The sequence below is a fragment of the Euphorbia lathyris genome, chromosome 1 (genome assembly GCF_963576675.1).
Source record: "Euphorbia lathyris chromosome 1, ddEupLath1.1, whole genome shotgun sequence".
NCBI classification, from domain to species: domain Eukaryota; kingdom Viridiplantae; phylum Streptophyta; class Magnoliopsida; order Malpighiales; family Euphorbiaceae; genus Euphorbia; species Euphorbia lathyris.
This window is the reverse complement of record NC_088910.1, coordinates 10,529,007-10,601,095: the sequence shown is the minus strand read 5'-3', so window position 1 is coordinate 10,601,095 and position 72,089 is coordinate 10,529,007.

Genomic DNA, 72,089 nt, shown 5'->3' with positions numbered 1-72,089 from the left:
ATTTTCTGGTCCATGTAATTCATGGACATTGACTTTGAAGTATTTTTTCTACTTTTATTACTTAATTATGTTCTTTTACTAGTATTATATAGGCTTAATGTACAGGGAAAATTACACAGAAATTCATCTTTTAATAATTATTTACAACTATGTCAAGTTATAATTTTGGATTATATCAAATTAGTAAAATTAGTACTTTTAATATATTTTAAAGATTTGAATTTATAAATTAGAAGTTTAGAATATATTTTCTAAGGTTTGTGATTTATGAATTGGAGTCTAGAATTTTTAAACTATGGTATAAAATCATAATATATAGAGAATAGTGACATATTAAGAATTAAGTTTGGTGATATGATTTAGTTGTAATTTTGTACTTATCTATGATATTCATGTATTTGACTCTAATGTATATTTACACTTTTTAAATTTGACAAGTTTTGCCTAATGACACTTTAAACTTTGAAAATAACCTATCACACATTTATCGTTGGTTCTAAAAATCTATCACTCATCTATAGTTGGTTCATTCGGACATCCTGCACACAAAATCATTGATATATCATCTTTGACAGATGATGTTACATACAGAACGAACTCACGCGTTTTTCTTTTTTCTATAGCACGCATGTCACCTCATCCGTCAAAGATGACAGATCAACGATTTTGTGTATAGGAGGTCCGAATGAGCCAACTATATATGTGTGATAAGTTCTTAAAGCTAACTATATGTGTGTGATAGGTTTTCTAAGCCAACTATAGGTGTGTGATAGATTATTTTAAAAGTTAAGGGTCCCAATAGGAAAACTTACCAAGTTTAAAGGTGTAAATATGCATTAAAATTATTTTATAGGCCTAATGCATCCTTAGGCCTCTCAAGTTGTCCTAAAACTGCAACCGACTCTAAATTGGAAAACGTTACAACGAACCCCCTCAAGTTGTTTATTTGGAACAAATAACTCATCAAGTTGCTTATTTGGAACAAATAACCTCTAAACTAAAAAAACATTCAATATAATATTACATTAGAAATAAAAGATGTCCAAAATATCGGTTGTTATATCTAACTAATCTACTGATACATTAACAAAAAGGAAAAAAAACTCAACAAATCACAAATATTAATCTATTTGAGAGGCTATTTGTTCCAAATAAGCAAGTTGAAGAGATTAGTTGTAACATTTTAAAGTTTAGGAGGTCAGTTGCAGTTTTTGAACAACTTAAGGAGGCTGAAGATATATTAAACCTATTACATATTAATGTTAGCGATATTTTTGAAATATCCTAACTTCAACCTTGATATGTGTGGATATGATACAAGTGTATTAGAGAAGTAAATTCCAAAATGATTTTTGGTACTTTTAAGAAAGTAATTATGCCTAAAACTTGACTTCTAAAAAGCCAAACAATTAGAGAAAGATTTAATGACTGAAAAATCTCTCTTGGGTTCCTAACTCACACTTAAAAAAAAAAGGTTAACTAGCTCATAAATGGCTACAAAAAAAAAAGCAAAAATAAAAATCAACAAAAAGATTTTTAACTTTTGTTTTTCTCTTTTTTTATTGATTTTTATAATATTTTGATTACATTTTGAGAAGAAAAGCAGGAAATTACAACGTGAATCTCACGGAGAAATGTAAATTACATTTTATAGAACTTTTGCACTCTTTCTTGTCAAAGAGCAATATCCAACGTGAACATTCCTTCTGTTTTCTCAAGTTCAGTTTCTCCTTACCCCTTTAATCCTTTCATTTCCTTCCTTTCTTCGTGTTGCCGTTTTCTTCTTCTTGTTGTAACCATGTCTAGTGAGGGATATTGGATAAATACGATGATGATGACACTTCTTGTTAAAACCATACTTTAAGAGATACTCCCGTAGAAAGCCTCCACATGTATGTGGATGTAACCTATGAGAACCCTTCGAAGGACAATCTTGATGCAGACACTGAAGCCGCCGAAGCCAGTGTTGTGGGATATATTATTTAGGAGTGGGTGAAGGAGAAGTAATAATCCTTGTGGAACCTTTCCATTCTTTGCGTGATATATTGTGAGAAAAAACAAATTCGTCCAGTCGAGTGAATATAAGCTTAAGAAGAGGCATCAAGGCCCATTAGAATATGCAGTGAGTGTTGCCAATAGTGTGATCTTTATGCCGCACTTGCCTTTGATAAGTTCAGATTATATAATAAGGTCACTCTATGGCTTGCTAACTCTTTCTTTGAGTTTTCACACTAGTTAAACTGTCGAGGCCAACGAGTTGATTATATACGAGGATCAATTTGAGGCAAGCATGCGCTTTCCATTGTTGCCCTTCTTTGTAAAGGTGATGTCTGAATTTAGGTTATCGCTAGAGAAATTAACCCCTAACTCATGGAGGTTGATGGTTGGGGTGGATAAAGTTTTTCACGTCGTTGGGTTTAGGATGACTAGAGCAGTCTTCCATAAATTTATCAAGCCTTTAGAGATACATAATTTAAAGCATGTTCATTTTTAGGATAATTGTATCCAGAATATTTCCATCAAGCCAGAATATTTCCATCAATTTTGTTTGTTTGTATTGTATCCTAAAGTCAATCGTTTTAGGATAATTGTACGACTAATGAAATGTTCATCCGCCGTTATTTGGTTTATTATATATAGTTGTGATTTACTATTAAAAGGATTTAATCTTTTATCATGTAATTAACAAGGTAGAAGAAATCCTTAATCTATGTTCTAAACACAAAGTGTTCATGCAAGATGAAGTGAATCTAAACTTTATAACTAAATCATTTTAGGGGTAAAATTGGTCCAATTTATAAACACTATGAGTATAATTGCACTTCTTTGAAAAAAAAGTATAATTGCCTCATTTATGACATTAAGGACAAAATTGTTTACAATCGAAAAAGGAAGAATTGCCTGACTTGACTCTTAAACAGTGTGGGGGTATGGGTCGATTGTGGTTTGGGTCTCACGGATTTACTGTCTGACTACTATAATGAGTTTGTTTACTTCTGAAGAATGTGAAGCTGCCCTAATTATTGATGCAGTCTGCCCGAGTATATCTCCTGGAAAAAACGACACTCTTTTAGCTTCGTTTCGTGTTGAGAAAATTAAAGCTGCCTTATTCTCAAAGCATCCGGATAAGAGCCCAGGCTCAGATGGCTTTAAACTGGGCTTCTATCAATGGAATTGGACGACTGTGGGGAATGATGTGATAAAGGCATGCTTAGATTGGCTCAACTCGGGTACAATCCCAAATAATATCAATGACACGACACTGATCTTTATCCCGAAAAAAGTTATCCCTGAACGGGCCGGATCTTCGACGGATTGCACTCTGCATTGTCCTTTACAAAATTATGTCAAAATCCCTAGCTAACAGATTGCGATTAGTTATGAATCATATTATCTCCCCAAATTAGAGTGCTTTTTTTAATCTCGGGTAGACTGATCTCTGACAATGTTATGTTGGATTTTGAAGTTAACCATTATCTGAACAGGAAGTCACATGGGAGAGTTGGCTACACTTCTTTGAAGCTGGATATGGCTAAGGCTTTATGACCAGGTGGAATGAGAGTTTCTTTGGCAAATGATGTTGCGGATGGGCTTCACGCAAAATTGGGTGCCGTTGATTATCCAATGTGTCACTAAGCCGGTATATCGTATTGCAAATGGGGAGCATCTCATTGGCATTATTATACCTAGTCGGGGCCTTCGTTAGGGAGACCCTATCTCTCTATTCTTGTTCCTTATCTGTGCTGAGGGTTTGTCTGCCTCTCTATCTAGGCTGGAAGGGGAAGGTCAGATTCATGGTTGCAGGGTAGCTAGGGGTGCGCCACCTATCACACATCTTTTCTTTGCAGATGATAACTACTTGTTATTTAAAGCTACCCCAGAGGAATGTGAGGAAGTAAAAGCCTGTTTGTTCTGTTATGAGAAAGCGTCTAGCCAAAAGGTAAATTATTCTAAGTCTTCAATTTTCTTTAGCAGAATCTGTTCGACCCTTGCCAAAAATACGGCCAGCATGGCTCTTGGGGTTTCGCATATTGCTGCTCTTGGAAAATATTTAGGGCTACCCAGTGTCATTGGCCGAAGCAGGATGCATGTATTTAAATATGTTGATGATATGGTTAAGGCCAGGATGCAAAACTGGCAGGATAAATGGCTGTCTAGAGCTGGAAGGCTAAATGTCTGTCTAGAGCTGGCAAGGAGGTTCTCATCAATCAGTACTCCAATCTCTACCCTCTTATGTTATGAGCTTATTTCTACTACCCCAACTCATTTGCTCGGATTTGGAAAAAATGATGTTTTCTTTCTAGCGGAGCTCTAATGGTCAAGGGGGTAATAGGTTGCATTGGCAACAGTGGGAAAGTTTGTGCAAGCCAAAGAAGTATGGTGGGATGGGTTTTCGACAGCTCAGGCACTTTAACCTCACTCTGCTTGCCAAACAAGGATGGCGTCTCCTACATTTTGGGGATTCGCTCCACGTGTACAAAGCCAGGTATTTGCCTACTTCTTCTTTTTCGGACGCAAATCTAACTACGAACCCGAGCTTTATTTGGAGAAGTATAATGGCATCTAAGGAGTTTGTGGTTCCAGGGGCCTCGTCGAATTATTGGGAGTGGTGAGTCAGTCGATATTGGTAGGACCCTTGGTTAAGGGATCGGGAGAACCCGTTCGTGGAGAGCGACTATCTGCCTAGTGTGCCTATACAGACCGTACATGATTTGATGATGGAAGATGGTAGAAGGCGAGATGAGGACTTGGTGAATGGTTTATTCACGGCACGGGACTATCAGCAGATCCTATTGATTCCTCTGAGTAGACGGGCGGTTGTGGATTAGCTGGGGATGGTGATTGGATCTGAAGGGCTCATACATCGTCAAGCTAGGCTACCGCCATCTCAGTTGCGTCTTCGATCCTGTTTTACATCCATGCTCGGTTAATTGGCAGGGTCTTTGGAGGTTGCTGGCAATTCCAAAAGCAAGACATCTGGTTTGGAGAGCCTTGGCGGATGTCTTCCATCAATGTTCGCCCTCCGGCATAGACATATCCAGATCCTTCCTCTATGTCCGGTTTGCAAGAAGGGTTCTGAAGATAATTTTCATGAACTTGTTAGTTGTGATTTGGCGAAGCAAGTTTGGGCTAAGACGCCAATTGGGGACATGAGTAACGAGTTTGACAGCCTCGCAAAATTCTAGGTATACCTATTTGCAGCAAAATCAGTAGACACTTAGGGGCAGCAGGAAATGGTTAGTCTAGGTATGTGACCGATGCATTCTTGGCCGAGGCGCTCGCATGTCGGGAGGCTCTACTATGGGTACATGATACCGATTGGCGAAACATCATCATGGAATCTGAGTCTCAGCTCTTACCCAGTGCTTTACATTGCATCCCTTCAAATAACTCGCCTCTTGAGTTAACAATAAGAGATTGCTATTATTTATTACAGTCTATAGTTAATTATTCTATCTCATTTGTTAAACGATCTGCGAACCACACTGCTCATGTTTTTGTAAAGGCGGTTGCGTCTGAATCAGACCGTGGAGTTTGGATACACACCACTCCTATTTTTTTTTTGCTCGTAACACCTTGGAGGATGATTCTTAATAAACACTCTTCGTTTTAAATAATAATGTTGTTCTTGCATGCACTTGTCACTTTATATACTAACATTATAAAAATACTCAAACCAAAGTTAATAATTGTACCCACCAATTATGAAATATATTAAAGTTTAGCTACATAAATTCATGATTTTATATATTTTTTTTATTAAGATTCATAATTTTATATTTTTTATATTAAGATTCATAATTTAATATTAGTATAATGTGTTCAAAATAAGTTGCAGGTGATGTCTGTCTCTAGAATGAATGGAATATAAATAGATAAATAATGGTTTTATTTTTCAAACAAGTTAATAATTCATTATAAGTTATCAAGAAATAAAATAAAATAATAACTAACATTCAAAGAAAAAAAAAAAAAGTAGGACCACAACACAATTAATTTCCTTTGAAATTTAAAAAAAAAATCACACTCACAATATTAGTCAATTATATATATATATAATAGAAAGTCAATAAGTATGATTAAAGTGTCCAAAACAGAGAAAGGGTTGATCTGAAAAATTATTAGTCAACTAAAACCATCTTTAAGACAAATTCTATAAGAAGAAATCTCTGGTTAAAATATGAACTTTTTGTTTTTTTTCCAATGAAAATCTTAGAACAAAAACATTATTATTATTAGTGGTATAACTATACTAACTTTTACAGTTGCATTCACATGGACCCTGATGACCACGTAAATTTCGTCATTCACCGTTAGATCTAGACGGATTAAATATAAGCCTTAAGATATTTTGAATCTCCACCTTAGGATTTTAATCCGTCGAGATCTAACGGTGAATGACCAAATTTACGTGGTCATCAAGGTCCATATGAACGCAACTGACTAACTTTTAAACGTGAGTAGACCTGTCCACGGTCGGGCCTAGTGGGCTCATCCCAAGCCTACTCTATCCCGTTATTAATATAGGCGGGCTTGGACCGGATTGAACTCAAGCTTAAAAATCAAATTCCAATCCCCGTTCATATAAACCCACCTAAAAATATATATTTAATTTTTAATTATATAAAAATAAAATTTATACTTAAATATAAATATATAAATTTATCAATTAATTTTAATAAAGCGGTCCGAACCAGGCCGGGCCGGTTTTTATCAATCCCAACCGCTCAAAAAATAGGTGGGCTCCTAGGCCAGCCTGAACCTAAAATTAATTTTCATTGTCCAAACACGTTCTAAAAGGCATGGGCCTGGGCGGCCTGAGCGGGTATCCAGGTCCATGGACATGTCTAAACATGATATGTTTATATATGAATTTGTTAATTGTTTATAAGCTACTTGAAAAAACTCATCAAACCAGCTTTTTTAAAATTAGCTTTTTGAATCCAATAAGCTATTTCAAACCTCTTTTTACTAAACAACATTAAAGGTTTGACTAGTCAAAACTTCTAAAGTGGTTCAAACACTCTAATTTTACCCAAAAAGCTCATTACGAAACAGGGTCAACGTATCATTGTTAACATGATTTTTGAATCCACATTGAACCTTTAATCTTTAATCAGTGCTGACTCTAAGGATGTGACGACACATAACCTCCAAATAATATGGTATTATAAATATTATTGTGATATTGATAGTCAATATTTATTTTAAGAATTAAAAAATTTAACGAACTATTTTATTAAAAGAGATAAAAAAAATTGAGATATCGAGTTAGTTGAAACAATATTATTGGTTTTCAAATGTATTCATTGTTTATAGATATTATTAACTATTGCATCCGCAGACATGAGTTTTTCAAATGGAAAGTTATTCAAATTATATTCATGACCAATCATGTCTAAAAACGATTAAATGAATTAGATTTATTATCTATTGAATCTGATTTATTTGAACATACTGATTACACGAGTCGAATTTGTTTCAAAAAATGCAAAAACAGTTAATTTTACTTGATTTTCTGTAATTAAATTTTCTTATTTTATTAATCGGATTTTTCTTAAATTATGGGGCATTCGAAATTTCAGGACCGACTTACCCTTGAATCTCTGTCTTTTCTATTTTTTTTTTACCGAATTGATTTTTTTTTATAACCATGATTTTATCCACTTTGTTCCCTTCTTTTTTGTTCCAAAAAAAAAATCTAACATAGGAGGTAAGGGTGGCAACATGCCGGAGATTCCCAAAAAACGCAAAGATCCGAATCGATGGGACGCAGAATCACCGAATTATTTAGGCGCGAGAGAAATTTTACCTCTAAAAGCTAAATTTAGATGAGTGTGAAGGTTACTGTCCCGAACCGTGGAAATTCCCCAAAACCGTCTCAAAAAATATTAGGGACAGAATCAGAAATGCATTTTTTTACAACTAATCTCATCAACTTGTTTATTTGGAACAAATGGTCCCTCAAATGCCACATGGCAGCATGTGATTGGCAGTGGAGGGTTAGTTGTAACATTTTGAAATTCCAATCACGCGATGTCATGTATTACATGAGGGGTCATTTTTTCCAAATAAACAAATTCAAGGAGTTAGTTGTAATGTTTTGAAGTTCAGTAGTTAATTGCAGTTTTATATTATGCCAAAAATATTTATGTATAGAAAAGGAGATTAAATGACTTGTCCATCTCAAGGACTTGTGGCTGAGACCTCCTAGCTTTTAGTCAAACCATCACCGAAGAAATTGGAAGCGACAAAGTCAAAACATCTCAAAATTAAAATTGTTTTTCAAATTTTTAATACGTTTTTACTTATACACTTAAAATTAGGACACACTAATTTTTTGTCATAATATAATTTATAAAGAAAACTTGCTTAATATGACCTGTTTAGTATTATTTTTATTATATATATATTTATTAGGTCATAAAATAATATTTATATTTGGTTACGGATTCGTTTTATTAAAAACCCAAACCAAATTTTGTCTTTATTTTCTTTTCCCTATCAAAAAAACTCAAACCAAAAGGATCCGAGATTTTTAAGAGGATCCATCTCTTAATGAATTCAAAAGCTCCTCACTTCCTATACAGATTTATAGCTACTCCTCACCTAAGGACATTAAGATAATCTCCTCGCTGCTCCGAGACTCCTATAAAAATGATATTTTTCTTTCTTTTTAGAACAAATTTCACATTCCATTATAGCATTTTTTTTTTCTACAATCTTACTTTAGGATTGAAATGTACTCAATGGACCCACTCAACGTATTCAAAGTTTGAAGATCGAATCAACAATCGACCTTTTGAATCAAATCCTGTCAAGGATATACTAATATACTTTTGAAATATTACTGTTTTGTATTGATTTATATTTATCTCTTTAGTGGGTAGTTATCATTTTCTATTTTTACTCTGATTTGTATTTATCTCTTTAGTGGTAGTGATCCTTTCCTATTTACTAAAGTGTGCATATATACACACGTCAGTGTTCTAAAAATCGGCCAAGGCGGTAATTTTTAGAACACTGTCCCGATTTCCACTAATCGGACGGTATAAATCGGTTGACCGATTTTTGGCCTTCAAGGCGGTCTCAGGTGGTCCTAGGCGGTTCCAGGCGGCTCTTAGGCGGTCCCAGGCGGTCTTTTTGAAAAAATTGGTCATTAAATTTTATGTCAATTTTTTTAATTTTTAAAAAAATATTAAATAACAAAAAAATAAAAAATAACTTTAAACTATTAAATTTATTTTTAAGAATATTAATTTAATTTTATTTTGACACATTTTGTTATAAATGTTATTATATTGATCTAATTCTTATTTTTCAAGGACATTAATGTAAATAATATTAAAATATGTATGTTTTTCTATTCTAAATATTAATTGTATTTATATAATATTTTATTTAATAAAATTTAAATAAATACAAAAAAAAATACAAATCCGATTAATCTCCGATTAATTCCCGATTAATCTCCGATTAATCCCCGATTAATCAGTAAGTGCTCTGTCCGCCCGACTAGCTGTTAGGCATGAAATTGACTAAGTTTAACGTAATATTCATACGAGAATTGGGGTGTTTTTATGTTATATTGCAAGAATAAAGGGCTGATTAATTTTTTTTTTTTTGCAGATAAGCAAAGATTAAAGCCAAACTTGCTGGAAACAGCTTGTTTCGCAACTGCCAAAGAGGAGTAGAGCCTTTCTATGATCCAACGGTCAAACACCGGATAATCTGATGACGGACATCGACAGAACAGAGGTGGGCGTGGCAGAGGCAGCAGGTGAAAAGGTGTTTCAGTGGCATTACCTAAAGTAGCATGATGACAAGAAGTTTCGACCCTTGAGTGTTCAAGGGTCAAAGGGATCCATAATCATTTCTATTTTGTTTAGTTGTAGTTAGTGTTGACTTATTTCTGTATTACTTTTGAAAGGGTACTTTCGGGTACCAATTTTGGCCCCGATCTTTCTCCTTTAAATAGATGTAGCAAAGGAAAGACGGGGATAATCAGATATTTGTTTTAGAATAGAAAAGTAACTGATAAGGGCGATAGAAGAGAGCTCCAATGGAGTTTCTGAATGCAAAAAGAACTTCTGATTACTCACTTCTTGATATGAGTGAGTAATCCATTTTGAATAGTGTGTGTAAAGGTTTTCTTAACAGAAATGCAGCTTTGATCTTAATGCAAGAAAGAAAGTTCCTTTAGGACGCTATTGGTTCTAGTAAATCTTAGGAACTTAAGAACACACGAAAGTTGACTTAAGTGGGCATTAAAGCTGATACTTTGACTTCATTGGTATTGTCACTAATTCGTTGGAGTGTTGTATGACCTTGCACAACCTGTTCGGCAGTGCCTAGCCTGTTCTATCCTTTAAACTGTCATCTATTTGTCATATCTTTTATAGCTTTAGCACTCTTTTGTCTTAACTGACCAAACTCAAACAATCAATCCTACTAAGAGGATACCTTTACACACACACACACTATTCAGCAACGATTTTCTCATATAATTTTGGATCTCAATCCCTATGGAGACGATACTTGACTTATCACTTTATTACTTGTATCTAGTACACTTGCTAGAGTCACATCTGAGGACAACAAGTTTTTGGCGCCGTTGCCGGGGATTGAAAGCAACAAAATTTATCTGAAATTTTTGTGAAACAGTGTGTCTTTAATATGTTTGCTAAGGCATGCAGGAAAAAAGAAGTTCTTTACCAGTTTATGCGCAGAGCTGGACCTCCTGTTTTTCCTATCGATCTCGAAGTAGAGAGAACGTGTAGACGAAACAGAGTGGGAGCTCGACGTGCACGACAAAGAGAACGACAAAGAGAGAGAAGAATGGCTGGAAGGGTACCACCCGAACAACCAGTTCCACCAAACCAAGAAGAAGAAGGAGAGAATAACAACCCTCCTATTATGCGAATCAGAGATTATTCAAGACCAACCACAGAGGGACATTCATCATGTATCGTGTTGCCTAACGAGGGGAACAACATGTTCGAGGTGAAAGGGTCCATGATACAGATGATCCAGGCCTCAGTACAATTCAATGGGTTTCAATCTGAAGATCCAAATGGGCATATTCAAGAATTCATCACGCTATGCAACACGTTCAGATCAAATAGAGGCGTTTCTGACGACGTAATCAGACTAAAGCTGTTTCCTTTTTCCCTAAGGGATAAAGCAAAAAACTGGCTAAGAAATTTACAGCCAGGGACAATCACAAGTTGGGAAGAAATGGCACGAGCTTTTCTGATGAAATATTTCCCACCTCGACAAGCCATAAAACTGAGAAATGAAGTGTCTCGGTTTGTGCAAGAAGAGGATGAGTCGCTAGCAGAAGCCTGGGAAAGATACAAAGAGCTGTTGAGAAGGGTACCAAATCATGGTATCCCTATGTGGATGCAAGTGCAGAATTTCTATAATGGTGTAACAAACATCTACAAAATCCAGATTGAATCCATTGCAAACGGTAACCCAGAAGATCTTGAGCCACAGGCTTTGTATTACCTTATTGAGAAGGTAGTAAGCACAAGTTACAACTGGCACTCCGCCAGAAGTGAAGGAAAAAAGATGGGAAATGAAGATGTTATGTCAAAATTGACAAGTCAGGTAGAACAGCTTGCTAGACAGCTGGGCAAGATAAATGTATCTTCGATTCACAACGAACCACCATTCAATGACATTTGTGATTTTTGTGGAGGTCTTCATTTTAGCATCAACTGTCCCGGAGTTAAGCAGGGAAAGGGCGCACAGGCAGAATGTGATTACGTAGGATATAATCAGAGGAATCCACCTAACCCGTACTCCAACACGTATAATCCTGCCACAAGAAACCATCCAAATTTTGGATGGACAGGCCAGCCGAACCAGCAGGAACAACCGAGATATCAACAATAGCAAGGAGGACACTATCAAAGGCAACCTCAGTAGCATTATAAACAACCTGTGCCACCAAAGGAAGATGTAGAGCCAGATATGAAGACAATAATGATGCAATTCATGAAACAGACACAAGCATCAATTAAAAATCTGGAAACACAAGTTCACCAGTTAGCTGCATCTACGTCAAAAGGAAAGGGAATAATGCCGAGCAACACAGAGCCAAATCCAAAGGGCGATGTCATGGCAATTGCCCTGAGGTCAGGTAAGCAAACTCAACCCATTAATTGGACTGATGAAAATGCTGAATGCACAGGAACGTCCAAAGAAGCTGAAGGGGAGCAGGAACAGGCTGTTCCCAGTGAAGAAGAAACCAGGAAGACAACCTGTACTAGTAAGCAGGATCAAAGGGAAAGTGAAAAGATGTACAAGCCACCATCGCCGTATGTTCCACCTGTGCCATACCCAACGCGATTGATCAACAAAAAGCTGGAAGAACAGAATTCTAAAGTATTGGACACCTTAAGGAAGTTGCACATCAACATTCCTTTCGTAGAAGCGTTGGCACAAATGCCTACATACGCCAAATTCCTCAAAGACATCCTGTCTAACAAGAAGAAGCTGGAAAACATTTCCATGATCCAACTCAACAGAGATTGTTCGTCAATACTCCAAAACAAGCAGCAGCTACCCAAGAAGCTAAAAGATTCAGGGAGTTTTTCTATTCCTTGTTCAATTGGAAAGCTAAATATTGAAAATGCACTATGTGACCTAGGAGCTAGCATAAACCTGATGCCTTATTTTGTATATGCTAAACTTGGATTAGAAGAACCCCAACCTACTCGTATGTCCATTCAGTTGGTTGATCATTCAGTATGTTATCCTAGGGGAGTAGTGGAAGACGTGCTAGTCAAAGTAGGAAAATTCATATTGCCTATTGATTTCATTATAATGGACATTGATGAAGACTTGCATGTTCCTATTATCCTAGGTAGACCATTTTTAGCCACGGGTAGAGCATTGATAGATGTAGGAGAGGGACAACTATTCTTGAGGATTAATGGGGAAGAAGTCATTTTCAAAATGAACGAGGCAATGAGACGTGCAAATAATAATGATGACACATGCTGTTTCTTGGATGATTTTCAAAGTCTGTCTACTTTGCAGGAACAGGACACTCTGGAGACTTTATTGGGAGAAGAGGTGAACATATGCGAAGGAACATGCTGTTCCATTGAATCCAACCTACCAACACCTCCTTTCGATCCTACTGTCCCTACTCATCAAGAACCACCGGAGATACCAACTGTGTCGGTGTCTAAACCAGAATTGAAACCGTTGCCTGCACACCTCGAGTATGCTTTCCTTGAACCACCCAGCGGAAGTCCAGTCATTATATCCTCGAAGTTAACTCCGGATCAGAAGGCGCAACTCATGACAGTTTTGCGAAGGAACAAGGATGCAATCGTATGGAAAATAGATGACATAAAAGGTATCAGTCCAACAGTCTGTGTCCACAGAATCTTGATGGAAAAAGAGCACAAGCCATCTGTCCAGCCGCAACACAGACTGAATCCCCACATAAAGGAGGTTGTGCAAAAAGAGGTGATCAAGCTTCTTGATGCCGGTATTATCTACCCGATCTCTGACAGTGTGTGAACCAGCCCTGTTCACGTTGTACCAAAGAAGGGAGGAACAACCGTAGTCCTCAATGAGAAAGACGAGTTGGTGCCCATAAGAACAATAACTGGATGGCGAGTTTGTGTTGATTACAGAAAGCTTAACGAAGCCACGAGGAAGGATCATTTCCCTTTGCCCTTCATTGATCAGATGTTAGAGCGGTTAGCGGGATATGCCTTCTATTGTTTTCTCGACGGTTATTCAGGATACAACCAGATTGCAATTCATAGTGAGGATCAAGAGAAGACAACGTTCACATGTCCGTATGGGACTTATGCTTACAGACGAATGTCGTTCGGACTGTGCAACGCTCCAGCCACGTTCCAAAGATGTACGATGTCCATTTTTCATGACATGGTGGAGCGGACCGTAGAAATATTCATGGACGACTTCTCTGTGTATGGAAACTCTTTTGATAGCTGTCTTAACAACCTCGAAGCCGTGCTTGTGCGATGCAAAGAGACCCACTTGGCTTTGAATTGGGAGAAATGCCACTTCATGGTTACGGGCGGAATTGTTCTCGGGCATAAAATTTTAGAAAAAGGGATGGAAGTGGACAAAGCGAAGGTGGAAGTGATAGAAAAGCTGGCTGTTTCGGCCAATGTAAAAGATGTGCGAAGTTTTCTGGGGCACGCAGGGTTTTACCGCAGGTTTATCAAAGATTTTTCAAAGATTGCGCTACCCTTGTCAGCCTTACTTCATAAGGAATCGGAATTTTCGTTTGACGCAAGCTGTTTAAAGGCGTTTGAACTCTTAAAGAGCAAGCTGATCAACTTGCCTATACTGACACGACCCGACTGGGAGAAACCTTTTGAGATGATGTGCGACGCAAGCGATACTTGTGTGGGAGCCGTTCTTGGACAAAGGATAGAAAAGAAGTTTAGGCCAATTTGCTATGCAAGCAAGACGTTAAACGAGGCCCAGCAGAACTACACCACTACAGAGAAGGAACTTCTTACAGTTGTGTATGCCTTTGACAAATTTCGGCCTTACTTAGTGTTATCCAAAGTAGTTGTGCACACAGACCATGCTGCTTTGCGCTACTTGTTCGCGAAAAAGGTGTTGGGGTTTTGTGTCCTATAGTCAATTGTTGCAGGATACAAACTTATTGTAAATGAATTGTTCTTTATATCATTTGTTTTAATGAGATATATGTTTTATAACTATATAAAGGCAATCCCTTTTAAGCACTAAATAAAGTCTAATAAAAGGAAATCCGTAAGTTTGTTTAAAGTGATTATAAAGTGTTCATACAAGCATGAAGTGAGACAAAACTTTATAATAAACTAATAAACTTAAAACCACCCCAAGTCAAGTGATATATTTAGGATTGATATATCACAGTTGAGACTTGTATGTAACAATGTCTTCTGTCCGACAGAAAGCTGATCTCACAAGCTTCACATATATAGATATCTGGACAGTTACATAGATCCGGTGAAACGTTGTTCATTAGGATTGGGGATCCGACTTGAGATAACAGGATGGGTAGATTCATCCTTATCAACTGTTCATCTCATTGGTATTAATAGGTATAACTAATCCTCAGACTCAAAGGAATGTTAATTGGTCATCCTGAATTACTGAATGTGAGACTTTGATCCTGTGGTCCCACGATCCTTAACAGAGATGACTCTAGGGTGTGAACTGCAAAGGTTGGGTGTCACAGGAAGTAATTTCAGGGTAGTTATACATTGGATTGAGCATTTATCACTCCCGATTAATGGGAGATACATCCAAGGATCGCTTGTGGAAGACTCGACTCTAAACCCTTGCAAGGTGATAGCTTAAGAGTAGAAATTCGGATTTCACTTAACCTATCTTTTGAGTTGACTCGGCCAATAACAAGTAAAACGAACGTCTCTCTATATGTGACTTGACATTACCCATAGTCATAAGATTCAGTTCAAGGATGTAGTTGATAAAGGATCGTATTATACCGTAACTAATACGGAAGGGTTAACGACAGAATCAATCTGTCTTCTTAACGGACTCTGGAGGAATGATTACAGACTTGCCAATAACATACTCTGTACATCATTCCGTTATGCAAGGGATTAAATATAATTCTTGAAGAAAATAATTTAATAGGTTGCATACGGCCAGAAGTAGTAAGGACCTAATGGATCACACATAAGACTTGGAACCAAAAGAGAGATGGATATGATTAATAGATGGAGGCCTAATTGAGCCCAGTAAGGCCTAAATACTAGGAGGGGGCCGAAATTTATATATGTTAGTAAGGAATTAATTTTATTCCATTAATCCTAATTAGATTAGGATTATGAATTAAATTAATTAAGAGATAATATAATTAGGAGTTTTAATTAGATTAATATTCTCCTATTATTATCCAATTAGGTTATTTATTATTATCCTAAATATATTAGATATATAGTGAGATAATAATTACGAATCCTTTTCCGAATTGGATTCCTATTAAGTAACCTATTCCTATCTAACTAGGGTTTAGATACAAGCTAATATATATACCCCTCCCCTAAGGAATTTCGACTAAGCCTATCCCTCCCCCTACTTGTGATTTTCGAAATTGCTATATTAGTGAGAGAAAAAGAATTCTATTCCCCAAGTTTGTGGACAAGAATTAATTCGGCATTCCATCGATTGATTAATCTTATTCATCCCTCTTTCTCTTTGATCTTGTGTTGGTTTATTAGAGGCAATCTATTTTGGTTGCATCTCATAAGGGTTGAATTCATCTTAGCCTCACCGTGTTAAACTTTGTGGTTGGAATCTCGGAGAAGAATTGTGGGCGCTTCTTTAACAACGGTAGATTGTTCATCGAAAGGTATTCCTTCTTATCCCTCTTTATATGAAATAACGATTAACGGATCCTATGGTTAAAAGGAAAGAGGCTAAAATTTTTATATTTCCGCTGCTATACCTTAGCCTTAATTTCCTACAGTGGTATCAGAGCCATCGTTAAATCCGTTATTTCATATATGAAAATATAGAAGTTTTCAATAGGATTGAATAAATATTTATGGTTAGGATTAATTGACAAATAGTATTGATTGATTAATTCTAAAGATAAATAAAGTTTTGATTAATTGTTAATTAAAACTGATTATGCTTATGTTCCTAATTATTTCGGTTGATAATCATTATAACAAAATCTATTAGTTTTATAGTTAGGTTGATAAAATTAGTTTTATTAATTCTAAATGATAAAACGGAAATCTATTGTAGATTATTCTATTTCTGAAAACCGTTTTAAAATTATTTTAGAACTGATGTATATATAAATATATATATATTTATTTATTTTAAAAAAAATATATATGACAGCAGCCCGAGTCGCGCCCAACGGCGCGACTGGCTGCTGTCACGCGGCTGCTGCCTCGCGGCAGCAGCCGCGTGCGGCGTAGGGGTGCCGCTGCCGCAAGGCGGCAGCGCCCCGCGTGCCCTAAGGGCTGCTGCCAATCGGCAGCAGCCCGCCCTCGGGCCCGGCCCGATACCGACTTGATTTTAAAATAAGTTTAAAATCGTTTTATGTAAATATATGTTTTAGAAATTAATAGTTTTCTGTTTTGATTATCGAATGAATAATTCGTTTAAATGTTTGTTTTTACAAATATGTAAATCAAAGTGTTAAATGAATTAAAATCAAAATAAATGGGACGAGCATAATCAACGTTTTATATGGTTATATTAATCTAAGGATTAATATAAAGATACAAAACGATTAGAAGTAAAATTGGATGAAAGTTAATTTGACAAGTTAATGTGATTAACCTAAATATTACATAAGCCGGTTATGTAATCAACCAATTAAATTTATTTAATTGAGTCTATGCATGTTTGGAGTTATGGACATATTTGGACCCTCTTTTAGTCTTTTGGTATTTTTGAAATGGGGCCTGCGCGTCTTGTCTTTCTACTATCTATTGTAATTTCTCCTCTCATCTGATTCCCTTCAATTCAATTGAAGTTTTCTTATAGTAGTATAGAAATTAATATGTAATTTCAAGGCGTCATGGAGAAGACGGAGGACCTAAAGAGAAATATGTAATAGTTAGTATTTCCTTAGGTTTGGCCTTTTATTCCGTCTCTGGCTCGACGGAATAATTTAGATAATGTGTCCATAACGCCAATGTATGTGAATGTATGTATGTCTGATGTATGCTAAAGCAAATCAAGTCTAAGTTAGATTATGAGACTTAAATAAAATCCCTCATTAAAAAGTTAAGTAAATAAGTAAGTTATTAAAATCGGTTGCCCCTCCCTAATATTATAATTCAGCCGGCAGTACTGGGGGCCTTTGGGTTGTTGAGTAAACTCAAGCTCGGGGTCTTATGGTAACACCTGAATTATCGAAAATCATTTTTCATGAATATGGGGTAATACTTAAATTAGATTATGATAATTGGATGAGTAAACTCATGTTGTCATAAACTAATGGGCAAAACGGTTGGGATTAATATGAATAGCATATTAGTTACTAATGTGGTTAGTAACCCAATAACCTAGGAATCACATTAGAGATGTGATTGATTATATGAATCTACCTAATGAATGAGACTAGCTTGTTGAGTAAACTCAAGGCGAAATCTCAGGAGTTAGGATCCTAGCTCACTAAAGGATTTGTGAAATTCTTCGAATTAATATGGAGGGTTATTAATTTGGCAAAATAGTGGGAGCAATCTGAAATAAATTAAAAGGCCTATAATTTTAGATTGTTAAACTTTAAAGCAAATGAATGACATACGTTTACTCTTTCTCACTCTCAGGTTTTGTTTAAACACACACTCTTAAAATCATGACTAAAACCAATCTGCAAAACATCCTTACCGATAACAAATTGAATGGTTCAAACTTCACAGATTGGTTTCGTAACCTCAAAATTGTTTTGAAGTTCGAGAAAATTGGGTATGTACTTGATACATCAATACCCCCTGTCCCTGAAGATGATGCTCCCATCGAGGAAATTGATGCTTATCAGAAGCACAAGGCTGATGATGATCATGCCGCTTGCATCATACTTGCATCGATGACATCGGAATTACAAAGGCAACATGAGGAGATGAATGCCTATTCCATCATCATGCACCTAAAAGGAATTGTTTGGGAAACAAACCAGGTGCGGACGCTATGAGATATCAAGACTGTTATATCATTGCAGGATGCAAGAGGGCACATCTGTCATGACACATTGTGTCAAGATGATAGGCTATATTACCAAACTTTCTAGTATTGGATTTGTGATGGACAACGAATTAAGTACCGACTTGGTTCTTCAGTCCCTCCCAGAGAGTTATTCACAGTTCATCATGAACTACCAAATGAATGACTTGCAAACCTCTCTTGAAGAGCTTGCAAACATGCTCAAATTAGTTGAGCCCAATATGAAGAAAGACAAGGCCATACCGGCTCTTGTAATCGAGGGATCGAGGAAAAGAAAAGGGAAATTTCCCAATTCTAAACATCCCAAGAAAGGTAAGAAAGATGTGTCCAAGGGAAAGGAAGTTAAGAAGCCCAAAGGAGAGTGCCACTTCTATGGTGAAGAAAGGCATTTGAAAAGAAACTGTTTGGTGTACCTAGCTACCCTCAAGAAGGGAAAAAGCCGGTACTCCAACATCTGGTATGTTCTATATTTCGATAAAGAACAAACATTGCGATTTTTATAGAGATGGGATTTTCTATTTTTCAGGAATATCACAAAATGGGATTTATGTGTTACATTTCTGTTTTCGCAATTGATACCAAAAGACATAAGCTAGATAATTCAACTTGCTTGTGGGATTGTCATATAAACAAGAGACGCATACTAAAAGCTACATTCAGATGGGCTTATAGATCCAATCGATTCTGAATCATTGGAAACATGCGAATCATGTTTAAAAGGTAAAATGACAAAGACACCCTTTAGCAATAAAGGTGAGCGTGTATCAGACACTCTAGGACTCATTCATTCAGATGTATGTGGTCCTATGTCAGTCCAAGCAAGAGGAGGATTCAGATACTTCATTAGCTTCATAGATGATCATACTCGCTATGGTTATATCTACTTGATGAGGCATAAATCAGAAGCCTTTGACAAGTTCAAATGCTTCAAGAATGAAGTGGAAAATCAATTAGGAAAGAAAATAAAAACACTTCGATCTGATCGAGGTGGCGAATATCTTTCTGATGATTTTCTGAATTATCTAACTGAATGTGGGATATGCTCACAATGGACACCTCCCTATACGCCACAACACAATGGTGTATCTGAGAGGAGAAACCGTACCCTATTAGATATGGTACGATCCATGATGAGCATGGCCTTACTTCTAAAGACGTTCTGGGCTATGCCTTAGAAACTGCCCTCTTCACCCTAAATCGAGTACCAACTAAATCCGCTAGTTCCACGCCATATGAATTATTCGTTGGTAGGAAACCCGTGTTCTCTTTCATGAGAGTATGGGGTTGTTCAGCATATGTCAAACGCGTTGCGTCCGACAAATTAGATTCTAAATCTGATAAATGTTTCTTCATTGGATACCCTAAGGAAACTATGGGATATTACTTCTATCATCCAGATGATCAGAAAGTAATCGTATCCAAACACGCAACCTTCTTAGAGAAAGAGTTTCTCGAAGAAACACAAAAGGGAAGCGTGATTGAACTCGATGAAGTTCAAGAGGAAGAAACACCGAGTGAAACAACGGAGGCGGTCGAGGTACCCGAAGAAGTCCCATTAGATGAGACTCCAGTGGCACCTATTCGTAGATCACGAAGAGTTCGTGAACTCCCAGTTAGATATGGTTTTCTAGTGGGAGATGATGACGAGGTTCCCGTGTTAGACGACGAACCCAAAAACTACGAAGAGGCTCTTACTAGTCCAGATTCTAAAGCATGGCTTGAGGCCATGGATTCTGAAATGGATTCCATGTATACTAACCAAGTTTGGACTTTGGTTGATCCACCCGAAGGGATAAAACCCATTGGGTGCAGATGGATCTTCAAAAAGAAGACTGACATGGATGGAAAGGTTAGCACCTACAAGGCTAGGTTGGTAGCGAAAGGATATCGTCAAAAACAAGGTGTTGATTATGACGAAACCTTCTCTCCCGTTGCTATGTCCAAATCAATCAGAATCATGCTTGCAATTGCCGCTCATTTTGATTATGAGATTTGGCAAATGGATGTGAAAACAGCTTTCCTAAACGGAAACCTGCTTGAGGATGTATACATGATGCAACCTGAAGGTTTCATATCAAAGGATGCAAATAAAGTTTGCAAACTTCAGAGATCCATCTATGGACTCAAGCAAGCATCTAGAAGCTGGAACAAGCATTTTGACGAAACCATAAAACAATTTGGTTTCGAACAAAATTGCGAAGAAGCTTGCATTTACAAGAAAGCAAGTGGGAGCTCTATAGCATTTCTCATACTATATGTGGACGATATACTGTTAATGGGAAATGACATTGCTCTATTACAGTCAGTGAAAATATGGTTATCCGGTAACTTCTCAATGAAAGACCTTGGTGAAGCAGCCTATATACTTGGTATAAAGATCTACAGAGATAGATCGCGTAGACTGCTTGGTCTTTCACAGGCTACATACATTGAAAATGTGCTAAATCGGTTTAGCATGCTTGAATCGAAACGAGGTAACTTACCCATGGTACATGGAGTAAAGTTAAACAATCATCAATGTCCTAAAACTAATGATGACAAACGACGCATGGCTGTAGTCCCGTACGCCAGCGCGATCGGTTCGATTATGTATGCTATACTATGCACTAGACCCGACGTAGCGTTCGCGTTATCTGTAACGAGTCATTACCAAGGGAATCCGGGAGACGAGCATTGGATTGCCGTCAAAAACATTCTTAAGTACTTGAGAAGAACTAAAGATATGTTTCTAGTGTACGGAGAAGGAGATCTGAAAATACAAGGATTTTCAGACGCTAGTCATCTCACAGATGAGAATGATTTTAAATCCCAATCAGGATACCTGTTTATCCTAAATGGGGGCGCGGTCAGTTGGAAAAGTTCCAAGCAGGGAAGCGTAGCTTTCTCTACGACCGAGTTAGAGTACATCGCTGCTGCGGAAGCAGCAAAGGAAGCAGTTTGGATTAGAAAGTTCATTACAGAACTAGGTGTGGTGCCTGACATTGTCAATCCCATTACTCTGTACTGTGATAACAATGGAGCCATTGCGCAAGCAAAGGAACCACGGTCTCATAAAGAGCAAGCTGATCAGCTTGCCTATACTGACACGACCCGACTGGGAGAAACCTTTTGAGATGATGTGCGACGCAAGCGATACTTGTGTGGGAGCCGTTCTTGGACAAAGGATAGAAAAGAAGTTTAGGCCAATTTACTATGCAAGCAAGACGTTAAACGAGGCCCAGCAGAACTACACCACTACAGAGAAGGAACTTCTTACAGTTGTGTATGCCTTTGACAAATTTCGGCCTTACTTAGTGTTATCCAAAGTAGTTGTGCACACAGACCATGCTGCTTTGCGCTACTTGTTCGCGAAAAAGGTGTTGGGGTTTTGTGTCCTATAGTCAATTGTTGCAGGATACAAACTTATTGTAAATGAATTGTTCTTTATATCATTTGTTTTAATGAGATATATGTTTTATAACTATATAAAGGCAATCCCTTTTAAGCACTAAATAAAGTCTAATAAAAGGAAATCCGTAAGTTTGTTTAAAGTGATTATAAAGTGTTCATACAAGCATGAAGTGAGACAAAACTTTATAATAAACTAATAAACTTAAAACCACCCCAAGTCAAGTGATATATTTAGGATTGATATATCACAGTTGAGACTTGTATGTAACAATGTCTTCTGTCCGACAGAAAGCTGATCTCACAAGCTTCACATATATAGATATCTGGACAGTTACATAGATCCGGTGAAACGTTGTTCATTAGGATTGGGGATCCGACTTGAGATAACAGGATGGGTAGATTCATCCTTGTCAGCTGTTCATCTCATTGGTATTAATAGGTATAACTAATCCTCAGACTCAAAGGAATGTTAATTGGTCATCCTGAATTACTGAATGTGAGACTTTGATCCTGTGGTCCCACGATCCTTAACAGAGATGACTCTGGGGTGTGAACTGCAAAGGTTGGGTGTCACAGGAAGTAATTTCAGGGTAGTTATACATTGGATTGAGCATTTATCACTCCCGATTAATGGGAGATACATCCAAGGATCGCTTGTGGAAGACTCGACTCTAAACCCTTGCAAGGTGATAGCTTAAGAGTAGAAATTCGGATTTCACTTAACCTATCTTTTGAGTTGACTCGGCCAATAACAAGTAAAACGAACGTCTCTCTATATATGACTTGACATTACCCATAGTCATAAGATTCAGTTCAAGGATGTAGTTGATAAAGGATCGTATTATACCGTAACTAATACGGAAGGGTTAATGACAGAATCAATCTGTCTTCTTAACGGACTCTGGGGGAATGATTACAGACTTGCCAATAACATACTCTGTACATCATTCCGTTATGCAAGGGATTAAATATAATTCTTGAAAAAATTAATTTAATAGGTTGCATACGGCCAGAAGTAGTAAGGACCTAATGGATCACACATAAGACTTGGAACCAAAAGAGAGATGGATATGATTAATAGATGGAGGCCCAATTGAGCCCAGTAAGGCCCAAATACTAGGAGGGGGCCGAAATTTATATATGTTAGTAAGGAATTAATTTTATTCCATTAATCCTAATTAGATTAGGATTATGAATTAAATTAATTAAGAGATAATATAATTAGGAGTTTTAATTAGATTAATATTCTCCTATTATTATCCAATTAGGTTATTTATTATTATCCTAAATATATTAGATATATAGTGAGATAATAATTACGAATCCTTTTCCGAATTGGATTCCTATTAAGTAACCTATTCCTATCTAACTAGGGTTTAGATACAAGCTAATATATATACCCCTCCCCTAAGGAATTTCGACTAAGCCTATCCCTCCCCCTACTTGTGATTTTCGAAATTGCTATATTAGTGAGAGAAAAAGAATTCTATTCCCCAAGTTCGTGGACAAGAATTAATTCGGCATTCCATCGATTGATTAATCTTATTCATCCCTCTTTCTCTTTGATCTTGTGTTGGTTTATTAGAGGCAATCTATTTTGGTTGTATCTCATAAGGGTTGAATTCATTTTAGCCTCACCGTGTTAAACTTTGTGGTTGGAATCTCGGAGAAGAATTATGGGCGCTTCTTTAACAACGGTAGATTGTTCATCGAAAGGTATTCCTTCTTATCCCTCTTTATATGAAATAACGATTAACGGATCCTATGGTTAAAAGGAAATAGGCTAAAATTTTTATATTTCCGCTGCTATACCTTAGCCTTATTTTCCTACAAAAGGATGCTAAGCCGAGGTTAATCCGCTGGCTATTATTGCTTCAAGAGTTTGATCTCGAAATTAAGGATAAAAAGGGAACGGAAAATGTCGTAGCTGATCATTTATCAAGGATTTCTCACCAAGGCAGTCAGGAACAACCAGAGATTCTGGAAAAATTTCCAAACGAGCATCTATATGCCGCACAGCCTGCGCCATGGTTTGCCGATATTGCTAATTACCTAGCTAGTTCGCTTAAGCCGCACAACCTGTCCACTAATCAGAGGAGGAAGTTTTTTTCTGAAATTAAATATTATTTTTGGGAAGACCCCTATCTTTTCAAGTTATGCGCTGATCAAATTATTCGAAGATGTATATCTCAGGAGGAGCAACAGGATGTTCTAAGCCATTGTCATGACCGAGAAGCTAGAGGGCACCATAGCGCTAGCAGAACTGCAGCCAAGGTTCTTCAATCAGGTTTTTTCTGGCCAACACTTTTTAAAGATGCCCATCTATTCATTAGCACTTGTAATGAGTGCCAACGAACAGGCAATATCTCGGCTAGAAATGCCATGCCCCTCAACAACATAGTTATTTGTGAAATTTTTGATATCTGGGGAATAGATTTTATGGGTCCATTCCCTACGTCTTTTGGGAATAAATATATCTTAGTGGCTGTAGATTATGTGAGCAAGTGGGTTGAAGAAATGACTAGTCCCACCAATGACGCCCGTGTGGTTGTAAAATTCCTGAAAAGGCTGTTTGCCAGATTCGGTGTCCCACGAGCGATCATTAGTGATCAAGGAACCCACTTTTGCGATGTCAAATTTAAAAAGCTGATGGGCAAGCTTGGAGTCTCTCACAGAATTGCCACACCTTACCATCCACAAACAAGTGGACAGGTGGAGATTTCCAATCGTGAAATCAAAAGAATTTTAGAAAAAACTGTTGGCAGTTCTAGGAGAGACTGGGCAAACAAGCTTGACGATGCTCGTTGGGCATATAGGACGGCCTATAAAACACCAATTGGAATGTCTCCGTTTAGATTGTTATACGGAAAATCTTGTCACCTACCGGTTGAAATAGAACACAGGGCCTTTTGGGCATTAACATTCTTAAATTTTGAGACATAGGCTGTTGGCGAACAGAGACGGTTGCAACTGTGCGACATGGAAGAATTCAGGCTGTTCTTCTATGAGAATGCAGTCAACTACAAAGAAAAGACCAAGCAGTGGCACGATAAAAAGATCCAGGAAAAAGTCTTTCACGAAGGTCAAAATGTCCTTCTGTACAATTCAAGGCTGCGACTGTTTCCAGGAAAGCTAAAGTCACGATGGTCAGGACCATTCACAGTACACAGGGTGTTTGAGCATGGAGCGGTGGAAATTTTTAAAAATGGTGATGCTCCTTTCAAAGGGAACGGGCAGCGTCTCAAACCGTATCTTGAGAATGACCACAAGAGGAAGATTGACACTGTTCACTTCCAGGACCCTCCGCACCAATGACCAGAGACACAGGGTGTTCGCTGCAGACACCAATTGCAGCAGGAAAGTACCCCTCCAAACAAGTTTTTATTTATTTATTTTAATATCCCTCATCATGTGTTAAGTCATTATCCTGATAACAATTACATTGTCTCATTTTTGCTTTAACCATGCATTCAAGTCAAATCAATATATTCACAATGAAAGATGTAAAACTTCTACCCTTGTCAATAAGAGTGAAGTTTTAAGTTTTGCTTGTGTAACCTTTGGAGGGATGAGGAGCTAGGTCGTAATAGTTTTGGGGGGGGGGGGAATAAATTCAAAAATAAAAATAAAAATAATAAACACACAAATCAGGAAGATAAGGGACGCGTCAAATCCACTGTCATTAGGCGGTAATTTCAGCCTAATCGTCCCCTCGGTAAAATACAAAGTAGATAGTGTGCCGTAAATGCAAGATTTATGGTACCCTCGCGTCTTTTCTCCTGGAGTAATCATCTATCAATAGACATGCTCAAAACCATCTGTATTGAGGAGCATGGCAAGGAGAGTCCATCCGGTTTTTCCGTCAAGAGTACGGTAAGACAAACACCTGAAACACCTGCTAATGCTGATGCTTCCTCAAAAGGGGAGGGCATTCCTGCCACTGCGGATAGAGAGGTTAACTCCTCTCTTTCCCAGCCCGCCTGATCTGTCACCTTTGTAGCTGTCCTAGCATTTGGTAACATCTAACACCCTTACTCTATCAAGTTGTGCTCTCTGCCTATATTGTTATGCTTTTATTATCTATAAATTGCTGCCATCTTGATAACATTGAGGACAATGTTCCGTTTTAATTTGGGGGTGGGGAGTTACACATCACAATACATGCAGGAATAACATGATAAATGTTTATTCAGGTTGTTAATATAATTGATTTGGTGTATAGCAAATATCCCCTTGAGAATCTTTGATGTAAATATCCTTTGTAATCTTTTCGTTGCTGTCTAGTCTCCTTGTTTATTAAATCTTTTCTTCGCTTTCTCATCTCCTTGTTTATTCATTCTCTATTCGATTGTTTTGTGTTCACGAGAATCACTGAACAGACTGTGCGTTTTATGATGGATTTGTCTAGTTTTAGTTGTTTGAATTGTCTCCCCGAGTCTGGAAGTTCCGAAAATTTTGAAATTTTTAAATCTTCTTTCACAATTAGTAACCCTTGCCTAATTGCATTTCCCCAAAAATAGTGAGAACTCGAGCCTGCAAATGCATCTAAATTATGCATTGAATTTTTTCTGAGTGGGCCAGCACTCACTATCTTTAGGGAGAATTTGCCTTGGTTTGCCCTGTTGAAATGGAGATTCTTTTTGACAATCATAAGAAGAAAAAGGCAATTAGATTCCCTTTCCACTACACAAAAAGCTACCTGTGCTTTGCACTCACATTTTAGGATAACCAACTTGAGCCATAACCTGTTCTTTCTGAAAACTACGCAAAGAAACCCCTTCCTTTCACTGATATTCCTAAATAACCTGAATTCTGTCTTGTGCTTCAAAACCAACTGCTTAATTTGAAATCATGTGTTTTTAAAGACACACAAATCAGGAAAACAAAGGCAATTGAGCAGATAATGCTAAAGATAAGATAGAAAGGAACCTGGGAATTATGTGTTTGGTTGGAAAGATCTTTAATGATTGATATGAATAGAAAGGGTAGTTTGTTATGAGAATCAGGCTGTGTGGGTCGGGTAAGGAAAGAAATGATAAGATGTTGAAAGCTGAGTAGGTTAAATAATTTGCATAAAGACAGAATTTATACACTTAAATAGCTTATCACTGTCAAACCAGAACCTGAGCCAAACATTACAACCTTTGTCAAGTCCTTTGGACTATGTTTGGAAGAATTTTGACCCATAGATTCAGGACCAAAAGGCAAACTCACACCCTAAGGGTGTGGTGACTGAGCTAAAGAGTGAAATTGCATTCTTTTCCCTATGGTAAATAAATGCTATACAAGAGTGAGTGAATTATTCCAGTCCCTAGTGAGGCATGCCTGGCGAGTTAGTTGCTCCTTGTGAAAGTAGAAGTCTAATTTTAAGCATTAAGGAATTTCTCGATTAAAGGCACACAGTTTAAAATATGCTTTATCTTTTCAATGAGATCATAGCTTGCATCTGTCAACTACCCCGCTGAACAAAACAATTTCTTTTCTCCATATCATTCTCTGTATTATTTCATTCCTAACTCTTCTTCTGTTGAATTCTTTTTCTTACATTTGGTTGCTTGAGGACAAGCAAAGATTCAATTTGGGGGTATTTGTTAGGCATGAAATTGACTAAGTTTAACATAATATTCATACGAGAATTGGGGTGTTTTTATGTTATTTTGCAAGAATAAAGGGCTGATTAATGTTTTTTTGCAGATAAGCAAAGATTAAAGCCAAACTTGCTGGAAACATCTTGTTTCGCAACTGCCAAAGAGGAGTAGAGCCTTTCTATGATCCAGCGGTCAAACGTCGGATAATCTGATGACGGACAGCGACAGAACAGAGGTGGGCGTGGCAGAGGCAGCAGGTGAAAAGGTGTTTCAGTGGCATTACCTAAAGTAGCATAATGACAAGAACTTTCAACCCTTGAGTGTTCAAGGGTCAAAGGGATCCATAATCATTTCTATTTTGTTTAGTTGTAGTTAGTGTTGACTTATTTCTGTATTACTTTTGAAAGGGTACTTTCGGGTACCAATTTTGGCCCCGGTCTTTCTCCTTTAAATAGCTGTATCAGAGGAAAGACGGGGATAATCAGATATTTGTTTTAGAATAGAAAAGTAACTGACAGGGGCGATAGAAGAGAGCTCCAATGGAGTTTCTGAATGAAAAAAGAACTTCTGATTACTCACTGCTTGATATGAGTGAGTAATCCATTTTGAATAGGCACGGCCAGTCCGGGCCGATGATGTAAGTCTTATAACTCTTTCAATGAATTTGTAGTATTTTACCAATGATGTGTTGATGAGGGTTTATATTTCTGTGCTTCGGAATTTATGCATGTGATAGATGAATGTTAGGACACTGCTTGCATCTTCACTGATATCTCTATCAATCTCGCAACCTCGAAGCAGACATGTTAGATGGTTGTGTCAAAGGTTTTCTTAACAGAAATGCAGCTTTGATCTTAATGCAAGAAAGAAAGTTCCTTTAGGACGCTATTGGTTCTAGTAAATCTTAGGAACTTAAGAACACACGAAAGTTGACTTAAGTGGGCATTAAAGCTGATACTTTGACTTCATTGGTATTGTCACTAATTCGTTGGAGTGTTGTATGACCTTGCACAACCTGTTCGGCAGTGCCTAGCCTGTTCTATCCTTTAAACTGTCATCTATTTGTCATATCTTTTATAGCTTTAGCACTCTTTTGTCTTAACTGACCAAACTCAAACAATCAATCCTACTAAGAGGATACCTTTACACACACACACTATTCAGCAACGATTTTCTCATATAATTTTGGATCTCAATCCCTATGGAGACGATACTTGACTTATCACTTTATTACTTGTATCTAGTACACTTGCTAGAGTCACATCTGAGGACAACACTAGCGCCTAGCATTTTTTACAACCTTGACACACGTTATTGTACTCAACATCATCAGAGAAATATACTGTGAAATATTTTCACCAAAAATGGTACCAGAGCTCCTCTCCCTATGAGTTCTAGTAACCCTAATTCTTCCAATCCTGTTGAGCCGCCTACCACTCCTCTACCCCTATCTCCTAATTCTTCTCCTTCATCTTTAACCAACTCTAATAATCTTAGCAGTGGTGATTCTCCTCCAGGCACACCTACCTCTCAAATGGCAAACTCTAATCCCAATACAACCAATACAGCTATTCCCCCTGCTCCTACATTTTCTTCTTCTCACACCTTCACCATAAAACTTAATGCTAGAAACTATCTTACATGGAAGACACAGTTTACCTCCATCCTTCACTCTCATGATATGATGGGCCTTATTGACGGTACAAGTACTGAACCCTCCAAAACCATTCCTGATCCTAATAATAGACTCCTTACTCTCCCTAATCCTGGTCGCAAACCATGGTTTCGCAAAGATCAGACCTTACTCTCATGGATATTATCTTCTATCTCTGAAGAAATATATCCCCACATCACTCATGCCACGTCGTCATATCAAGCCTGGTTAGCTCTTCTACATGTGTTTGGATCTATTTCTCAGAATAGACAACTTCAAATTCATGTGGAACTTCAGGGGCTCCGTTGCACAGAAACAAGTATTTATACGTTTCTAATGAAAGCCAAATCTTTGGCTGATGAACTGGCTGCCTCCGGCAGTGCTATATCAGATGCTGAATTTAATGCCTTAATTTATCGAAGTCTTGGGAATGACTATACCAATATTATGACTACTTTGAATCTGCGAAAGGTTCCTGCTACCTTTCAACAACTTCATGCAAATCTTATTTCTCATGAGTCCTTATTGAAAAGCAACTCCATTCCACCTCCTGCACATTATGCTGCTCGCCCTATTCCACCTCCTCCTTTGTTGTCACCTCCCGGACAACAACCTCGCCTCAACGTCTCAATCTAAATGTTCACGAGGTCCCTATCAGATATGCCATCTCTCTAACCACATAGCTGATAATTGTCGCCAGCGTTATCAACGATCCTTGGGGAATCAGAACAATTGGAATACATGTAATTCTTCTAACTATCAAGCTAATATTGCTTGGCAGCAAGGACCACTTAGTTTTGGTCGTCCAAATATGTACTCCACTAGTCATTCTCCACACTCATATCATTCACCACCTCCCATTGCACCTTTGCCACCACCTGTTCAACATTGGTATCCAAACACCGGAGCTGCACACCACATGTCGTTCGATCCAACTCATTTTCACTCAATGACTCCATACTACGGGACAGACACCATAAGAATTGGTAATGGTCAGGGCCTTCTTATCACTCACATAGGTAAGTCAACAATTAGTCAGTTTCATTTAAAAGGCATACTATTTGTTCCTAAGATTACAAAATCCTTACTTTCCGTACAACAGTTCAATAAAGATAACTGTTGTTTCTTTGAATTTTGGCCATCTCATTTTCTAATCAAGGACCAGGGAACGAAGGAAATCATGTGGAAAGGCCCAAGTGACAATGGTTTGTATGTGATTCCAACCTCGTTGAAGCAAGCACTTCGGTTTGGTCACTGTTATAATAAACCGACTTCCAAAATTTTGAAATCTCAGCAGTTAGGTTTTCATTCTACTATTTCAAATTCTTGTACTTCATGTAATTTGGGCAAATTGACTAAACTTAATTTTCCTTCAATTGAACGATCTAGTACTTCTTATTCATTCAGATGTTTGGGGTCCTGCCCCGGTTAATTCATTTTCAGGACACAAATATTTTGTGATGTTTATTGATGAATTCACTCGTTTTACATGGTTATACTGTTTGAAAAATAAAAGTGATGTGTTCATGGAATTTCAAGCTATGCTTAAACGTCAATTTAATGTAAATGTTAAAACCTTTGTCTCTGACTCTGGTGGAGAATTTCAGAAATTAATACCATACTTTAAACAACATGGCATTGTGTATCATTTTGCTTGCCATACACACACACACGAACAAAATGGCATTTTCGAGAGGAAAATTAGACATATAGTAGACACTGCTGTTAGACGAGGTGCCGCGGCCTAATCTCCCGGGCGGACCGGGGGGTGGACACCTCATGACAACGTAAGCGGTGATTGGCGACGAAAGCAACCAATCGTGGAATCAAGCTGCTCGGCAGGACCGGAGCTCGGAGTATGGAAGAGTCGCCATCCACGAATGGAAAAATGAACACCGATCCCTTGCGGGAGATCAGTGAGGGTTCGGAAAACTTAGGTACGAGCCGAGAAGGCTAGCTCCTTTCCGGAGAAAGGCTACTAGGCACCCCGACATCGCCCGGTTATGAACCACCGGCCTCCTACTCAGCGTGTTAGGCGATAACGGACTAATCACATATTTCTTTAAGTTTAAAATTCATTTGAAACCTTTTCTTTCTCGTTTTGAAACCCGTTTTGAGCATATATTATGGAAGGCCATTTTGGTAAAGAATCACCCATTTACATCAGTTCAAAAATACATAGGAGAGAGAGGGGGAGAAGAAAGAATTGATTTGTTTACAATGTGATTTCATGCTTTAGACCATACACTAACTCTAAGCTAATCTCATTTCTCAAAAAACGAGCACATTTACATGGTTCGTACCTTAATCGCCGTTGGAACGATTTAGGTACGTTTCAAAACCCCGTTGATTAACATGATGTCGACTTGAATCACCGTTGGAACGATTCGAGTGTTTGAAAACGCGAGATAAAAAATTTTAACAAGAAAACGTGATTAAACATACAAGTCAATTTATTTTGTACAAAACCATTTAATTAGGAAAACGATTCAAAAACTCTATTATTAAAAGCAATTTTAAGAAATGGTTTTAATTACAAGGTTCGCTTAATCCGTCGTTGGAACGAATTAAGGTTTTAAAACGTGATGTTTTAAGAAATGGTTTAAAAATGTCAAGAAAACGTTATTTACACTTTAGGAATATCTAGAAAAATTTTAAGTTTAAATAAGCAAATTTAAACTCTCTTTTTGTGATTTTACTTTCCCCTTTTCACTCAATTAACCTTTACTTGAATATATTCATAAGAATGAACCATTTAAATCCCCAAAATTCACCAAATAAAACAAATTGAAAATATATACATATAAAGGTCAAAAAGTGAAGTGAATATATATATATATATATATATATATTTTCATCTAAAAATAAGGATATATCTATAGATTAAAAATAAGTAAAAGATATTAAATATATGTATAATAATGATGATGAAAGATACTAAGTATAATACACTTTTATTCTAATTAAAAACATGTAAAGCAATGAACAAAGTTCATTAAGAATAAGAAAATAAACCTTATATCCCAAAATAACTATTATAAATGAATATATAGGAAATAACCCTCCCAAATATACATATCAAAATAACATCTAATTATCCTCAAAACATCTACTAATTAATTACCCCAAAATGTCCAAGTAAATAACCCTCTAAAATAATACCCAATATAGTTTAAATGAGTTAAAAGAAAATATATACATATAGTCTTGCAAAATCAAATTAATGAAAAGGATATCCAAATGTAAAAAATAAATAAATACATAATAAGTAATTATTGGTTATATACCTCAAAAATAATTTAAAAAAACATATTGCATAATTATACATATACATACACAAGAATAAATGTCAAAAAGATGAGGAAAAGGTCCAAAAATAGACTTTGTAAAATTCCAGCAGCTTTACCGACAGACTGCTTTTAGTGACAGAAATGGCAAAGTTACAGAAACAGCCCCAAACTTTACAGATTTATTCAAAAGTTTTAGATTAGATTTATTCTATCGTTTTGGACCTCCGAGCTACCCAAATTGGATCATAGCCTATAACGGAGAATCCTAAAACGATGTTTTATTTTAAAACATTATTTAGAAATATTTTTAAAACTTATAATTACAACGTTTTTATTAATCCCGAACTACCTTTGAATCGGATCACGGTTCGTATTGGGATATTAAAACGAGGTTTTTATTTTAAAACAAAGCCGAACGTTTATCTAATATGAGACGAAAATTAAATAAATACGAAAAATTAAATAAAACGTGATAAATAAATAAATAACTAAATAAATAAAATTATAACATAAGAAAATAAATTAAATGAATAAATAAAATAAATAAAATAAAACGAGTCTAGTCCTCGGATAATACCTCAAGATCGGTATCTGACAGTCGAAGTCGGTTGATTCCACGAGTTGTGACTTTCCGGTTTTTTGTGTTTTTCGTCTTTTTAGTAAAAACTTTAACTTTTGGGAAAAACGGACTTTTTGAGAAAAAAAATATTTTTCTCAAAAAAATTCACTTTCTCTCTCTAAAAATGTCTAGAGTGAGAAAGCTCTCCAAAAATCCCCCCCTCTTTTTGCATTGGGATCCGTGCCTTAAATAGGCAACGGGTCCTGGAAGTCTTTGGGCGACGCCCAAATAAAATTGTGCGTCGCCCAAAGCTGGTTGGGCGAACGCCCAACTTTCGTTGGGCGGACGCCCAACATTAGTTGGGCAGACGCCCAACCTAGTTGGGCGCGCGCCCAACCAGCGTTGGGCGCGCGCGCCCAACTGACATTGGGCGTTTGCCCAACGAGCGTTGGGCGTCCGCCCAACGTCGTTGGGCGCTCGCCCAGCGGCTGCCATGCGCACTCGCCCAGCGGCCGCCGGGCGTGCGTCCCGCGCTGTCGGACGCTCGGGCCCAGCGGACGTCGAGCGTGCGCCCCGCGCTGCCGGACGTGCGTCCAATTATCGTCGGACACGCGTCGGCTGCCGCTAGGCGCTCGCACCACGTCGCTGAGCACTGGCGAGCCGTCCACTTGACGACCGCGACTCCCACTAACTTCTTCCCTCTTTATTATATATTTTTTCTTTTTTAAAAACTTCCGGAACCAACCGCTTCAACCGTCTTGTTACAGGTTTTCGTCACAGGTCCTCCGACTCGGTGTCTACAACTGCTTTAACTCTTCTGGCTCATGCTCATGCTCCTTTGTGTTTTTGGAACTATGCGATTAATCATAGTGTTCAATTGATCAATTGTCTTCCCACACCAACGTTAACAAATGCTTCACCATTTTTCAAATTATTTTCCAAGGAACCTCAATACTCTGATTTCAAAGTTTTTGGTTGTGCTATTTTCCCCTCACTCGTCCGTATAACCGTCATAAATTTGATTTTTGTACAAAATCGTGTGTTTATCTTTGTCGCTCTCTTATTCATTCTGGATACATATGTTTTGATCCTTAAACTGAAAGAATATATTATGCACGACATGTGAAAATTGATGAAACTCATTTTCCATTTGTTAATAAAGTGCCGAACACTCCTGATCCTCCACAAATGCTGGCAGTTTCATGGTTGACCTCTTATCATCATTTAAGTCAACCGAGCACTTCAATTAGTAATTCTCTTCCCCCCTCTTCTATTAGTCCCACCACTATATCTCCTACTCCTAAATCTCCTACACCTTACACACCTACTGCCCTTTTCCCAAATACTTCAACATCATCCCATTCTCAACACAACTCTCCCATACCTTTTCCATCCCAGTTTGCATCATCCTCCTCTAACTCTTCTGGTCTCAAAGTCTTACTGGATGTTTCTCCTACTCCTAGTATCACATCAACCATGGCCATATCTCTCCCTCCCAAATCCCGTCCGATGCAACTTTGAACCCAAGTCGAGCGCCATCCACCTTCTAAACTAGCCCTCCTCCATGCTAGCAGTTCCACCCCTTTATCTGACACCGAACCATCTTCTTTTTCTGTTGCCCGTAAATGTCTTGTGTGGAGTGATGCTATGCAAATAGAAATGGCTGCCCTCCATATAAATAATACTTGGACTTTGGTGCCCCGTCCTCGTGGTGTGAATCTCATTGGAAGTCGATGGTTGTTTCGGATTAAACATAACTCAGATGGCTCGATCAAACAGTATAAAGCAAGATTAGTCACTCAAGGCTTCATTCAACGGTAATGTATTGATTTTCAGGAGACTTTTAGTCCGGTGGTTAAATCTACCACCATTCGGACCATTCTTGCTCTTGCTTCTTCTAATAAGTGGATGATAAATCAAATGGATGTCTCTAATGCTTTCTTACATGGTACCCTTAATGAGACTGTTTATATGCAGCAACCTCCGAGGTTTTGCAGTTCTTCTCATCCTGATCATGTTTGTCTTCTTCGCAAATCTCTTTATGGCCTCAAATAGGCTGCTCGGGAGTGGTTCTCTCGTATATGTGCTTTTCTTAAGAAATTGGGATTCCGCAAGTCTGTTGCAGATAACTCTCTCTTTGTAAAAATTGTTGGTTCCACTTACACTTTTCTTTTATACTATGTAAATGATATACTGGTCACATGAACTTCTCCTGCATCATTCGACAGACTATTAAAGACATGGAATCTGAATTTCCCATACGGGACTTAGGGCGGCTGCATTTTTTTCTTGGCATTGAAATCAATTATGTGCCCACTGGTCTTCTTCTAAAACAAACAAAGTTCGTTCAAGAACTCTTATGCAGGACGAACATGAATGATTGCAATGTTTGTTCCACTTTGATGGCTACATCTCCTCCTCTCTCGAAGACGTTTGGCACACCTCTTGTTAATGGCATTGAATTTCGCCGGCTTCTAGGGGGCCTTTAATATCTTACTGTTACTCGCCCCGATATAGCATTCGCCGTCAACAAATTGTGCCAATTCATGCACCAACCTACTGATATTCACTGGCTTGCTGCTAAGCGTCTCCTTCGCTATCTGAAAGGCACTAAAGATCACGGTCTCTTACTCTCACAATCTGCCTCCCACTCCTTGGAAAGTTATTCGGATGCTGACTGGGCTGGGTGTCCCAACGATCGGCGCTCCACAGGTGGGTATTGTATTTTTCTAGGCTCGAGTCTTGTTTCATGGGCTGCCAAGAAGCAACCCCCGATCGCACGCTCTAGTCCCGAAAGTGAATATAAAGCCTTAGCCAATGCCACTGTTGAGCTCTTATGGCTTCGATCCTTGTTGAGTGATATTGGTTTTCCCCTTAAACAACGTTTGCTCCTTTGGTGGGACAACATTGGCGCCATCTACCTCTCCAAAAATCCGGTTTTTTATGCTCGCACTAAGCATATCGAACTTGATTTTCACTTTGTTCGGGACCTTGTTCGCAATGGCACTGTGGACATTAGATTCATTCGCACAGATGGCCAACTTGCTGACATTTTTACCAAGGCATTGGGTACTCAGCGTTTTCATCATCTTCGCAATCTTCTTCATGTTCTTCCTACCCATCGGCTTGCAGGGGCTGTTAAGGATATACTAATATACTTTTGAAATATTACTGTTTTGTATTGATTTGTATTTATCTTTTTAGTCGCTAGTTATCCTTTCCTATTTTTACTCTGATTTGTATTTATCTCTTTAGTGGTAGTTATCCTTTCTTATTTACTAAAGTGTGCATATATACACACGTTATTGTACTAAACATCATCAAAGAAATATACTGTGAAATATTTTCACCAAACAAAACATATTTTAATTATTAAAATATAACCTAAAGTTCAAAATCATAAAATGATTTAAAAGTTGTGGAAATATAAAAGAAAAATTTAAGAGAGAGAAAATAAGAAATCATCGGTTTAGTGTCTTAATTTCCAGCAACCACTAAGTGTTGGGAAATTTTTGATTTTGCCACGTTTCTTCTCCAAATTATATGTTGGGTAATCAGTCCTATTTCTGATAAAAAGAAAAGTTCTCAAATATTTTGATTTGAAATTGATTTTGGTAGCCATTGCAAAGTTGTGAAACTTTCTGTAGTGGAGCAAGAAATACTTAATTTAATTTTTTAAAATAAAATTACAGAAATTAACATTTATTTCCAATAAAATCATATTTTAATTGATTATATACAAAAATTTACGGAAATATTGACGTGGTAAAAAACAATTAACTAAACTGATTTTATGGCTATCATCAATAGACTGTTATGTAATAAAGTTTTTACTCTTTTACGGCTATGGTGATAGCCACATATAGTAAAACCTCTATAAATTAATAATGTTGGGATCATGAAATTTTATTAATTTATAGAAATATCAATTTATCGAGTATAAAATTAGTGATCTGGCTCAAATCGGGACCAGAAGAAATTAATAAGTTATCGAATATTGTTGAAAAACGAAGCTAAATAAAACAGAATTAATCAAGCAAAGATCGAACACAAGGATTTATTAACGAAGTTCAGCAGTTTTGAATTGTCTACGTCTCCAGGAGTGATGAAATCCACGGTGCTTAACTTAATTGTCATGTAATCAATGGTCTATTGATCATATTAATATTTTAATGAAGTTCATACATAAAAATTGATTTTATTGAAATCGAATATACTCTTTAGTGATTTTATTACAAAAATAAAAATAAAATAAATGAACTTTATGAAATATAACCATAACTTTAATATCATCGGCACAACTTAGCTCATAATTTTACTTCTTTTCGTTGGTCTAAATCAGAAGTATACTCATTATAAAAATCATATTCGAGACTGTTATAATTGAAACTCTTTGCATCTCCTTATATGCATTTAATGAGAATCGAACATGAAATCACAAATTCAATCACAGTATATATTACCAACTGAGTTACAACCCGTAAACCAACCGTTTTCTTTTTAATAATTAACTTCAAATTAAAGTATAATATTTGAGTAACTTTAGCTTATAACAGTATGGTTATTGAAAGCTAAATTTAGGGTAAATTACATCTATGGCCAGTGAACTTTATTTATTTTCACAGTATAACCACTAAACTTCAAAACATAACATAAAAGTCACTTAATTTTATATTTTTTAACATTATGACCACCAAACATAAACTAACACATCAAAATGACCGTTAAAAACATAAAAGTGAAAATGTCCAAGAATTAAAGCTGTTTAGAATGATATTTACCATGAAACCAAATTTTTTATTTTGCAAAATTACAATTCTTTCTCTAAAAATTCAATTTATCTCGCTTAACCAAATAATACCTAAATGATCTCAAAATGAAAATTTTGAAAAATTAACGTTGCTTAAAATATAATCAATTCTTGGATTTTTTATTTTGAGGTCGTGAATGGTTATTTTGAAGTGTTGTTTGAAGTTTATTGATCATAATGTTAGAAAATGTAACATTTTGAAGTTTAGGATCATACCATAAAAATGAGTAAGTTCAATGGCCATGAGTGTAATTTACCCTAATAATTTATGTTTGAAACCAAAATTGTTGTAAATGTGTGTAACATATATATAGATGTAACAGGGTATAATGGTCATCCATTACATTATTTGTAACACTCCCCTTTGGATGTCCATTATACAAAATAAGTAAATACGCTTGGGGATGATGCCTCATTAAAAACCTTAACAGGAAAACCCAGTGGGAAAAAAAACCATGGTCAAGGAAAAGAGTGCAGCACGCATTTACTCCCCCTCATGAATACATAGCTAAAAATCTTTACAACGACGCAATCCAATGCGATAAACTAACTTCTTGAAAGTAGCAGTTGGAAGCGCCTTGGTGAATAAATCTGCCAAATTGTCACTTGAACGAATCTGTTGAACTTTCACATTACCATTCTTTTGTAGATCATGGGTGAAGAAGAATTTTGGTAAGATATGCTTCGTTCTATCTCCTTTAATGTATCCTTCCTTCAGTTGTGCAATACATGCAGCATTATCTTCATACAAAACTGTTGGAGCTTCTTTTCCGGTAGATAGACCACAATCTTCTCGAATATGTTGAGTTACAGACCGTAACCATACACATTCACGACTAGCTTCATGAATAGCTAAAATTTCTGAATGATTAGAAGAAGTAGCTGCTATGGTTTGCTTCATAGAACGCCAAGAAATTGCAGTATCACCACATGTAAACACATATCCCGTTTGTGATCGAGCAGTATGAGGATCAGACAAATATCCTGCATCAGCAAAACCAATCAAGTCTTCTTTGGACTGGTTAGAAAAGAATAAGCCCATATCTTTCGTACCTTGAAGGTAACGAAATACATGTTTAATCCCATTCCAATGCCTTCGGGTTGGACATGAGCTAAACCTTGCTAACAAATTCACAGAAAATGATATGTCGGGTCTTATATGACTAGCAAGGTACATCAATGCCCCAATTGCACTTAAGTATGGTACTTCTGGACCAAGAACTTCTTCATTGCTTTCCCGAGGACGGAATGGGTCCTTATCCACATCAAGTGATCTTACAACCATTAGGCTACTCAACGGATGTGCTTGATCAAAATAGAATCTCTTAAGCACCTTTTCTGTGTATGTTGTTTGATGCAGAAGTATTCCATCTTTCAGATGTTCAATTTACAATCCCAAGCAAAATTTTCTCTTTCCAAGATCTTTCATCTCAAATTCTTTTTCAAATATTCCACTGTATGTGAAATCTCTTCAGGAGTTCCGATGATATTTAAATCATCAACATACACTGCAATTATGACAAATCCAGACCCAAATCTCTTAATAAAAATGCACGGGCTGATAGGGTCATTCTTATAGCCTTCTCTTATCAAATATTCACTAAGGCGATTATACCACATACGCCTTGATTGTTTCAATCCATAAAGAGATCTATTTAACTTTATGCAGTAATGTTCTCGAGAACTAGATCTTGCTGCTTCTGGCAGTTTAAATCCTTCCGGGACTTTCATATAAATTTCATTATCCAGTGGACCATATAAGTAGGCTGTGACTACGTCCATTAAACGTAAATCAAGTCCTTCTCTCATTGCCAGACTTATGAGAAACCTAAGAGTAGTTGCATCCACCACAGGGGAATATGTTTCTTCATAATCAATTCTAGGTCTTTGTGAGAATCCTTGTGCAACCAAGCGTGCTTTATATCTCACAATTTCTCCATTTTCATTCCTTTTTCTCACAAAGACCCATTTATGTCCTACTGGTTTTACACCTTTAGGTGTACGGACTACATGTCCAAATACTTCTCTCTTTGCAAGAGATTTCAATTCTGTCTCAATTGCTTCTTTCCATTTTGGCCAATCATTACTTTGTGTACACTCCTCAATGGATTTTGGTTCATGATCCTCATTTTTATCCATAACATCAACTGCTACATTGCATGCAAAAATTTCATCGACGTCGATTTTATTTCGATTCCATTTTATTCCAGACATGACATAATTAATAGAGATCTCTTCATTCTCAGGTACCTGAATTTCTTTCTTTGTCATGTTTATAGTCTCTTCAGGAGATCCTTCATTGTTATTTGGTTCCTCGGAAAGGCCATTGTCAATTTCTGCTCCTTTTCTTTTTCGAGGATTCTTATCTTTGGAACCGATAGGTCTACCATGCTTCATGCGTGTGTGAGACTCATTAGCAGTTGGATGTTGTCCTTCAGGAACTTCAATTATATATGGAGCATTTACAGCTGGAATATGTGATTTGGTCACTCTCTTTGGGTCAGAAAATGCGTCTGGCAATTGATTCGCTAAGTTTTGTAAATGAATTATCTTTTGAACTTCTATTTCACATTCTTTAGTACGAGGATCAAAATGAGACAGAGATAATTCATTCCAACTAATTTCTTTTTCCAACTGTTTCTTTTCTCCCCCTAATGTTGGAAAAACTGACTCATTAAAATGACAGTCAGCAAATCGAGCCTTAAATAGATTTCCAGTAGTTGGCTCTAGATACTTAATGATTGATGGGGATTCAAAACCAACATATATTCCCATCCTCCTTTGAGGACCCATCTTAGTGCGTTGTGGTGGAGCAATTGGAACATATACCGCACATCCAAAAACTTTCAAATGAGAAATAGTTGGTTCCTGAGCAAGAACCAATTGTGATGGGGAGAATTGTTGATTACTCGTTGGCCTGATGCGAATTAATGCTGCTGCATGTAATATAGCATGTCCCCAAGCTGATATTGGAAGTTTGGACTTCATAAGTAATGGTCTAGCAATCAACTGCAAATGTTTGATTAACGATTCAGCTAGACCATTTTGTGTATGAACATGAGCTACAGGATGTTCAACATTTATCCCAATGGACATACAATAATCATTAAAAGCTTGTGAAGTGAATTCACCAGCATTATCGAGGCGAATTGCCTTCAAAGGAAAATCTGGAAAATGTGCTCTTAATCTAATTAATTGAGCAAGTAATCTCGCAAACACTAGGTTGCGAGTTGATAATAGGGAGACGTGTGACCATCTAGTCGAGGCATCGATTAAAACCATAAAATATCTAAATGATCCACACGGTGGGTGAATTGGCCCACAAATATCTCCTTGTAAGCGTTCCAGAAAATTGATTGATTCATGTATAACTTTGGCTGGTGAAGGCCTAATTATTAATTTTCCTTGTGAGCAAGCAGCGCATGTAAAATCATTAGGAAGAATCTGCTGGTTCTTCAATGAATGTCTACATGAATTTTTGATTATTTTTCGCATCATTATTGAACCCGGATGGCCTAATCGGTCATGCCAAACAGTAACATTATCAGTAAACTTCTGGTTTACTATAGCATATGATTCAATTGTACTAATATTAGTGTAGTACAATCCAGTGGAGAATGCAGGTAATTTCTCAACAACATGTTTAGTGCCTTGGGTAATACTCATGATTTGAAGGTATTCTACATTTCCTTCACTTATTGTCTCAATATGATATCCATTCTGACGGATATCTTTAAAACTCAATAAATTTCTTTGAGACTTGGGAGAGTATAATGCATCCATAATGTCAAATTTCGTTCCCATAGATAATAATATATTTGCTCTTCCGGAGCCTTCAATAATCTTTGAACTACCCGATATAGTATTAACACAAGTTTCTTTCATTGTCAAATGAGAGAAATATTTCCTACTTCTCAGTATGGTATGAGTAGTTGCACTGTCTGCTAGACATAATTCTTCACTATCCATGTTCTTCAAAATAAATAAATTAATAGTCACATAAATAACTTTAATAACTCAAGTTCAATAATATCTCATGTATATAAAATTCAAAATAAAATCCATAAAATCATAAACTCATAGTTTAACACAAATCCATAAAAACATAATAATAAAGAAATCCTAGTAACATCCAAAAATAATGAAAATAATGTCTACTATTTCTATGTCTAATTTATATCATTGCCAGAGGGGGGAATGAAATCATCAACCTTCAGGGTTGTATTTCTACAATCAAAGTCATCTTCGCCATCTTCATACACAAGATTTGTTTCTTTCTTGTTGTTTTGCTTCAACGATTGTTGATAAAGATCAACAAAACGCATTGGTGTACGACATATGCGAGACCAATGGCCTTTTCCTCCACAGCGGTAACATGTAGTGGTCACTCCTGCATTGTTATCTTTTCCGTGTCTGTGACCATCTTTATTGTCCCACTTCTGGTGGGATTGTGAGTTCTTAAAATAACCACCTCGACCTCGACCATATCCACGTCCACGGCCACGTCCTCGACCACTACTATTATGATCATTTTCTTTCATATTATATGATGTCACATTCGCTTCAGGGAATGGAGCAGAACCAGTTGGACGCAACGCATGATTTTTCATCAATAATTCATTATTTTGCTCAGCCACAAGGAGACAAGATATAAGCTCAGAATATTTCTTAAACCCCTTTTCACGATATTGTGTCTGCAGGACAACATTATTTGCATGAAAAGTAGAGTATGTTCTCTCTAACATTTCTGCATCAGTGATTTTGTCTCCACATAATAGCAATTGTGAAGTAATTCTGAACATGGCTGACTTATATTCACTTACTGACTTAAAGTCTTGTAGTCTTAAATTAGACCATTCATGACGAGCTTTAGGTAATATCACATTTTTCTGGTGGTCATACCTATCCTTTAGATTATTCCAAAGGACTTGTGGATCTTTCACAGTTGTAGACACCGAGTCGGAGGACCTGTGATGAAAACCTGAAAACAAGACGGTTGAAGCAATTGATTCCGGAAGTTTTGAAAAACAAAAATATATAAAGAATAATAAGTACATAATAAAGACGAAAGAGTTACAGCGGGTCGCTGTTGTTGATCGGATGGCTCGCGAATGCTTAGCGGCATGGTGCGAGTGCTTAGCGGCGGCCGGCGCACGTTCGACGACAATCGGACGCCCGATCGACGACGCAAAGCGCGCGCTCGACGTCCGTCGGACGCACGCATCCAACCACGAATGGCACGCGCTCGGCATCCGAGCGATGCACGGGCCCGGCGGCGCGGAACGCGCGCTCGTCGGCCACGGAGCGTGTGCGTCAGGCAGCGTGGAACGCACGTTCGGCGGCCACGACGCGTGGATGCCCGACGGCACAGAACGCGAGCTCGACGGCCGCGCGACGTGCGCGCCCGACGGCGCGAGACGCGCCCCGACGGCCGTTGGGCGAGCGCCCAACCACGTCGGGCGGACGCTCAACGATCGTTGGGCGCTCGCCCAACGCTGTTGGGCGATCGCCCAACAAATGTTGGGCGGCCGCCCAACAATGTTGGGCGGTAGCCCAACAAAGGTTGGGCGGCCGCCCAACGGAGGGTTGGGCGGCCGCCCAACATGCCATGGGCGGCCGCCCAACCCCCTTGGGCGATGCCCGATTTTACTCGGGCGTCGCCCATTTTTCCGGGGATCCGTTTGCCTATAAAAGGCACGGATCCCCATGCATTTTGGGAGGGAGAATTTTGGAGCCTTTCTCACTCTAAACATTTTTAGAGAGAGAAAGTGATTTTTTTTGAGAAAAATATTTTTTTTCCCAAAAATTCCGAATTTCCCAAAGTTAAATTTTTACTAAAAAACACAAAAAACCGGAAAATCACGACTCGTGGAATCAATCGGCTTCGACTGTCAGATACCGAACTTGAGGTATTATCCGAGGACTAGACTCGTTTTATTTTATTTAATTTATTTCTTTTCCTTTATTTATTTTTATGTTATAATTTTTATTTATTTTGTCATTTATTTATTTATCACGTTTTATTTAATTTTTCGTATTTATTTAATTCCCGTCTCGTGTTGAATAAAATTCGGTTTTACTTTAAAATAAAAAACCTCGTTTTGATATCCCAATACGAACCGTGATCCGATAAAAAGGTAGTTCGGGTGTTAGAAACGTTGTAATTATAAGTTTTAATTTAAAAGAATTTCCGAATAATGTTTTAAAATAAAAACGTTGTTTTAGGAATTTCCGTTATTGACTATGATCCATTTTTGGTAGTTCGGAAATCCAAAACGATTGAATTAGACTTAATTTAAAGCTTTTGAATAAATCTGGAAACAATTGGAGTGCTGCTGTAATTTTCCGTTTCTGTCACTAATTGCTGTTTACCGACGGATTTTTCGTCGGTAAATCTGCCAAAACGTAAAAAATGCCATTTCAGTCCATTTTTCTTAACTTTTAAGCTTTTAATCCTTAATATATATATGTATAGTTATGTAATATATATTTTCAAACCATTTTAGATATTTAGTGTATATAATTATTTAGGATGTTTGTATATCATTTTTTATTCAATTTTTTAAGCATAGGTATATGTATATATATATTCTCCTTTTTTATTCATTTGAGTTATATTAGATTCTATTTTAAAAGGTTATTTATTTGGGCATTTTGGGAACTAATTAGTAAGTATTAGTATATGGATATATGTTATTTTTGGTATTTAAAACTATATTAGTTATGTATATATATAGTTTTTGGATATTTGGGTTATGTTATTGTTTATTATATGAAACTATTTTGGATAAATGTTATTTTCTTATCTAATGAGATCTATTTACTATTTCCACCTCTTTAAAGTATAAATGTATTATATCTAGTATTTTCATATATGTATTATATAGTTTCCTTTTATTAACTTTTATTTTCATATTCCCTTTTTGATTTGAATGTATATATATATGCTTAAATTATTTTCTTTATTCTTTTGGACCATTTATGGGTCCATGTTTCAAATGAGCTTTATTTGGGAGTGAATCTTAGTTTAAATGGGTTTATTATTGTAATTATAATAGGTAAAGAGTCCATTAAATAAAAGGAGAAAATAAATCACAAAAAGAGAGTTTTCAATTTAATTATTTAAACTAATGAATTTTTAGAGGTTCCTAATGTAAATAAATATAGTTGTTTTGTTAATATTTCAAATCGTGGTTCATGTTAGCCGACCCCGAATCATTTCGGGACTAAGGCTTTGTTGTTGTTGTTGTTGTTGTTGTTAATATTTCAAATCGTTTTCAAAACACCACGTTTTAAAACCTTAATCCGTTCCAAAGGCGGATTAAGTGAACCTTGTAATTAAAATCATTTTCATTGTGAATAATCGAATATTTTGAACCATTTTCTCAAAAGAATTTGTACAAAATAAAATGGACTTGTATGTTTAACCACGTTTTCTTACTAAAGGTTTTTATCTCAAACGTTTTCAAACACTTGAGTCGTTCCAACGGCGATTCGAGTAAACTTCACCAATCGGGGTTTTAAAACGCACCTAAATCGTTCCAACGGCGATTAAGGTGCGAACCACGTAAATAAACTCGTTTTGGGGGGAAATAAGTTAGCATAGAATAAACACACAGCATGACATTTAAATAAAGTTGTAAATAAATCACTTCTTTCTTCCCCCTTCTCTGTGTATGTATAATATAAATGGGTGATTCTTTACTAATGTGGCTTTTCAATAATATATGCTCAAAACGGTTTCCAAAAAGAGAAAGAAAAGGTTTCAAATGAATTTTAAACTTAAAGAAGTATACGATTAGTCCGTTATCGCCTAACATGCTGAGTAGGAGGCCGGTGGTTCATAACCGGGCGATGTCGGGGTGCCTAGTAGCCTTTCTCCGGAAAGGAGCTAGCCTTCTCGGCTCGTACCTAAGTTTCCCGAACCCACACCGGTCTCCCGCAAGGGATCGGTGTTCATTTTCCCATTCGTGGGTGGCGACTCTTCCATATCTCCGAGCTCCGGTCCTGCCGAGCAGCTTGATTCCACGATTGGTTGCTTTCGGCGCCAATCACCGCTTACGTCGCCATGAGGTGTCCACCTCCCGGTCCGCCCGGGAGATTAGGTCGCGGCACCTCGTCTAACAACAGTCAAGTACTCAATTTTAAGATCTGCATGGAGGTGATGACGAAGAAATATCATAGCTTTTGCCTTGTTTTGACTGGTTGCTTCATTTCCTGCTTTGATTGTATCACCAAGTTCTTTTGCATCTAGGTGAATTTCAGCATCTAACACCCAAGATAAATAGTTGTCTCCAGTAATATCAAGGGCATCAAATTCAAGTTTCGTAAGGTTCGACATAATTCACTATATATATATATAAGAAAAACAAATTATCAATTAGAACATACTAATCATATAGTTCCCTTTGTCCAAACACAAAGAGTCCCATTTATTGCAAAACCAAAAATTAGATTTAAATTAGAAAATGAAACCAATGCATTCAACCATAAATACAAAGATCAATTAGCAGTTAATAACAGTATTGCAGAACATCAAGCCAAAAGCAAATCAGGTAACAAGTTTAGATGAACAAGACTTCACAAAAATTATAAACATCTAGACTAAGAAGAAATGATAAAATTACCAATTCACAATGAAGAAATAAATTTGGGAGTCTCTGCCTCTATTTTTTTATTTTTTTATTTTTTTTATTTTTTTTTTATTGAAAGGCTGCTCCTTTTATGGGAGAGATAAACCAAAACGTAATACAAGGGAAAGAGTCCTTATGAAGGAACTTAGCTACCAAACTTTATAAAACAAGACACTATACTACCTAATGAATACGCCTATTTTCTAACGTGCTGTAAATGTGTGTAACATATATATAGATGTAACAGGGGTATAATGGTCATCCATTACATTATTTGTAACAAAAATGATAAATTTTCTCAAATTATTTTTGAAAGTTACATATTTATAAACAATAAAATTTGGGAGAAAATCATGATATTATCTTTGCCTACACTCAATGGCAAAGAAAATTGTATGCAAAAAACAATTTCAAACCCACGTTTTCTACTAGAATGACTATTTATTTTATTCACATAATTTCTTCAAAATTCTATGCAGGTTTCTAATTTTTGAAGAATCTATAATTGTTTCCTCAAAAAAAAAAAAAAAATCTATAATTGATATCCGGGAGCGAAAATCGTCTTTCCAATGCCGAAATCAGTAAAATTTAGAAAATAATTAAGAACGTAGGTCATCTTTGTTTTCCGAAAAATATTATGTAGAAAAATATTTTTCCGATTTTCGGTATTTGTTTACTTAGAAAAGTAAGTCAACAGAAAAATGACTTAATTTCAAATAAAACCCTTGCAGCTTCACGTTTTTATAAATCGGTACCTATGGTTTCTTTTTGTTACAAACAAACCCTGTGGTTGGCATCATTGGTCATTTTGGGTTGACTTCGCCAAATTTGACCGATAATGACCTCAAAATGAAAATATTCAAGAATTAAAGTTATTTAGTATTATATTTACTATGACATCACATTTTTTAATTTTGGAAATCATCATTTTGGGAGTTTTATCTCTCTAAACATTAACTTTCTATCTTCTAAAAAAACAATCGGCTTAAAGCATTATTTGGCCACTGATCTATCCAAAATTTTGCCATTTGGCCATTGACCTATTATTTGGTCATATTTGGCCCCTGACCTATTCCATTTGATGAAATTTCATCCAATTTGTATGAATATTTAACGGAATCATTATCTCGTTGACAAGTAATGATATTTTGATACTTGAACTTGAAACGTGATATTTCTTAAAGTTTTTTTTGCTACATTATGTGGAAATAATTAATTAGCTTAAAAAAGAAAAAAAAAAAGAAAAAACAAATCCTAAACTAAAATCTATTAAGTTCAAGTGTCAAAATATCGTTACTTATCAATGAGATAACGATTCGGTTAAGTTTGAATACAAATTGGATGAAATTTCACCAATTGGGATAGATCAGAGGCCAAATGTGACCAAATAACAGGTCAGGGGTTTAATGACAAAATTTTGGATAGGTCAGGTGCCAAATAATGCTTTAAGCCAAAAACAATCCAAAAATAACCTCAAACCTAAAAAGTTGAAGAAATAAAATTGCCGAACGTATCATTTAATTTTGAAAATTTTCATTTTGAGGTCGTTATCGGCCAAATTTGGCAAAATCAACCAAATATGGCTAACGATACCAATCACATGGTTTGTTTTATAACAAAAAAAAAAAACCCACTGATACCTACCGATCTATAAAAACGTGAAATCACAAGGTTTTATTTTAAACTAATCCTAGAAAAATTTATAAAAAAAGTGAACAAAATGTTTTACCATTTTGACTAAGAACATTTTCCTAAAATGTTGGAACTCTACTTCATTCCTTCTCACCCTTTTAAAAATAGTAGTAACCCACCATTTTTTCATGTTTTCTGATGTTGTAACCAAACATCGGAAAATATTTTATTTTTTTACATAAAATTTTCCTTTACCCTAATATACAATATTTTTTTCGATAAATAAACGAAGCCGCAATGTAAACAAAGATTCACCAGATAACGCAAATATAATTCATATTTCTAAATAGGTACGTATATTCAAGGGCGAATTCAAGGGAAGGCGGACAAGGCTTGAACATCCACTGATCAATGGAAATTATTGGAAAACTCCCTATAGAAGTTGTGTAAAACCCCCAAAATTATCAATTGAACACTTATTGATAGTAATTTTTATTTTTGAGGATTTGACATATGAAAAGGATTTGACATATGAAAAGGATTTGATATATGAAATTTAAGAATAAATGTAAAAAGAAGTTTCAATAATAATATGTCAAATATTTCGTCTGAATTAATCCATCTGAATATGAGTCTTCGATGGTTGACAATCATGTATTCAATGATATTATTATTATACGAGTCTTGGGTCGTTGACAATTAGCTATCCCAACTTTTATTAGTCGAATCGAACACAATCAAAACTTATATTGAGCCGCTCATGAGTGACTCAGCTCATTTACAATCCTACTTTAGTTAAAGTCAGGGGCGACGACAGCCCGGAGCCCAGGGGCTCCAGCCCCCCGGTCTCCGGCACTACCCCTGAGGAATAGCGGTTCAATATTGAGTCCCTCAAAATAATTTACTTAGTACTTATAAAATAGGCTATAATCTAACGACATAAAATTGGATCAGCACGGTTGGTGTAAGTGGTGTCCAATGTTCTAACTATTACCATAAAGCCCCAGGTTCGAACTTCTTGTTCCATATTTTTTCTCTTTCCCTTAAGTCCCCAATGTTTCAGGTTTGAGCCCCCTACTCTTAGTTTTTGTCTAATTGTATCCCATATTTTTTTCTCTTTCCATTTAAATCAAAATATCAAAATTTATTTTTGCTCTTTCTTCCCATTATAAAATTTTCACTAAAATCAAAATATGTTTTCATTCAATTTTAATTTTTCCTTTTAAATCCCCTTTAAATCAAAATATAAATATTAAATTTTACTATTTTTTTCCCATGGTATACTTTTCTCTTAAATCAAATTATGTTTTATTCAATTATTAAATTTTTCTCAGGTAAATTACACCCATGGCCACTGAACTTTATCCATTTTAACATTATGGTCACTGAACTTCAATTCTTAACTGTATGGCCACTAAACTTTATATTTTTTTTTATCTTCGGTGGTCATTCAACTTTAACCAAGTCCTCGAAATGACTGTTAACGACCTCAAAATGAAAATATTCAAGAATTAAAGTTGTTCAGAACGACCGTTAGCATGAAACCACATTTTTTATTTTTCAAAATCACCTTTTTTGAAGCTTTCTCTCTCTAAAAATTTACTTTCTCTCTCCAAACCAAACAACACCTAAATGACCTCAAAACGAAAATTTTCAAGAATTAAAGTTCCTTAGAATATAATTAACTCTTCGATTTTTTTATTTTCAAGCCATCAACGGTCGTTTTGAGGCGTTGAGTGGCCACCAGTGTTAAAAAGTGTAAAGTTCAGTGGTTATACTGTTAAGAACTAAAGTTCAGTGGCCATGGGTGTAATTTACCCAATTTTTCTCCTTAAATTCCCTTTAAATGAAAATGTGAATATTAAATTTTATTGTTTTTTCCATCATTGCTTTTTAATCTAACTATAATTTTTATCCTTAAATTAAAATATCAATATTATTACCTAATTTAATTATTTTTTCATCATTATTATTAATTAATTGTAATTTTTTTCTTTAATCAAAATGTCAATGCAAATATTCAATTTATAAAGAATAATATACTTGTTTAGGGGTTTTAATTTAGGAAATTAGAGTTGAATTTATAAAAAAGTAAATATGTCTATGCACTAAAACGAAACAGTTTTTATGCTGGAGAGCAAAAAAAAAAAAATTTGTCCAGTCCTAACAGGCTGGACTTTAGAAAATTATTCGTAGGACTAAAATTAGCCCTCCAGATATGAAATCCTAGCTCCACCACTGATTAAAGTAGAATAATTATGCTATTTATTATTGCTATTAGCCGTTTACTATATTACCGATATCCTTCCAAAATAGCTATACTATATATATATACTCAGCCATCCTTTTCTCCTAGAAACCTTGGATTAATGCATTTGATAATAATTGGATTCTAATATATGCATTATGGAAGACATCAGCAAGGAAAAGTTCCAATTTTAATTTGATCATAATTGAAAAAGACCAGAATTCTACAATTTGAATTAATCCTCTTTTTTTTCAGGGTCATTAAATAATATATTAATGGCAAAAAGCATAATTAAGTCTCTGAATTTTACATGTTTTAAGGATCAAGCCCCTAATCAATTATTTTTCCATATTGAACCCTTGATCATTGTTTTTGTTATAGATTTGACCCTTATTTAACTTTTCCGTCAAGTTTAGGAGATGAGAAGATCGATTTGGCGATTCTAATGCTGAAAATCACAAAATGGGAGAGGAGAAAATACTTTGGAACAATATACTAGAAATTAATTTCTATAATTTCGTTTTAGTTTTTAATTTTTTTTATCTCTCATAGTCAAGAAATTCTTATTTTTATTTGTCCATGTCAACAAGCCGAATCGCCCTAACGATATATGAAGTCCAAACTCGATGAGAAAGCTAAATAAGGACCTAATCCATAATAGAATCAATGATCAAAGGTTCAATGTGAAAAAATAAATGATCAGGAGCTTAATCCTTAAAACAGCCAAAATTCAGAAGCTTAATTATGTTTTTTTTTTTTTTTTTTTTTTGCCTAAATTAATCATGGCTTTTACTTGTTCGACAGAAACAAAGAATTTTCTAGAAGGCTCCATACAAGAAAATTCCTTTCCTACATGTAAGGTAAGCAATAATGTACTACTATTTAATTCAGATTTTAATTTCAGAAAGTATCATACTGATATTATTATAATATAAAATACAACAACATTGTGCTTGACTGCTAGGTTTAAGTTTCAAATATAGCAGTGCTTACCTGGACTCTGAACATAAAAAATATGTAACAAGTAACTTTACAACTTTTATATGGGATAAATGCTACAGGATCTTCAACCAGACAGTCCTCTAGAGAAAATCAAAGTCAAATAAAGGTATATGAAAATTTTCACTTAACTCTACAAGTAACCAATTCCTTCCTAGCGGGCAAGATAATTCAAGTTACAGTATTCTCCATCCTACTTTCAAAGTATGTGATCAGGATGCTTTGAAAAGTGTGGCAAATAAAATGTTAGTAGAATCAACAACTTTTCCCTTTCTGATATATCTGTCTGAGAAGAGTCTCTATGGTGATGATCTGCTGTTTCTTCACCCTTGGAATGATATTTTGCTTTGTGAAGAAAAATATGGCAAAAGATGGTGTTTGAAGGAAAAAAATAGTTTGAAGGTGATGAATATTGAGTAATGGAAGTAATAGTTGGAAATGATGTAGTTGGAGAAGAAGGTTATTATATAGATAAGAAAGGAGTTATTCGAATTAATGTAGGAATTAAATTAATGTTTATGAAGAATTATGATGTTTGGTGAAGATTTAGCCCTCATTAGTAGATGATCTGTAAATTCTACTGTAAACCCTAATCGAGGTCTGTGGTTTGTCCTGACCTTGGGAGTGGATAGACCTACCCTTACTGTTAAGGCCAAAATATACCTAAAATATCATTAATATTTACATCAGTTTTGCTACGAATTTGTGATGTTTATATCTATTTAGCGTACTTTTACGTCCGAATATGTTTTTTTCATGCAAGGTACCTAAATATTTGGTAAAATCCAAATAGGAACGAAAAGAGGTCCAAAACAAAGAAAAAGCCCTACAAAAAGAGTCAAATACGACGAAAATCAAACGCACCGAAACGAGGACGAGGACGAAGTCAGAAACGGAGAAAAACATTCCGTGTCGCGACCGAGAATCCTCAATTCTCGATCGTGACACGCGTCGCCCAGATACTTCTCCCTTTCGTTCGAAGGCTGAAAAACTGTTTCTCCATTCTCGGCCGAGAATTTACATTCTCGGTAAGTTCAGAAAATCAGGTAGCACAACATACGCTCATTCGTTTTCAAAGATACGCGTTCGTTCGATTGGATAAGAACGTCTCTTCGCAGCAGACACGTTCCTTAGAGTCGACTCTTCAACATCTATAAATAAAGAGTTGATTTCAGAGTTGATAAGATGATTTTTTAGAGTTAAGATTTAGTACAGAATTAATGCAGAAATTCTGAGTTAAACGATTCAGAGTTAGAAGTTCGATTTTGTAAAAAGCAATCTGATGTACACACATTGTTTATCAAATAATTACAAACACAATAGCATTTAGATTTAGATTTAGATCAGTTTTTATTAGTTTACATTCTGGTAGTAGACGACCCATCTCTATTCCGAAGATTCAGCGAGAAGAGCAAGTAAAGGATTCGACCCAGGAGCCTGACAACGGTGCTAAAAACTTGTTGACTATTGTTCAAGTCCCTGGCAACGGCGCTAAAAACTTGTTGACTATTGTTCAAGTCCCCGACAATGGTGCCAAAAACTTGTTGGTGATTTTCCGCAAGTATACGATTTGTACGTTTAAGTAATAAAATATACCGATCCCACAGAGAATGCAATTGATACTTAATGTATATTATTTCTTTATTCGTTTTCTCGAGGTTTATAGAAAATCGATATTTGTGAAATATTTTCTAATTCTAATTACAGAAATTAAATCTAAACTATAACTTATTCCAAAGTTAATTTATGCTAAGCCAAAAATACAACTTTAAACTTTGCTTTGTTTAAAATAAATGTAATAAATTACCAATTGATTCAATTAGAGGAATTGAACTGTTATCAATCTTTTCTTTTGATCTTAGATTGAAAACATTAATCAAATTCGGAATCTAAACCCGATTACTCGAATTACCGCAATGACCAAATCTAAATCCGAATTTGCTTAATTGTTCAACAAGGTTTGCATGTTCGAATACCAAATTTCTTTCTAAGCATTTTTACATGAAAACACCAATTAATATTACTTAAAGAACATTGTTAAATCAAACTTTAAGTAAAACAAAGTGAAGATGAAATTGAATTAAAAGATATATTATTAATGTGAGTCATAAACATCACAAGTTTAACAAAGAATAACAAAATTGAAATGCATTAAAACAAAGTAAGAGTTTCGGGTTGGCAATCCTTTACTCTACTTTGTAGGTTCGTCACGCCTTGGTTCACATTCAATTCTGGATCTTCTTGTTGAGTCTTCGAAAAAGAAAGCTTTCGATCAACTTCGAAGCATAAACTTGACTTGGGTAAGCCTAATGTATGTAAATAATAAAATCTGTAACTTTTGTGTAACTCAAATGTGGTCACTCTTTTCTACAGAATTTTTCCTCCTTTTACAATCTCAAAACTGTCTGCTGGAGAGGCATGTCAGTTGGTGAAGAGTAGCCTCGATCCGGATGAAAAGATGCGTCGCTTGGATGGAGATAAGGATGGAAAAATACATGAACTATTTGGTGAAGCGTACGAGATTCAAGAATCTCGATCGCGACATGTGAGGGAGAGAGGGACAAATATGCACTTCTTTCACCAGTGCACGTCTCTGCCGAGATTCTGGTAATCTCGACAGTGACATTAACTTTGATTTTTGTTCTTGGAGAGTTGTTTCAGCTTCTCAGACGTGACTTCCAATTCTCAGACGCGACTTTACTTGAAAGCTTTCTATCTTGCTCAATTTTAATCAATTTTTGCTCCGATTTAGCTTTTTTCCAAATAATTAATACCTTGCAAACAAACATCAAATACTCATGTAAAATCCATCCAAAATAAAGTAAATAACACACAAATTACATGAAATCAAACACAATTATGCATGTTAAATTAGGTACCATTTGGACTTATCAATCAAAAAGAAAAACTCATTTTTCATTAACTAGACTTGAAATTGCACCATCCGATAAACGTTAAGCTTAAAATTGTATTGTTTTGTACCTTAACCATAAAAACAAATGTGTACCTTATCCCTTTTTAATACGAGAGGATTCACTTGTTTTCTTTTTTCCTTCTAAATGTGAAATTTGAATAAATAGGATTGAATTGAATTCCACCCAAAATAAGGTATTCAAACACTCTATTAACATAGGACAAGCTTATTAACCTTCACTCTTCTGTAAGAAGCTATGGTGGCTAAAGGCTCATTTGATTTCTGCACTCGTCCATCTTGATGTACCAAATTGATCATTTGGCACCAGTTGCAACTGTTGGTCCCGTGTGATTAGTTCCAAGGGGGGGGGGGTAGGAACTAATATAACTTTTTCCTAATTTAATTAAGCTGACTTAATATATTTTCTTAAGTTTGTCAACTCAGCTTTGGTCAGCACGGCCGATTGTAACGTAAGATAGCTTTAGTCAAATATTGACTAGAACTATTTTACATATGAGTTGGGAATTGACACTTTTGTGGTCAGCTTCCAACTCAGCGCTCTTATTTACTCAATATCAATTTAGACAATTTATATGCTGAGTAAATGTAACAAGCAACATATACAGATATATATATATATATTGAGAGAGTTAGAGATTACTCAGCACGACTTATTCTGGTTCGGCCTCTTCGCCTACGTCCAGTCCCCAGAGTCCCTCCGGGCTTTTGAAATCCAATACTGAGCTCTTTAAAGGTAGAGCACAAACCGTTTATAGGCAGTTGAATATGCAAGAGTACCTTCCTCTATTCGTCTACTCAACTCCTACTAAGTGCTATAACCAAACACCTAGATTTCTCTACCATTAAGCACTCAACACCGAGTACTCAGCTCAACACTCTCAATAATACAATTGATATAAACTTGTTCTTTTTCAGGCAAAGAACACTTTAGATGATTACAAAAATCACTCTAGCTTTTACACAAGAATAGAAAGTTGGTGTAAGATATCTTTTTGTTTTGATGTGCTTTTTACTTGTATTTTTCTCTCTTGTATTTTTTGTAATTCGGCAATAATCCAAGAGGTATGTTTGTCCCTTTATAGTTGCAATCTGAAGATCAAATCATTTGAATTTGATTTGCCCGTTGAATCCAAAACGACTCTTTTGGGGACAATATTCTGGTCAGCTTCAGATATGCAGGCCAATCCCGTCGTCTGAATTCTACAGTCGTCAAGTTTGTCTTCTTCTAGCAGGTTTCGTCTTTTTGTGCCAGTTTGTCTTTTAGCAACGGAACAGTTGACCCATGCATCTCGAAATTGGCTTTTGCGTAATTCCAAGGTTCTGGATTGGTGCAGACAGTTGTCGGATCTTGTCTTTTAGCAAACGGATCATTCATGGTGTCCTGAAGATCACTCAGCTTGACTTTGATAGCTGTTGTCTTTGATTGTTGCCAATTCAGATATTGAGTTCTCTTTTACTCAGCTTCCATGGTCAGCTTCATTCTACAATACATAGTTCTGACGTAGACTCTTCTATTTTTGATACTGAGTTTCGTTCCACTCAGCTTCTTGATCTTTAAGCTTCTGTTCTGAAGATGACTTCTGCCATGCTGAGTTCCACTCTACTCAGCTTGTGCTGTGATCTCATGCTGACTTCGTCCTGTCTTACTTTTTATTTCTTTTTGTATTTATTTTTATACTTAACATTGAACAAATATATTAGTACAATTAAATCAAAACACTTAAATTTAATTGTCCCTTAATCATGGATTAACTTAAATAATTTTGTCAAATCAAAATCATGTGGAAAATTGTTTCAACAGCAACCACCCAATGACTGGAAACAACATTTGATTGTAAGAGGAAAAGGCTTTTAAATGGATAAAATATTAATTTGGTCCTTACTTTGCCCCATAAAGCGAGGTAAGATACACCGACAGTCATTGAAATTTAAAGACTGTTTTACAAAGATCACTAACTTCATTTTATTTTAATAGAATTATTGAACTTCACATTTGATTTCAATTGTCCAATGTGCCGCTTAATTGGTATAAAGTCAACCGTGTCTTCTGTTTTCTGTGCCACATCAACATCCAACAAATTCTTTTTATATAAAAATAGACTCGGATGACTTTATTGAAACGAAATGTCAAGTTTGGTGATTTTATTGAAAACAAATAAAAATTCGCAACTTTTGTGAAACACATCTCAAATTTCAATAATTGTTGCAGCAATTACCGCTTTGAAGGGAAAACTGGATAAAATTAGCTCATAAAGATCCCCCAAAGCATAATTAAGTCATCACCTTCTTAATACATGCCGATTTGATCCCCATATATATAAAATACAAAGGAACAAGTACCAATTTGACCTCTGAAGTAGAAATACAAAGTGAAGTTAGCCCTTAAAATGAAAAGAAATGTACACAATTGATGAAAAATTTATGAGTTAAGGACTGAGTTGATATTTTCTCGACTTCATAGACTAGTTTGGCCTTTTATCTCAACTTTGAAGGCCAAATTGTTAATTAATCCTGGGGTATAAGTACCTTAATTATTTCACTACTAATATCATGGTCCCTCCTAAACTTCATAGACATAAAGAAAAAAACCTTGAATGTTATAATGTAACATTAAAGTCCAAATCAACAAAAATCCGTAAAAAATTTAACAAAATGATGGTCAAGTTTCACTACATCATTGACTTTTTAAAAAAAAATTAATGTCACCATAAATTATGGTTCAGTAACTATTTTAATTTAAATAGATTTTTTTGTTGATTTGAACTTTAATGTTACCTTAATGTAACGTTCAAGGATTTTTATGCCAAAGGAATAAAGTTTAAGAGCTATAATATTAGTAACAGTATAGTTTAGGAGCCATGAATGTAGTTTACCCGTTAATCTTGCATTAAGTTCATGTGATTATGGGCTAAGGAAATTGCTTAAGTAATAAATTAATTGAAGCATTGTCTATAAATCATTATAAAAACTAAGCCTCACAATTATCATGTTTGAGTCGTGTTCATGTCGTGTCATTTCCGATTCGTGTTAAAAAGAGTAAACCCAAACCCAACCTAAAAACTTTCGTGTCACAACCGTATTAACCTGTTCGGGTTCGTGTCAATTTCATATCATGTTTTCGGGTTACATATAATTTTGTTATACATATATATAATTAATGATAACTTGTAGAAATGGAGAAGATATGGTACTATTTTTAAATATTTTATGTCATTTTTAGATTAGTATATTGACACTAACCATTGAAAAGTTCGCCAACATCATGTTAGATGGTTTTGTAAAATAATTGCTCCCAATTTCAAGTCTTCTCCATCCATCTTCTGCATAAGGTTCACCTTTAGATATGACAAGATTGGGCCAAAATCTCACTGGAATAACTTGAATTGATGATGTTTCACCCGTTCCTTTTGTAGGGGAACGTGTGAGTGTCAAATGAATCATATTCGTGTCAAATGAATCAACTTTAACCAAACTCAAAACATTATGTGTTATAATAGTGTCAACCCAATCGGGTGAGTATCGTGTTTGCTGGTTACATGTAATTTTGCTATTTAGGTTAATGATAACATTTAAAAATATTTTAGGATATATTAAAACTTCTAAATAAATCATTTTTGGATTAGATGTTTAGCTCTAACCGTCCAATAATTCGCTTATACTATGTTCGACCTGTAGAATGTGTTCATAGGTCACATGTAATTTACTTATCTTTAATAAGAATTAGATGTAAAAAAATGGGGGAGTCAAAATACATTCGCGGGTGACAATTGTAATTTTATTACTTCTACTAAGATGACATGTAAAAACATGAGAGGATATAATAACAACTTTAAATATTCACGTCATTTTCGAGTTAGTAGGTCAACCCTAATTCAACCCAAAAATGACTCGTTACTTGTTTAACAAAACACTAACCTACTAAATTCCTGTTGGGTTTGTATTGTCAGGTCATATACACAATTTCCACCTCTAGCATTAGTTATTAACTAATAATAATGGTCATGTTTTCTTACCCTTATGTACCAGATATATCCACAGTTCATCTACTTGTTAAGACTATTATTATTCATTTGTTATGTGACTGTGAAGGAGTAGAACAAAACTTACTCAGGCTTAATCTGTTATTGAGGTCAGCTACACTCTCCTCAGATATTAAGAGTAACTAAGCTTCATTGGCAAAGTTCAATCTGTTCCGCATATCTCTACACATGCTCATACCTCTGTCATTGTTCCTGCAAACACCATCTTTGACAGTGGAACAATGTAATAGAGTGCAGCGACGACCTACAACATTGCTAAACCATAAGTTGATATTGTTTTCGTACTATTGCTCCTCAAAGCTACCAATCAACAAATCGCCATAAGATCCATAACAATTAATAACTACGTCATAGGGAAATGGATAGGGAAATTGAAATGGAAATCAATATATGATATTTGTAAAATATGGCGGAACATTTAAATAATAAAAATATATAGAATATAGATATATCTGTAAATTTTTAAAACTATAAGAACCTATATATATATATATATATATATATATATATATATATATATTAAAAAGAACTACATACAAGTCACAATATTTAGGGAAAAAGAAAGATTTTTCATTTTGCAAGCTTGTACAATATGATCTAGAAAATTTCGGGATTTACTAATAGACATGGATCCACTTCTAAAAACTAAGGGAAAACCGACTAAGGTGATTTGGCCATGTAAGACGAAGAGCGCTTGATGCGCCGATTAGAAGGATTGGATAGTGGCAAAGGGATGTAATGGGGAGGGGTAGGGGAAGGCCTAAGCAAACTTGGAAGAGAGTGATTGAGAGTGATATGAGTTTATTAGGGATTGAGGAAAATATGATAGTGGATGGAGAGAATTTATGTCACCGATATGACTTAATTTCACGGTTTTGTATGATGGTTCATGTTAGCAGATCCCGAATTATTTTGGGACTAAGGCTTTGTTGTTGTTTCATAACTCCTCAAGCATTTTTAAAAAACTAGATTGCAGGTTTGTAACTCGCACTTTAATATGGTTCCGTTTTATTCCCACCATTGACGAAATTTGAAATTTCATTTATATTGAATAGACATACTACAATTGTATTGTGAAAACCAGCAAGAACAACCCTAAAAAAGGACATATAACCCATTGGAGACTTGCCGTTACAAAGTGTGCTACTGATAATCTTTGTTCTACAATGCTTTTTACGTATAGATCCTAGAACTGTTCAGAGTGCTGCTTATATACATCTTACAACTATGAAAAAGAAATATTATAGAATCACATTATCCGATCTCTGAAAATTTCTGGGATCTCAAGAGAATTTCTCATAGTGTGACCAAATATCTATAATGTCAATATGTTTGCATAAGATCATTGTATTTATCAATTATACCTTCTTACTAGCAATTACTTTATTGCTAAATCAAAATTTGTTAAAAGATATGCTTGAAAGAAAAAATTTGAAACAGCGTGGTGGAGATAGTGATATATTATATAAATAATAAACAAAAAATATATTAGACTAATGCAAGGATTCAGTTCAAATAAGCTACCACTACTGCTTAAAGGCCAACTTTCCACACTGAACCCTCCGCACGATTTTATAGGTTAGATTGTGATAGACTTAAGATAATAACAGGTAGATGAATGCCTTTTCTCCAAGCCTAAAATTTTATTGACAAATCAGATGTTAGGTACATTAGATAAAAGTTGAAGAAAACACTGACCTATAGTTCTGACTTCAACAGTTCACTATAGGTTAAATTAAATATGGGAATGAAAGGAAGTAAATAGCAGATGGAACACCGGTTTAAAATATAGAATAGAACAATGTAATGATGAGTAAATTCAAAGTAAGATTACAATGTCATCATGATTTAAACAATTTTTCTGTCAGCAATTCAAGTTGCCTAACTAAACATGAGCATTTAATGGGATTGGAATACATCCGGAGGTATAAAGAACCATCAAATTAGATCAAATTGAAACCTAGACAGTAAAAAGATAAGAGTAACACCAAGTATAGTCAACTAATATATGCCCTCTAATGGTGAAAATTCTCCGACAACATAATAAAGTGCAGGGACGACCTACAATGTTGCTAAACCATAAGTTGATATCATTTTCGTACTGCTGCACTTCAAAGATGCCAATCAACATATCACGATAAGATTGATAATGATTAATAACTACGTTACATGGAAATGGATAGGGAAACTGAAATGGAAATCAAGATATGCTATTTGTAGAATGTGGGGAACATGTAAATAATAAAAATTCTAATGTGGGGAACATGTAAATAATAAAAATTCTAATGTGGGGAACATGTAAATAATAAAAATATATAGAATATAGATATATCTGTAAAATTTTAAAATTATAAGAACACACACACACACACATATATATATATATATTAAAAAGAACTACATACAAGTCAAATAAAAAGAACTACATATATATGCGTTTTGTATGACAGTTCATATTAGCCGGCCCTGAATCATTTCGGGACTAAAGCTATGTTGTTGTTGTTGTTTCATAACTCCTGAAGCATTTTTAAAACACTAGATTGCACGTTTATAATTCGCACTTTAATATGGTTCCGTTTTATTCCCACCCTTGACCAAATTTGAAATTTCATTTATACTGAAAAGACATTCTACAATTGTATAACGAGCAAGAACATCCCTAACAATTGACATATAACTCATGGGAGACTCGCCGAAACAAAGTGTGCCACTGATCATCTTTGTTCTACAATGCTTTTTACGTATAGATCCTAAAACTGTTAAGAGTGTTGCTTATGTACATATTACAAAACTCATTCAGGCTTAATTTGTTATTGAGGTCAGCTACACTCTCCTCGTATATTAAGAGTCACTGAGCTTCATTGGAAAAATTCCTGTTGGGTTTGTATTGTCAGGTCATATACACAATTTCCATCTCTAGCATTAGTTATTAACTAATAATAATGCTCATGTTTTCTTACCCTTAAGTATCGGATATATCCATAGTTCATCTACTTGTTAAGACTATTATTATTCATTTGTTATGTGACTGTGAAGGAGTAGAACAAAACTTACTCAGGCTTAATCTGTTATTGAGGTCGGCTACACTCTCCTCGTATATTAAGAGTCACTGAGCTTCATTGGAAAAATTCAATTTGTTCCCCACATCTCTGCACATGCTCATACCTCTGTCCTTGTTCCTGGACACACCATCTTTGACAGTGGAACAACATAATAAAGTGTAGGGATGACCTACAACATTGCTAAACTATAGGTTGATATTGTTTTTATACTGTTGCACTTCAAAGCAGCCAATAAGCATATCGCGGTAAGATTGATAATAATTAATAACTACGTTATAAGGTAATGGATAGGGAAACTGAAATGGAAATCAAGATATGATATTTGTAAAATGTGGGGGAACATGTAAATAATAAAAATATATAGAATATAGAGATGTCTGTAAAATTTTGAAATTATAAGAACACACACATATATATATATATATATATTATATATATAATATAATATATAATATATATATAATATAATATATGTATATATATTTAATATAATACTAATAGATAAATATATATATATATATATATATATATATAGGTAAGAAAATGAAATAAACAAAATAGTAACTTTCAAACTTGAGCGTCCCCCAGTTTCTGTCTACTTATGATCATAGACCATAAGCTTGCATACTTTTGTAAGGGATCCCACAAAATTTGAAAGGATCTAGATAAATAAACTTGAAATATGAAATTTATTAAAAGTAGGTGGCGTAGCCAACCATCAAAAACTTACAAATTTGGAATCAAAAACTGGAGATACAACTTCCTTCGTAAAAGGAATTACAAATTATTCTTGAAATTGATTACAAGAGAGAAATTTAAGGTTTGGGGTGGAAAATGTGGTGTATATGGATGAAGGAGGAAGGTGGTGTATATGGATGAAGGAGGAAGGTGGTGTATATGGATGAAGGTAGACGGTAGGGATGGAAGTGGAAGAGATGATGGAGAGAAGAGAGAGAGTGTTGGAAGGAGAGAGAAGGTGTATGGAGAGTAGAATGAATGCTTGAAAATGGATGTATGAAATGGATGGATGTAGTGTTGGAGGGTACCTCCTTATATAGGCAAACCAAAGGGCATTTTTGGAATCATAAATAGTAACCAGGGGTATTTTTGGAATCATGAATAGTAACCAAGGGCAATTTTGTCTTTGTGAATAGTACTGGTACAGTATATCCACATGCCAGCTGCAATGTCTGTCTGCAAAATTGTCAGTGGTCACGTGTTGGAATCTTCAAATAATTTCATTGGAACACAGTTTTCTAGAATCTTCAAAAATCTTCAAAAATCTTCAATCTTTGGAATCTTCAAAATCTGCAATCTTCAAAATTTGGATTTTGGGGAGTAATTGTCCCTTAAGTTTTGCCTAAGTACCATTTAAGGTAACTTAGCGGGATCTTTTTTTTTATTTTATTTTATTTTATTTATTTTTTTTAGAAACCAGAATTACCAAACATGCTAAAGTGATCATAGTCGGAATCATTATCACTCAAGTTAATTGCTGGTTCATCCTGGTCCGAGTCTGACTGGGATTGGGGAAGGTATTTTCTGAACAAAGCAGTCATCTCTTCAGGGGTTTTTGCTGCAGCTAATTTTGAGGCTAAGTGAGATTTCTCGGCCAAAAATTGTGCTTGTCCCAAAGAAATGGTTTTTTCAGGTATTTGTTTGGAAAGTGGAAGGAATCGATTCTCAGTGAACTGTATTTCTCCAGATTTTCTAGTAGGATTTTTCAACCATATATCCATTTTCTCAATAGTGAGACTAGGAGGAATCTTGAATTTGTCCCACCATCTTACTAGAAATCTCCTTTGAATCAGTGAATTTCTATAATTTTCTGCATATTGTACCTTCGAAGCACCTACCCAAGCAAAGTAAAATTTCATGCAAAATAAAGCCAAGGGAGAGAACCTTTTTTCCTCCTCACTGGGTTTGTAACCCGCCTTAAATTTTTTGTAACAAGTAAGAATTCTGTCTTGGAGGATTTGCTCAACGCAACCCCAATGTTCCCACCATTGTTGGAACCAAAGAGGAAATTTTTCTGGATTACAAGCGGTATCAAAAAAGATAAGCCAAGAATGTTTTCTCCCAACATTATTAATCAGGAGGGCATTCCACCAGGCCTGTTGGTATTCCCAGTAATTAAAAGGAGTCTCATAAAATTCTTCTTCTTTGTATTCCACAGGAAAATACACAGGTTCAGACAGTGGGTGTTTCCAGTCTATCGGAGAAATAACCTTGTGAATTTTTACTGTGGAATATGCTGGGTCTCAGTGTTCAGATTTCCAGTAAAAGTGTTTGAAAGAAGCAGAATTTGTGACAGTAAGAATCATTTCATAATATCGTGAAGTCTTGTTTAAGTCCCATGATTTGAAAAACCAATTTTTACCAAAAGCTTTTTCAATTGAAACTTGAGGATCTTCATGATAAAAGCCTTTTTCTACAGAAAGAACATTTTGAAATGAATTCTTGACAATAAAATCACTTGGAAAAGTTGAAGGAATTGGAGAAGGGACAACATGTGTGAAAGCCACTTGGGAATTTTGAAAATTGGAATTGGAGATTGTTTTTTGGGTATCATGAAAATATTTTTGGGAAGTTGAGATTTGGGAACTTAAAACATTTTTAGAAATTTCATGAGAAAGGGCTTTTGTTGAAGAAGATTCTCCTTTCTCAGGTTTTTGAACAATTGGAATCTCTTCTTTTGGAGTCTGATACTTGACTAGAGCTTGTTGAAGCTCCGGGGATTTTGCAAATGTTTCTGCCAACCATTTTTGGATTTTAGGGTCCAAACCTGATTGGTTGGTATCTTCAAGAGTTGATTCTTTCTTTAGAGCGGCATCTCTCCATGTTTTTATTTTTGAATCTTCATCAGAATTTTTGTTGGAATCTCTCCCAGTGATTGTGGAATCTCTCCCAGTGATTTCTTTTCCTTTATTTTTCTTCGGCATGGCTGGAATTTTGAAGGAATTCACGGGTTAGGAAGTCAGGAATGGAATTTGTATCTCCTTTTATAAACTCAATATCAAAATCATAAATGCTTAAAATTGCTTGCCATCGTGCAAAAATCTGTTTTGATGCAAGGTTTTTAACATCCTTTTGTAAAACTTCTTTTGCACTTTTGCAATCAATTCTTAAAAGAAATTTTTGATTTAGTAAATCACTTTGAAATTTGTTTATACATAAAACAATACTCAAAATTTCTTTTTTAATTGTTGAGTAATTTCTTTGGCATTCATTCCAATGTCCAGAGGTGTATTGAACTATGTGTTCTTTACCCTCGGAAACTTGTTTAAGAATTCCACCATAACCTAGGTCTGAGGCATCTGTTTCTACAACCTTAGGTAGGGAAGGATCAGCTAGATGAAGACAAGGAATCTCTAAGACCTGTTGTTTGATTTTTCTAACAAGAGCAGTATGCTAGAAAAAACAAGTTTGAAAGTTACTATTTTGTTTATTTCATTTTCGTACCTATATATATATATATATATATATTTATCTATTAGTATTATATTAAATATATATACATATATTATATATATATATTATATATTATATTATATATATATATATATATATATTACATATATATATATATATATTATATACATATTATCTATATATTATATTATATATTATATATTATATATATACATATACATATATATCTATATTTATATTTCATTTCAATATTCTCATCATCATTTTTGTCTTTTCCTGTTTTTTTTTCATATTTCCATTATTATCTTTGTTTTTTCTATTTATTGGTTTTTAGAATATAGTCTATTAATATTTCCGTGTTGTTTATTAGACCCCTTGGATCCGTGGGCGTGTCTGGTATCAGGGTAGTTTATTAGACCCCTTGGATCCGTGATACCCTGGGTAGTTTATGACAATCCTAATAGAGCAGAGAGTTCTGGAACTCAAGCTCGTATTGAGGAGACCCATAATACCCAAAACCAACATGATCAATCTCACATTCCTGAAACGGACTTGCCTACAAGCCCAACGTTTTCAGCCGTCACAGAAAATGTTTTTAATGAATTGAATGTGATTTCAAGAGAATTTAATATCAACAAACAACTTCTTCATGATGACTTTTATTCAGAAAATAACATTGAAAAAAGGTCATGGTTTTTTAAAAATTTTATGGATTCCAGAAAAGCAATTCAAAATGAATTTTATGAATTTGTAAATCAAAATCAAGTTCATATTTTGTTTTTTGATTGGTTTGAAATTTATGCTTCAAAAAATTCCATTGATTATCCTTTTAGAAATTGTGTTAGCCCAATTACCCTTAGAAATAAGGCACCTGAGTGGGAAATGTTAGATAATAGGAAAGTTCAATCGACTCATCCACCACTTAGGGGTATAAGGCTAGATCACAATAACCAAAAGGTAGAAGCGATTCCTTATAAGACACCCAGTAATGATGACAAAACCAATGTTAAAAATATAATTCTCCAAAATAACTATACCAATACAAATTTGAATACAATAGGAAGACAACTAGATAGGATAGAAAAACACCTTGATAAACAACCTATAGTTTTTGATTCCTCCAAACCTATTACCAAACCTAAGATCCAAAATCCCATTTTTAAACCATATCAAATGACAAATCAAAGTTCAAAAAATATCCAAGATAGCAAATCTGAATACATTAAAGCCATTCGTGATCAATTAAGTAGGATGACTCCTACGAGTACCAACTCCAACCAAGATTCCGCTCAAATTATCCCTGATACTCCTCCCCATTCGGCCAGTAAAGTTAATGTCATAACTCAAGACTCTGAAACTGAAAGTCTCATTGAACAATTCCAAGAAGTCACTCCTGAAATTAATAAACTTCATTGGTCTAGGATTCCACAAGACCGTTTGCAAATCATCCCTGCCCCTGATATCAATACAGCTAAACCTTTATCTCAATCTCGTTTCAATGCCACCTCTGTCTATGATTGGAACATAGATGGACTCTCTGAGTATGAAATTCTTGGTCTTCTACAACAAATGACCATGGCTGCCAATGCTTATAAGACTCAACCTGGTACCCAGGATAGGACAGTTGCTGAACTCCTCATAGCAGGATTTTCAGGGCAACTGAAAGGTTGGTGGGATTACTATCTCACACAACAACAGCAAGAAGAAATTTTAGATGCCATTAAGATAGATGAAAATGATGAACCAATCTTTGATGATGATGGTGACCCGATTCAAGATGCCGTAGCCACTCTAATTCTTACAATTTCTCTTCATTTCATAGGAGATCCCTCCCATTTAAAAGATAAAAATGCTGAACTTTTATCAAATTTGAAGTGTAAAAAACTTAGCGATTTCCAATGGTACAAAAATACGTTTTTAACTAGAGTAATGCTTAGAGAAGACTCAAATCAACCCTTTTGGAAAGAAAAGTTTTTGGCTGGCTTACCAACCCAATTAGGTGAGAAAGTTAGAAACAAAATTAGAGAAACACATGGACACCAAATTCCTTATAACAAATTCACTTACGGTGAGCTGATTAGTCTAACCCAACAGGAAGGATTAAAAATTTACCAAGAAATGAAATTACAAAAACATCTAAAATGGGAACTTAAGAAAACTAGGTCCGAATTAGGAACTTTTTGTAATCAGTTTGACATCAACATAAATAAACCCTCAACATCAACTTGCCCAGGAAATTGTAGCAAAAATTCTAGGAGAAATGCTTATAGGAAACCCAAGAAATCCATGAAAAAATATCAAAAGTCCCAAGATGATTATTATAGAAAATCTCACTATAGGAAACCGAGAAAATACAAACAAAAGAAAACTGAAATTAAGAACAAAGAAAATAAATTTAGAGATATTACATGTTATAGATGCCATAGAAAGGGACATACATCGAAATTCTGTAAATTCAATAAAAAATTACATGAACTACAACTAGATGATGAAATAACCAACAAAATCTCCAATCTACTTCTTGATTCCTCTTCCGATACCTCTAGTTCTGATTCTGAAAACCTTTCTTCAATATCCTCTGAAAACAACCAAGACCTTCAATTAGATGAAATCGTTGCAACTAGCTCTACGAGCTCTTTTGAAATTAATGTTTTAACTAGGGAACAAAGTACGACTTTAGATATCATTAACAACATAGGAGACCCAGAACTCAAAAGAGAATTTTTAAATAAACTTTTAAGATCCTTAGACAACCAAGAAGAGAGAAAAGAAGATAAAAAGGTAGAGAAAACTTCCATTTTACCCAATACCAGTAAAGGAGCCTACGATCTCACCAAAATTCTAAATAAAAGGAAAAAACACATCTTAAATGAAAAAACAAGCATTCAAGAACTACAAAAGGAAATCAAGGAAATAAAATCTGAGCTTAGAGAACTTAAAGAAAAGCAAAGAAAGGATTCTGAATTAATTTCGAAACTTCTTCAAGATACCTCTGATTCTTCTGATTTTCCTGAAGAAACTGAGATTGGTCAAACCTCTTCCCATGAAATTCAAAATGTTCAAAATGTTGAAAAGATTCCAACTGATTTTCTCTTTGTTTTACGGGAAATCACTACCCGAAAATATGTTATCAAAATAACTCTTGTTTTTTCAAAAGATTTCCAAATCGATACCATCGCACTTTTTGACACTGGTGCTGATTTAAATTGTATAAAATCAGGAATTGTTCCAAAAGAGTTTTTAGAGAAAACAAATGAAAGGCTTTCTGCTGCAAATAATTCCAAATTGATTGTTGATTCAAAAACGGAAGCCTCGATTTTAAATAATGATATTCTCCTAAAAACTTGGTTCGTTTCTGTCAGTGCTATTCAACACAGTGTCATTTTGGGAACTCCTTTCATGAATCTGATTACTCCTTATAAGGTGAAAGCAGATTCAATTTCCTCAAGAACAGAAAATGGAAAATTAAATTTTGAATTTATCGAAAAACCTCAAACAAGGAATCTCGATTTAATCAAAGCTTGTTCGATTCATGAAAATTCCTTAAATGTTTTAATCAAAGGGAAAACTTACCATCTTCAATCTCTCCAAAAAGATGTTGTTTTCAAACGGTTTGAAGAACAGATAAATAATCCTTCAATCCAACAGAAAATTTCTGAATTTCAAAACTTGATTGAAAAAGAAATTTGTTCTGATCTTCCAACTGCCTTTTGGGACAGAAAACAACATATTGTTGACTTGCCTTACGAAATTGATTTTGATGAGAAACAAATTCCAACCAAGGCTAGGCCAATTCAAATGAACCAAGAACTTGAGCAATACTGTAGAAAAGAAATTCAGGAATTAGAACAAAATGGTCTAATTTCAAAATCAAGGTCCCCTTGGAGTTGTGCTGCATTTTATGTCAATAAAAATTCTGAAATAGAGAGAGGAACGCCTAGGTTAGTAATAAATTACAAACCTTTGAATAAGGCGTTGAGATGGATTAGGTACCCTATTCCAAATAAAAAAGATCTTTTGCAAAAACTTCATTCTGCTTATGTTTTTTCGAAATTTGACATGAAATCAGGATTTTGGCAAATTCAAATTTCAAAATCTCATAGGTACAAAACTGCTTTTACTGTTCCTTTTGGTCAGTATGAGTGGAATGTAATGCCTTTTGGTTTGAAAAATGCCCCTTCTGAATTCCAAAGAATTATGAATGACATTTTCAATGATTATTCAAAATTCTGTATTGTGTACATCGATGATGTTCTTATCTTTTCAAATTCTATTCAAGAACATTTCAAACACCTTAAAACCTTTTTCTATGTTGTTAAGAAAAATGGTTTGGTTGTGTCGAAATCGAAAATTTCCTTGTTCCAAACTCGCATCAGGTTCTTAGGACACTACATATCCAAAGGAGCTATCACACCAATTGAAAGATCCCTTCAATTTGCACAAAAATTTCCCGATAGGATTCTTGATAAAAATCAATTACAGAGGTTTTTAGGAAGCCTTAATTATGTTCTTGATTTTTGTCCCAATATCAACAAAATGGCTAAGCCATTACATGATAGACTCAAGAAGAATCATGTCCCATGGACTGAAGAGCATACTGCTCTTGTTAGAAAAATCGTGTTTATTTTGGTATATGGATGAAGGAGGAAGGTGGTATATGAATGTTATTTTCTGAATAAAAGGATCTATATATATATATATATATATATATATATATATATATATATATATATATATATATGTATATGTATACATTAAAAAGAACTACATACAAGTCAAATAATTGAGGGAAAAAGAAAAATTTTTCATTTTGCAAGCTTGTTTAAGATGATCTAGAAAATTTCGGGATTTACTAAACATGTAATAGACATGGATCCACTTCTAAAAACTGAGGGAAAACCGACTAAGGTGGTTTGGCCATGCAAGACAAAGAGCGTTTGATGTGCCTGTTAGAAGGATTGAATAGTGGCAAAGGGATGCAGTGGCGAGGGGTAGGGGAAGGCCTAAGAAAACTTGGAAGAGAGTGATTGAGAGTGATATGAGTTTATTGGGGATTGAGGAAAATATGATAGTAGATAGGACGGAGTGGATGGAGAGAATTTATATCATTGATACGATTTGATTTCACGGTTTCGTATGATGGTTTACGTTAGCCGACCCCGAATCATTTGGGGACTAAAGTTATCTTGTTGTTATGGTTTCATAAGTCTTGAAGCATTTTTAAAACACTAGATTGCAGGTTTATAATTCACACTTTAATATGGTTCCGTTTTATTCCCACCATTGACCAAATTTGAAATTTCATTTATACTAAAAAAGACATACTACAATTGTTTAACAAGCAAGAACATCCCTAACAAATGACATATAACCCATGGGAGACTTGCCGATGCAAAGTGTGCCACTGATCATCTTTGTCTACAATGCTTTTTACGTATAGATCCTAGAACTGTTCAGAGTGCTGCTTATGTACATGTTACAACTATGAAAAAGAAATATTATAGAATCACATTATCTGGTCTCTGAAAATTTCTGGGAGCTCAAAAGAAGTTCTCATAGTGTGACCAAATATCTATAATGTCAAGATGTTCACATAAGATTGTTGTATTTATCAAGTATACCTTCTTACTGGCAATTACTTTATTGCTAAATCAAAATTTGTTAAAAGATATGCTTGAAAGAAAAAAGTTGAAACAATGTGGTGGAGATAGTGATATATCATATAAATAATAAACAAAAAATATATTAGACTAATAGATTGGTCTTCCCCCTAGAAACATGCAATCTAGTTTTTTTTTTAAATGCTTCAGGAGTTATGAAGCAATAACAACAACAACAACAAGAAAGCCTTAGTCCCGAAATGATTCGGGATCGGCTAACATGAACCGTCATACGAAACCGTGAAATCAAGTCGTGTTCGTGACATAAATTTTCTCCATCTACTCCGTCCTTTCCACTATCATATTTTCCTCAATCCCCAATAAACTCATATCACTCTCAATCACTCTCGTCCAAGTTTGCTTAGTCCTTCCCCTACCCATCGCCATTACATCCCTTTGCCATTATTCAATCTATCTAACCGGCGCATAAAGCGCTTTTCGTCTTACATGGCCAAACCACCTTAGTCAATTTTCTCTCATTTTATTCTCAATAGACAAAACCCCTACTTTCATCCTAATTATTTCATTCCTCACACCAATCCTTTCTGTTATGACCTCACATCCATCACAACTAGACCTGTCCACGGGCCCGGGTACCCGCCCGGTCCGCCCAGGCCCGTGTCCCTTGGACCGGGCTTGGACAATAAAAATTGTTCATCGGCCCAGGCCCGCCAAAGCCCGCCTATTTTTTGGGCGGGTTTGGGATTAATAAAAATAACACGGGCCGGCCCAGCCCGGCCCGCTTATTAATATTAATTAATAAATATATATTTATATATTAAATATTTATTTTTAAGTATAATATTTATTTTTTTATAATTAACAATTATATATATATATATTTAGGTGGGCTTATATGGGTTGGGCTCGGGATTTGATTTTTAAGCCCGAGCCCAGCCCGGCCCGAGCCCGCCTAAATTAATTGTGGGCTGGGCTGGGCTGGGCTTGGGCTGAGCATTTTTACTTAAAAACCCGACTGGTCCGGCCCGAGCCCAGCCCGGCCCATGGATAGTTCTAATCACAACATACGCATCACCGCCATCGGCATCTTATGAATGTGACAGTGTTTCACTGCCCAACATTCCGTACCATATAACAATGCAAGTCTAACTATTGTGCGGTAGAATTTTCCTTTCAATCTATTAGGCATGTTGGGATCGCAAAGGAAACCCGTAGCACTTTTCCACTTCAACCAACCAGATTTAATCCTATGAGTAACATCTCCATCCAATTCTCCATCCGTTTGAATAATAGGCCCTAAATAACGGAAGCAATTTGAACCCTTGGACAACCCTCCCATCCAGGGTGATTGTCCCTGCCTCCTGCTTCAGGAGTTATGAAACAGTGTATTTTCTTTATGCATCAAACTATAAAGTTTTTGTATTATAACTTAGTTCTCTTGCCAAATTTGTCAGGGCTGAAATATGATCGGGAATGGCTTCTTAAAAG